The sequence below is a fragment of the Thunnus albacares genome, chromosome 14, assembly GCF_914725855.1.
Source record: "Thunnus albacares chromosome 14, fThuAlb1.1, whole genome shotgun sequence".
In the NCBI taxonomy this organism is placed as follows: domain Eukaryota; kingdom Metazoa; phylum Chordata; class Actinopteri; order Scombriformes; family Scombridae; genus Thunnus; species Thunnus albacares.
In genome coordinates this window covers 25,840,339-25,901,286 of record NC_058119.1, presented here as the reverse complement: position 1 = coordinate 25,901,286, position 60,948 = coordinate 25,840,339, and the positions used below count along the sequence as shown (strand labels likewise).

The 60,948-nt window shown below is 38.7% G+C and overlaps 3 protein-coding genes across 3 annotated transcripts; all 3 read right to left on the bottom strand.

Moving 5' to 3' along the window:
* Window positions 1–1,063: 1,063 nt before the first annotated feature.
* Window positions 1,064–30,160, bottom strand: LOC122997565 (1-phosphatidylinositol 4,5-bisphosphate phosphodiesterase beta-1). The gene is made up of 32 exons (XM_044373786.1): window positions 29,839–30,160; window positions 26,984–27,061; window positions 26,337–26,405; window positions 24,405–24,545; window positions 24,231–24,310; window positions 22,963–23,016; window positions 22,200–22,275; window positions 21,559–21,659; window positions 20,556–20,719; window positions 19,218–19,364; window positions 17,865–18,022; window positions 17,653–17,735; window positions 17,243–17,327; window positions 16,917–17,082; window positions 15,061–15,116; window positions 13,653–13,749; window positions 13,128–13,212; window positions 12,645–12,769; window positions 11,673–11,827; window positions 11,203–11,370; window positions 11,021–11,120; window positions 10,259–10,363; window positions 9,315–9,427; window positions 9,082–9,232; window positions 8,867–8,920; window positions 7,811–7,988; window positions 7,471–7,603; window positions 7,096–7,172; window positions 6,439–6,528; window positions 6,224–6,281; window positions 5,961–6,047; window positions 1,064–4,494 (listed from the first exon to the last, which is right to left on the bottom strand). The coding sequence occupies exons 1-32, from the start codon at window positions 29,935–29,937 to the stop codon at window positions 4,342–4,344; spliced, it is 3,486 nt and encodes a 1,161-aa protein (XP_044229721.1). The 5' UTR covers window positions 29,938–30,160; the 3' UTR covers window positions 1,064–4,341.
* A 10,189-nt stretch (window positions 30,161–40,349) lies between these two features.
* crls1 (cardiolipin synthase 1) lies at window positions 40,350–48,135 on the bottom strand. Its single transcript, XM_044372792.1, has 7 exons — window positions 47,548–48,135; window positions 45,374–45,511; window positions 44,670–44,799; window positions 43,669–43,754; window positions 43,402–43,470; window positions 42,286–42,377; window positions 40,350–40,953 (listed from the first exon to the last, which is right to left on the bottom strand). The coding sequence occupies exons 1-7, from the start codon at window positions 47,971–47,973 to the stop codon at window positions 40,860–40,862; spliced, it is 1,035 nt and encodes a 344-aa protein (XP_044228727.1). The 5' UTR covers window positions 47,974–48,135; the 3' UTR covers window positions 40,350–40,859.
* Window positions 48,136–48,924: 789 nt separating this feature from the next.
* Window positions 48,925–57,007, bottom strand: mcm8 (minichromosome maintenance 8 homologous recombination repair factor; the record flags this gene model as incomplete). The annotated part of the gene is made up of 20 exons (XM_044372790.1): window positions 48,925–49,831; window positions 50,681–50,870; window positions 51,365–51,441; window positions 51,602–51,811; window positions 51,903–52,116; window positions 52,422–52,617; window positions 53,134–53,214; window positions 53,352–53,412; window positions 53,563–53,700; window positions 53,852–53,882; window positions 54,240–54,378; window positions 54,475–54,549; window positions 54,810–54,964; window positions 55,367–55,452; window positions 55,567–55,765; window positions 55,850–55,947; window positions 56,092–56,241; window positions 56,345–56,427; window positions 56,538–56,603; window positions 56,869–57,007. Coding segments are annotated over 20 exons (2,481 nt in total), but the record flags the coding sequence as incomplete, so codon positions are not given.
* Window positions 57,008–60,948: the final 3,941 nt, after the last annotated feature.

Sequence of the window (60,948 nt, the reverse complement as noted above, 5' to 3'; positions counted from 1 at the left end):
TACCGCTCATCTGTGTCATTTTTTGTCGCAACTGGCAGCTGTTTTCATTCAAAACACTCTAAACTGCTACTGCTGCTGCAAATGAAGTCAATGAGACGTCAGTGAGAGTGGACCAAATGTACCATAAAACCAAAACAATGAGCTAAAAGATACTAAACCCCCCCCCCCCTGTTCTCCTTATGAATGTCCTGTGCCACATAATATACTTTCATTTGATCCATTGTTAATACAAGAATATTGATTTGAGCAGCTTTAAGGTGGGCTAGATTTTTAACATGTAGTTTGGTGAATCAGAACAATCTTGAACATAACTTGAACCACAGAGGGTTTGGTTAAAGTTGCAGATATATGAAAATACACTCATCAAAGTAAATATCAAGAATAATAAAACAATGCAAACATGTTACGCGAGTGAGCTGAAAACGGTGACAGGTAAATATATAAATAGATAAATAAAAAGGCCAGTTATACAAAGATAAAAAAACACAACAGTAGTCTGTGAACTGTATGCTGTATTTAGTTCATGAAATTTCTGTATTGTCAGTTAGATCAAAAAGGCTGAAACTTCTCTGTAGTTCCAGCAAATCAACTCTTCTTCGTGCCAACAACAAAAAAAAACACAACAGACCATCTCTCAGCTTGAAAAAAACCTCCTCCACGTTCCTCCACGATGACAGCAGAACAATGCTTCTCTGTAAAAGCCCACATTATCAGCCTCTCACACAAAATCACAGCAACATTTTGTGAACAGACACGAATGCAGCGGGTCCGTCTTGATGTGGTTGACAACAGTAATGATCCGTTACATGTCTGATCAGCGCGTCTTCCTACAACATGTTGAGCTCAGACAGCTGAGACGTTAAACTACAGCACAACAACTTATTATGGAGGAGAAAGCTGAATCACGACTGCTTCTGAAGTCCTATATACATTATATTGTACTCCACTTAATCTTTATTCTCTGAATTATCACTAATGTGCTTTATTTTTCTCATCAAATCCATCAGAAACATCCGACTATGTGTCATCTGACCAGGAACAATAAACACAATAAACAACTTAATTCTTAGATCAAATATTTTTAATAGTTTTTCACTCGGTCTTAAAATAGCATTCAGTAAAATCAGTGAACAATTCAACCGGTGGACGATAAAGCATGCTCAGTTTAATCACGTGCTCGGTGCATTCAACAAGGCATTTTGCTGGAGAACCTTGAGCCACTTTGCAGACACAAACATGATAATTTTGACCTGATGTAGTCGCAGGATAGTGAGGTACCTGACTGTGAATATTAACGCACCGAGTAAGCTGCTGAGTCTAAAATATTGCCATTAAAATTGCAGTGTAGGCTACCTTTATGAGGTCAGGTACAGACGTGATCATCCAATCAATCAGCGGTGGCTTGTGTTTGAATAAAAGGTTCCCCTTCCAAAAAGGTTGTTGAACGCAGCTTTTAAGCCATAGTTGTGTAAGTTCAGAGGAAAAAAAAAACAAAAAAACAAACAAAAAAAACATGGAAAATGTTCCAACATTTCTGGAAGATCACTGTACAAAGAGTGACGAGCTCCATTCATTTTACATTTATACAAAAAAAAAGACTATGCACTCTGAAACTACTTAGTAATAAATTACGTTCTTGGTCCTTAATTATCATGAAAATGACAATTCAGAAATAAACAGATCAATGAATACTATGTTAAAACAACCTTTTCACATGGAAATAAATAAATAAATCATGCAGGGGGCGGCAGACTCCGAGGCCCTTCCACCTCTCACATCAATCTGTCAGACCAGTGAACTGATGGGATGTTGTGCTGCTACTGGTGAGAAGAAACTCTGATCCGTTTTTTTTGAAACTAAAAACAGGTGAATGCATAAAAACTTATCACACAATCCCACAATCCGTCTGTGTGAATCCTCTCCCCTCCTTTAAACAGTATAGAAGAAGCACGTTGATCCAAACAGTCATTCTATTAAATATATTTGTAAAGACTTAGTCAGAAATTCCCCCGTTGTCTCCAAAAACAGAGAGTAAATAAATAAATCAGTGAATAAATAAATAAATAAATAAGTAGATAAATGAATAAGATAAAAGCATGATTAAGATCCATTATTTAATGATTTAAAGGAAAAGGAAGGTGTTATTCTATCTTGTTCTTATTGTCAAAAAAAATCTCATGAAAAGATCAAAATCAACAAAGTGTGTCAATACTTTCCCATTCGTTTCCTTCAACAGCTGGGCCTTGTAGTTTTTAGCAAATCTTACTTAAACGGGTCTAAATAGCTCATTTCTTGGGGACTATTTTCAGCAGCGAATTAATACACATTTGGTGCTCTAGTGAGTAAAATATTGGCCTAATTATAAGACGACCGCCTCTTTTCCAACAGCTGATTTTGCAAAAAAAATCAACTGTTGAACAAGTTTTCCTGAGATACTATTAATCCTTGAAGCCTTTTCTCTTGTAAAGGTGAAATAAAACCATTAAATCAGAACGTCACACTCTCATACTCTCTCCTGTCAGGCTGTTGGAAAGTTGTCAAAATCATCTATTTAGCATTTATGAAAGTGTCTTTGTGAGAACTTTATCATCTGTGACAGCTGTAGCCTCATTCTCAGCTGCTTGACAGATGATTCAGTCCTCGGTGTATTTCTGCAGTAAAGATGTCAGAAGACACTTTGGACTCGTTTTTTTTTATTCATCATGAAGTGAAAATCTTCACCTTCCCGCCGATCTGTCGATGCGGGAATTTAAATGTGCGAAAACAGGAATCAATTAGGAAACGTCGTCGAGGCGGCGAGCGAAATCACTGGTGTCTCTGTCAGACATTTATAACAGTCAAATTACACAGAGAGCTAAATCCATCCCATCAAATCCAGGCCATCCTCTCTTTAAGGAATTACCTTCCTGCCTTCTGGTCAGACATACAGATTTCGAACAACTCTTTACAACAGGTTCAAGTTTTCATAAATCCCGTGTGCAGTAAGTGCTCTTCATCCTAACACATTACAAAACAGCTTAGCGCTTCATTTATTTCCTTGCTGTTAACACACATCCTTATTGTCTGAATTGCGTGTAAAGTACCAGCACTTTTACATCATGTCTTTTGTTGTCTTGCTGTGTTTTTTGATTGTGTTTTTAATGAAAAAAACACAATCAAAAAAATTTCCTCTTGTGGGAGAGTAAAGATTTGAACTGAACTGAATTTATTCCCACCGTGCCAGAAAAACACGTTAAACTGAGCAAACAAAAACACTTTTAGGCGTGACTAACCTCGAAAAGATTGAATGAACTCGGAAACTCTCTCTTTAAAGCTTAGTAACATTAAGGTTACAAACAACCCAGCCAGTGTTCAAATGTAATTTCCCAGATGAAATATAGTCTTATAATGAGGTTTTCCTGCATGTGTTCATCGTACTAAAGGAAGATGTCACCCAGTGCAACAGTTTGGCTCATTGATTGTGTGTTTTTAATAGTTTTTTGGACAACAAAGGAGCTGTATGGTGCAGAGGAATGAGATATATCAAGGTTTTAAACTACCAAACACAGCTAAATCCTTTAAAAAACAAACAAACACTGTGTGTATTTTCCCACATCAGTTCATTGGGTGTGTGTGTGTTCGTTTCTGTGTGTCCTTCAGTAAGACAGTAAGCAGTGATCCTGTTATTAGTGTTAGTGTATTAGTGTCGATTCTGACCATTTCTGAGACTGACTGCAGAAAAGATCACATGTAGAAGTTGTTATATTCACCATCATCGCTGACAGACTACAAAGAGGTTAAAATAGCAGCTCAGAAATGAGTCGTCTCTGCCGAAAAACATGGTGTTTGGATGCAAAGAGGGGATTTTTTTGATTTTTTTTTAATAGTTGTTAACCATCACTCCATGCAAAATGGAGCCTTGAGTCTGATGTATAGATAGATAGATAGATAGATAGATAGATAGATAGATAGATAGATAGATAGATAGATAGATCATGCAGTACAGACAAGTTTGGGTTTCAGTTGTCTGTCAAAATAACTGATGACAGAAAATAAGACTAAATGAATCTGAATTAAACGCTGAAGTACAGCAAAGTGCATGCTCGGATGGAATTAAAAAATAAATCGTTAAAGCATTCTTCCATTAAAAAGAAAAGTAACAGTCTTTATAATCTGGATTCTGTGTCTCCGTCTCTGCTTCTATCGACTCCCTTCACTATCCTTTCATCAGTGTTTCCCTCTGGTTTTTCTTTTTCTTACTTCCTTTTATTTCGATCCTTTCGCTTCTTTGATTCACTTCACAGATGGATTCTTCTTCGTATTCTCTCGCTGCTTTCCGCGTTTTTCTCTTCGTCGCCTCCCTCAGTCTTCCTCCGACAGAGTTTCGTGAGGGGTCGACGGTCGGGACTTGCTGTGACCTCTAACCTCTGGCTTCCTGTCCTGCAGGAAGTCTTCGATCTCTCCGGGCAAACACTGGAACTTCTCCTGAAACTCAGCCTCCACGGCCCCCTGCAGCTGGAGAAAAAGATGAAAACTGTGACTCACAGTAGCCACGTTTCAATCCAAATGTAGAGTAAGTCTGAAAACAGCAGTCAAGTGTCCATGTGAAAACTGAAATAGGTTTTTCTCACTGTAGTCATTCTTCCTGCTATTATTGTCCATTAAAAGGTCCCTTCCTGATGTGCTTACAATGGAAGTGATGGGGGACCAAATCCAAAATCCAAAAGTATTCAAAGTATATCTGAAGCTAATATGAGGCTTCAGCAGTCTGAGTTGGTCACATCAAGCGGATTTTAGTCTAAAATTTTTTGTGTTTCCTCAGTGTGTCCTTGTTGAACTGTGGTGGAAGTATAGTAAGAAAAAGAAGGAATTTTGTACTAAAAAGACTTTAACTTTGGAAGATATCCACTCGATTTGACAATGTTGGATGGCTTAAGACTCATATTAGCTTCAGATAAACTGTTAAACAAGTACTGTGGATTTCGTCCCCCATCACTTACACTGGATGTGCATTTGGAAGAAATCTTTTAATGTTCTGTATGAACAGGAGGAATGATTACGGCAAGTTTCAATGTTCACTTGGACACCTGCTTGTTGTTTTAAGACTTTGACTTTTAAGAAATTGTAAACCTCTTATTTAACTTTAATTTCCAGAAAGAAATTATGAATTAATCAACTACTGCTATGCAAACAGGGTCATCGAGATAAACAGTTGAGGGCGCTAATTTTTCAGTTGGGTGCCGTCAAACCGTTGCAGAAGAAGAGAGCGCCACAGGATGATGTAATTAAAACAGCACCAGTCAAACTCAAATGTTTTCGTCTGCTGATATTTTTCGTGGAAGCTTGAGTGGAGGTTTAAATCGTCATGACACGTTCGTTAAGTCTGTTTCCATTGCACTTTCTCTAATCTTGCTTTTATCGTTACACGTTTCCAAATTGTAAATGTGAATAACAACAGGTGGATAAAAACCCATATATTGATTACAGATCGCTTCAGATTCATTGCCCTGTGAGGGTTTCTTCAGCTCGTACCATGACTGGATACTGCAGCTAAAAAGTTCTGATTACGTAAACACAGAATCAGTGAGATACATCCGAGATGAATCAGCTCCCAGTCAAAAACAGCACGGACATTCGCCTTGTTTAGGTGCTGCTGTTGAGACAGATGGGCTGTACATATGGAAATGCAACCAGCTGTTGTCAGCCATTACTGCCAACAGTTGAACAGCTCCAACATGGCTGCCAGAGGGCATGTTACATCACTCAAACACGCCGCACGTCGACGTCAGCGCTGATCCTAAAACTGTGTGGGTGCGAAAGCAAAAAAACAGCAGCAGCTTGGAGCCCCACGTATAAGAAATCTCTTTCTGTGTCAAGCGTGAAGAATGCAGAGTAGTAGGTGGTGCGTTTCACAGAGGTGAAACAAGTAATAAATTAATTTCATAATGAACAGAAACAGGCTGTTTAAATATGCTTTTTACCTTTGGTTTCTGGTCTTGAATCTCCTGCAGCAGCTCATTGTGTTGTTCCACCAGCTGATCGTGGCGCTTCGCCTGCGTCTCCTCGAGCTGGAGACAGACAGAAAAAGAGTCTGAAGAGGCGTTTTTATGACTGCAGAGAGTCAGAGAAGACGGTGTTGCATCCATAAAAGTTTCATCATCCTCTATGCATTATTCAATCTATAGAAAAGCCGATCAAAAACTCTCTGTGCTGCTATAACCCAGATTCTTCATCCTCCGCTCACCCGTTTTATGTTCTGGACGACTTCATTGACGTAGGATTTATTGATCTCCATCTTCTCCCTGGGAAGACACAGACAGATGGGTTGAGCTCCGTTGGTTTTGGGCTAAATATTTTTCTCTTTTGATAAGATTAGCAAACATCATCGGCGCATGAAGTAAATGAAAGAGCTACAGCAGGTATCTAGGGGGAGATGGTGGGGGTGTTTATGGATCGTACTCCTCGGCCAGATGTTTCTCTTTGGTCTTCGCCTGGTTGATCTTCTCTGTTCTCCTTCGATCCATCTGTCTCTTCAACTCTTTCTTCTCTCTGAAGCAGCAGGAAAAACATTGGAATGAATAATCAGAGAGATGTTTGAAAAGAAAAAAAGTGCAATTTGGTATAAAAAAGTTTGTCTAACTTGGATCTGCAGCAGGTAGAAATGTTCTACAAGGCCCAAAATATCAAATTTGATGTATTATATTGAACAAATTTAAAAGATTTGCACCTCTTATAATAAAACCATAACAGAATAATAGCCTCAAATCAGAAATGTATAATGAATATGAATAGTGTACGCACATTTTGACATTTTGACATTTTGACACCTTCTGCAAAATGTCCTTCTAGTCACTTCTAATCCAAAGCCATTAAAAATATATATATTTACAGCTTTGCTTAGTTTATTGGCATCTGTCTTTTTTCCTCAGACATACATGAGATACTCTGCAGAGATCCATCTGCCACAGCCTGAAACAGCTTAAGAGAAACGCTCTTCAGCGGCTCTACGGCCGTTATGAAAGAAGCCGTTCACAGTGTAATTCTTTGTGTGATTCCTCGCAGAGATTAAAGACCCAACAAATGTGATGTAATTTCAGTCCCAGATTTTCATCTTACTTGTCGCAGATGTCTTTGAGTTTCTTCATCTGTGCGTTGTGACTCTCCTCAGCCAGACTGCTCAGTCGCTCTGTCAGCTGGAGGAGAAAAAAGGAGCTCATGTTGGTTCATGTTCAAAAAACATACTGGGACGAGTTAACACAGAGCCTGAGGAGCATAAAACAAATTACTTAAGAACTTGAGCTTCAATTCTAAACGTAAAACATACTGTATAACCTCATTTTAGAGCAGCGAGTCTTAGCTTTTTGAATTCTTGTTTGTGATTATATTGTTTTTCCATATGTCCATCATTCAGTTGCACTTATTGGGGACATCAAAACAGACTGGTGTAAAGGTCAGGGGTCATCAGCAGCAGTTAGTTCTGTTAGATTTTACCGTTTTGATATGTTCTCTCTGTAGATATTTCTGACTGTAGTACTGTTCCTGCCTCAGAGCCAGAAGCTGCTGCTGCTGCTCGTCTTTCAGCTGCTGGAGGCGGTCGTCTTTCTCGCTGTCCGAACATGAACCTCTGATGAACATGAACACAAACACCCCACCACGCATGATACAAAAACACAGGAAAACAAATAGATTAGTGATGAATTGCAGACTTTTACATAACAATAATAATAAGATCTCACCACATACTGGTGCATCTTTATTCTACATAGTTGAAATATCTTGACAGTCTGTACAACGATATGATATTTTTCATGTTTAGTAAGAAAATGCGTACCTGCTCTTGCTGCACTGTCTGGCTGTCTTCTTGTATTTGTTGTTGAATTCTCGGAGGAGCTCTGAGGTTTTCTTCTGGTGTCTCCTCACTAACTCCTTCAGCTCCTTAAACTGACGTCTCTGCTCCTTCTGGTAAAGCTTGGACTGCTGCAGACTCTCTATGGTGCACACTGGGACATCTGCTCACACAGGTCAGGATACAGGATGTGTTATAATTGATCTAGATAATTAGTAAAACTGACTTTTCGTTAGAAAATGTGGGTTTTGCGGTTATTGCTGAAGAGTTTCATAGGACACAGAGGAGAAAACTGAATGTAATGGGAACCATATAGATGTGTGCACATGAATGTAGGCCACTGTAGGCTCATCTGTTATATACTAAACTCTGGATGATGTTATTTTTACTGTTGTCTGTTTTGTTCTGTCTCTCTTTGCCGTTTTGTGCGGGTGTGTGAATTATTTTTGAGCGCACTGTTGTGGTTTCATGATTCATGTTTTACCATGTCAACATAAAAAAATTGACTTAATTTATTGTACATGACTTTTATTCCCTTAAAATCTTAACAAGTTGGTTTTCCGACTCATTTAAACTCAACCAAAGTAAAAACATCTCAGACATGACTGAGTTGTAAGATATTTGAAGCAGCCGTTAGCCACATTTCCAATAAATGTCAAAGCACGTCTAAGTCAGATTATATAGTAAAAAACATATTTAAAAGCAAGATATCTATTTTTTAATATGAGGATTATTATGAGTCACTTTGATCTTGCATTTGGAAGCAAAACTACTCAACTGATATCACATTTATGGTTGGAACTAATTACCTAAATGACTTGAATATGCTTGATCATTCTGTACTAAACGAATAGCCAGTTTGGGTTTGACTCACTGTACTTCTTTCAATAAATAAACATTTGAAATAATAATGGTGCATTTGATATTGTTGAGAGTCTTTAGGAAGATATACTTCACCTGGATGTAATAGATGAAGTTCATGTGTGTGTTTCTACACTTTTAGTAAGAATCAGTTCTGCCTGATTTATGACAATCACTGACCTATCAAAACGCTTAAAACCAGATCTTCAGTCTTTGCTGCTGGTTTGGCTGCATCTAAGATACAAAGAGAAGATATCAACATTATTAACAACAATAACATTTATAATAGTATATCTTTGTATTTGAAAATTCTTTAAACTTTGAGCACCCTTTCTATTCTAGGGCATCTTTAAATTAATATATGGAGTCTTCCCATGTTAATAAATGATTGCTACCAGTTGTAGCTGCTTGCTGATTGGCTGCAGAGGCTTTGGGCGTCGTGGCGATGGGGGTGTGTCCTGCGGGGCCGGACGCAAGGCTGAGTCCATTCTCCAGCGGCGCCGACTTCTGATCGTTCTTACGCTCTGCACAGCTGTCGGCTTCATCCTGAATATAGACGCCGATGAGATTTACAGTCATAAATGAAGCTTTCAAGACAAAGACTAGAGACGCTAGAAAGAGGACTGACCTCGGTCTGTGTGTCCTCCTCTCCGTCCTCCAGCGTCAGAGCCGCCAGCTGTTTGGACCTCTGCTCCAGAAGGTTGACATATCGAATGGGGTTGGACAGAGCCTCTATTACATCTAGAGAGGAAATATATAGAAATAGACACTTACAGAGCTGCTAGCTGTGCATCAGAAGGTCTGTATGGACATAGTTAATCTAATGGACATGGAAATATTTAAACAGGGCAGAAACACATACATTTGAAGTTGGAACAGTTGTGTATATAACAGCTGTAGTTATACTTTTTGTAGCTGGTGGCTCAAAAATGTTTTTTTACTCAAACACAGGAAGATTTTTTTTGTCGTTGTTGCCAAATATAAAGGACTAATATCTGGTCAGAGGTGAGGAACACAAGAGTTTAAATGCACGAAAGGAGCTCCAATTGTTTGAGAAACTACTTCAGCATATTGACATAATGGACAAAATATAGACAGTCTCTATCTTGCACAAGACTGAGAGTATAAAGTATAAAGTCTTCATAGATGCAATAATGCTCATCACCCCAAAAATGTGTTTGCATTGTGCCAGATTTAAAAAACTAGGCAAGAGAGAGGGAATTATTTAAATCAAAATGGTTTATTCTATTGAAATCATGATTGTGCTCAAGAAAATTGTTCAACATCTATCTTTTATGTAGTGTTGAGTATTCATGAGTTGAAAGCTGGGGTGCATGAATGCGTTCTGTAAATTTCACGGCTGTCTGCATCTTTGAATTTTATATTTTTTTGTGTACAAGAGGAAATTTTAGCCTCAACATCAGAGCAAAAAGTCAGAAAATTTGTTTAAAAACGTATTGTCTGTAGACCACGAATATCCACAGCAAAGTTCATGGAGGTCTGACCATGAGACACCTCGTCAAAGGCCAAAGTGTTGTGAAGGAGAAAGTTTGACTTGACAGTAGTTTGTACCTGCAAAGGTGTCTGGAACGTAGTCTTTGACTTCAATGTAGACAAACACAGCCGGTAGAATCAGAGACTGATTTTTCTCATTTCTCAGGCCGATATAACGATATCCTTCAAAGAAAACATGTACACATGAAGTCTGATGTAATCATCGTTGGGGTTAGTTAAGATAAACAAGATGTTGAAAGACTCTGGTGAGTTCACACCCAACATGTAGTCAGTACAATCACGCAGAGCAAGATTACTAAGAAAATTACCAGTTATTTCATTTAAAGTGGTGTATAACATTTTATCAAAGCAGCAGCGCCTCTGCAAGCTGTTTTAATGGGTTTTTGTGGGAGGCAGGATGTGTCTCCCAGTAGGCAAAGCAAGCAGAAGAAGCCAGCAGAAAAGACAGCAGCAGCTGCTGAATAATGTGACAAATACATCAGCGGATTTAGAGTCTACACGGGTGTTAAATGAGACAGGAAAAGAAATATGCAGATATTATCCTTTCAAGTTAGGGATTAAAGTAATAATGTGTGACATTTGCATGTAAAGAAATGTCCGTTATTCTACTGTCTACCACATTTTAGCATAATACAACCATTTTCCTCATGATTCAGGAAGGTTTTTACACTTTTAAACAGTAGTCTAATGAGTATTCTGGCATAGTGCTGCATTTACACAAGCAAAAGCCACTTTTTTTTGGAATAATAGAAGAAAAACTGGTGTGTAGAGTTATAGAAAGTGAAACTGACAGAAAAAAAACTAAACTAAACTAGGTACCTGGTCTTATGGCAGACACTGGGATAATTCGATGACCAATAAACTTCCCTCCTTCCTCAAACGCAGCGATTCTCAGAGAGGCCAGAGTAGGAAGAATCACCTGTCGGAGTCAGACCGTTAACAGGCAGATTATGGTAGAACAGCATTATATTCTCCCTCATGTTTCTCTGCAGGTTTCTCACCTTTTTGAACACGATAGGCTCTTCGTCCCACACTGGGTTGATGGCGTTGTTGTTCTGAGAGGTTTTGGTCTTCAGCGCTTTCCTCCTGGTGTCCACAGGAAGTCCAAACATCTCCACCTCCACATACACACCCACCCTACGTTCAGTCAGGAACTGGCCTGAAATCACCTAAAACAGAGAGAAACATGTCTTAACGAATAAATACACACATGTAGTACAGTAGTGAGAGTCTTCATAACAAACTAATTGGTTTATCATAGAGGACAGCAGAAAAATACAAGTATATAGTCAAAATGTGTTGCCTTAAAGCCACTATGTGTAGTATTTGAACATTTCTGACTTTGGTGACTCCTACTGTCTCTTTCTTCCACAAACAAAATCTTATTCCAGCAGAATAAGTTAAAAGATTCTATAATGATATAAAATGTTCACATAAAGACTTCGACAAATGGAAACTATCGTAGCCGCACCTTCACAGAGAGAGTGTTAGCTACGATGCCGTCCACTGTGTTTTCTGTAAAAGGGTCAAAGTGTTTGTCTGGCCGCCTCATGAACTCGGGCTTCAGTCTGTAGCCGCTCCGACCGTTGTACTCAAACATGAAGAGATTCAGCTGCATGGACAAATCTGGAAGACAGGGATGATGGTAGCTTTAAGGCTGATCTATGGGAGGTTGCTGGACACTTTTGATAAGTAGTGACACATTTTCAACTTTCTTTCATGTCGTGCACCTGGAGCATATTGTTATGTTGCAGACACTGTCATATTTTGCTGCAAAAGGTGATTGGGTAGTGTTACTAACTGCCATGGAGATTGTACTTTTCACTGGACTTCATTATTGATATTTTGGTCTGTAACTTTAGATAACTTGTAACGTCCTTGTTTAATTAGCTTAATTAATTTAGCTAGCTCACCAAAGTATAAATTGAAAATGTTGCATGACTCTTTAATTTCTGTTGAGCCACATTTATCAAAAGTGTCGAGTGATGTACCATAAATCAGCCTTTAGAGTTGTTGAGAAGTAAAGTAGAAGGGGTTAGTTTGGGGTTTTCATCAGTACAAACAGAAAGAAATCAAAAGTACAAGTCTGTGACTGTGTAGAAAAAACTGTGAGTCCAAAAAGAAATACAGCACAAAACATGATGTCACTAATGGGGTATTTAAGTTTTGATGTTCAACTTTGAAATCAATAAATACATTTAGGAGCTTGAATCATGGCAGTTTTAGATTTTGGATCAATTTGGGGATCGGTTAAGGAAATATGGCACATTGTTTTCAGTGGGTAATATTTACATTTGACCTACTGTACCAAAAAGAAAGTGAAATATTTAGAACCACTGGCTTTAACATAACCTGTTGGTGTTATTGAATTATCCAGGTGAGTACTGTACCTTTGTTTAAAGGTGCAGATTTAAAACAGTGAAAAATATACAGTTTTTTTTACCTATAGTTTGGTAGTTGAGAGCCACCAGCTGACATCCAGCGTTCCAGAAAAGTTGAGGCATGAAGTTGGACGAGTCGACTCTGGTTCCTTTTGGATAGATACGACTCAACTGGGATTTATTATATCTGGTTGATGCAAAGTTAAGGACAGTTATAGAGTGAGTTAGTTCACTTTTATCCCCTTGTCATCTTCCAGTTGCATGTTACTGTCAAAAAATGGTCTTTATGTATAGATATCACTACAGCTGCTAAAACACTTTTATCTATCATCTTTATTAAACTATAATGTATATATATCTATTACACACTGGTATAGACACTGGTAATTATTGAAAATAATATTATTAAAAGTCACTCATTGACTGAGACAGATTATGAAGGTGTTTTCTTTTTCTTTTTTTAAGCATCAGAAGAGGAAGAAGAACACAAAGAAGAAGCGGTTGCCATGGTGCGGTGTAACTGTGGTAACCGTTGCCAAGGATACTCTACAAACTCCACTGGCGACTTTGTGAGGTGCTCCAAAGCTTTGGTCTCCACAAAAGACGACATGTTGTAACAGCGGGCTGCCTCTACACACACACACACACACACACACACACACACACATTTACCAGTTACCAATTATCTCGGTAACTACATGATTCTCTTTTGACATCAATTTTCAATGTCTTTCTTCCTTTCGGTGGTTTTTAGATCTTGTTGGTAAAATGCAAGGACGCATGTCTTGAGTTAAAACATTATATTGATCAAAAATACACTTTTATATCTTATTTTTTTACTCCTAAGCTTGTCATTTCAAGAAAGAAATAATAATGAGATCAATGACTGGAAACATACTACTATATCACTGAGAATTTTCAGCAGATTATCCTTAAAATGTGAAATGTACAGACACATCCTGAGGCATTAAATGATATTGAAGAAAGAAACATTTAGAACAAATCATTCAAACAACCAGTGTGTTTGTCTCATTATGTCAAACTACTGGGTTCTGATCTGCTTTTCTTACTCTTGGAGGCTTCAAAGGAGTTGAACTTGGTTGGTTGGACGTAGTTTACCAGAGTCGACATTTCCTCTGTTGCCACGGCTTCCCGCTCTGCTGAACCCTGAAATAAACAATGACAGGAAAAGGGAAGTTTGGATCTAAATATTCACCGATCCAAATCAGAGAGCTGGGTTAAACGGTGCAACACAAGGTGTCTGCGAGTTCAATTTAAGATCTTTTTAACACCACATATTATTCAGTTTAATACTTGTTTCAGGATCATACCAGACAAAGATATGAAAGGATGGAAAACTAGTATGGATGATATGGCCTTCAAGTACTTCCCAGCAGTATAATTCTTAATGATATAATTGATTGATATAATGTGTCCTGGACAGAAATAAGTGGTTGAAAATGGATAAATGGGTTAACTGATGAATAATGATTAATTCATTTAAGTTCTTTTAAGTTTTTGCCAAAATAAACACCATGTGTGAGCTTCCTACAGCACAATCTACTGTTGAAACAATCCCTCCTTTAGTTTATAGCTGTATAATGTCTCCAGTTTTATAACTTTATAACATTAGTGCCTACTGGAGGAAAGAGAAACTATGTAAGACTTTTGCAAATTAAACTTTATAATACTTTTTAAGGCCTTTTAAAAAATTAGAAAACTAATTTCAACGGTTTTTAAGGCTGTTCAAGACCCGCAGATACACAGTTTTCATTGTTTTGGTCCTGAACTCCAACAAATTTTAGTCAGGAGTTTTCAGCATGTAGTAACAAAAAAACAGCTTCATCATCATTGAAACTTAACAGTAACACCAACGTAACATAAAAACAATAGTAAACAGCAAAACCAACACACACACACACACACACACTAACCTCCTCTCACTATCACACTCCCACAACGGGCCTTTTCTTTTCAGTTTTTTTGCTTTTCATGTTTTCCCATTCTTCTTCTTCTCTATAATGAATTCCATCTAGTCTGTTTAATTCCTTTCTTTTCTTTCAATGTGAATGGTGACAATTTTTATCTCCAGTTTGTGATTCTGTTTCTTTTTGTATTTGCCACCAAATTTTCCAGCTTATCTGTTTGTGAAGATAAATCGAGACTGAATCGAGCCAGTAAACAATAAGTCGTGGCTTGTATGCTTAAAGCTGAGGCGTACTGTGAACACGGGAAGGACAAGGAAACAAAACAGCTCCGACACAACACATTAAGAATAAACAACAACAAACAGCGATGACACCATAAGAGGACTAAACAGCGACACACTGCAGTGACGACGGCGAAATTAAAACGACAACAAGAAGCAGCGAGAGTCAAATATAATAAAACAGCCGCGATGGTAAAACAATGAGAATAAACAACACTTGTTAACGAATGGAGACAAGCAGTGAAGGTGACTGACCCACAGCCACTAACCTTTTTACCATCATCATCTTCATCATCATCATCTTCCTCACTCTCAGCTTCCATCTCTGTTAAAATTGAAGTTAAACAAGTCTTCATCTTCGGTTGTTCTCTCTGTCATCGCCTCTTTTTTTTTTTTTTTCCCCAAATATCAAAGACCAGTTTAAAAGCAGCAGCATAGTTATGATCACGTTCAGCCATTTTCATGTCATTCTAACATTTATTGTGCATTTTTAATATCATTTCACCACATTAAATTGAGGTTACATTAAAATTATATATGTTTTAAGTGATATTTTTAATGTATCAAAAGAGGAGAAGAGGTAAAAATGTTAAAATCACTTTATTAAAAGTGTTTGATATGCAGTAACACCTCAGTTAATGACAACTCATGGTTGCCGGTTGTCATAGTAACATGCTTTGTGGCTTGCAGTGGCTAGTTTTTCAGGTGCTCAGCAGAAAGGAGGGGCTTCATGATAAAAAAAAATTAAAAAAATCTTAAGGACGGGTGCAGTGCAGTAAAAAAAAAAAAACTTTTGGGAACCACTGTAGTACATCATCAGTGACTCAGACATGAAAAACTGTCCTTTTAACAACACATGTATGTGCAGACGAGGTTTGTAGCTTCATAGAAACACTTAAGTTTAACGAGAGCAACCATAAAGCTGACCAGGATAGATTTAGCTGATCACATTAGCCAGCTCTGATTCAGAACATCATCTACACTCTATAACATGGTGCATTACTGTTTTTTTATTAATGAACAATAATGTTTCTTTCTTTTTAAAGAAATTGTCTGAAGCTGTCTATCAAACATTAAAATCAATCCACAAATAAACCAACAGTAGATATTCACACACAATATCTGAGTGATACAGCAAACTGAAATTTGTGATTTGTAGCACAAAAAACAAACAAGAGTATAAACCAGATAGATGCCTTTAGTTTTGTAAACAAGCAGCTGCTTTAAATTCTCACATTCAGCCCACTCAAGCGTCCACTGACTAAAGGGTCACGGCCGGTGTATGAGTGTCTACTTCAGCACAGATCGTCTGCTCTTTGTGTACAGCCGGGCTTTTAGCAGACAAGAGCGATGGCCTACGTGGCGGTCTCGAGCCTGTTTTTAGGATTTGCATATCAGACGTGTCAATAAGGTTCCCTAATTCACCCCCCCCCACCCTCCTCACCCTCCCCACCCTCCTCACCCTCCCCGTTCTGCTGTTTAATTGCTGCTCTGGGCTTCCGACCTCATCTGGGATGTCCTGCTCATTACTGAGACCTCCCAGATGAGGTTCAGAGGAGCGCAGAGGAAAATATCAGCATGAGCGGAACAAGTTGCTTCGTCATCATAGAAATTATAGCTGAGTAATTTGAGGTGTCATCTGACAGACGATCCGACGATGCGACAAAATCACAAAATCGTATATGTGAAAACCATATGACCCAACTTTTTTGGTGGTTTTCAGCCTTTGGTATTAGCCCAAATTTTTCCTGCCACTCTCTCTAAATCTGTTAAAAAAAAAAAAAGGCACAAAAACGATCTTGGTGATCTGAATTTCTATTAACCTATCACACTCACTGCGGCACTGAAGCTGCAGTGCTTTCATTGATTTGGTGGTGACTCATGGTTGTGAAGACCTACGTCTCAAATATGTGAAAACAGCTCAAAAGATACACAAAAACACCAATAACCCTTCGGTGTCAACATTTTTTCAGCCATATGCAGCCGTTGTAACTTCTGAAACCACAGAATGATTATTGTCCATTTTTTTAATTGATTTGAATATCAGGTGTCACAGCTGAACACATTTCACATATATTTCAAGGCTGTAAAAAGTCTTTTGTCTTTGTGTGTGTGTGTGTCTTACCTCCTGTGTTGTTGCTAGGAGATACTGGTTCGTTGCTCTGATTGGCAGGCTGGTCCGTCAGTCTCTTGGTGTCGGTGTTATTGGGCGGTTTGTGAGATTTCTTGTTCTTGATGAGAATTTTGCCCATCAGCTCCTGAGGACTGGGTAGGGGGACACCTGACTCCAGCTACACACACACACACACACACACACACACACACACACACACACACACACACACACGCTCATACAGCCAATGGATATGACAGTATAGCTGCTAGCTGCATTGTCCTGTGTGTGTGTGTGTGTGTGTGTGTGTGTGAGGGAGTGTGTGTGTGTGTTCTTACAGGATATTTGTCCAGAGGGTCGATCAACAGAGCTTCTCCAAAGATAGATTGACAATATTCAGCCATCTTAGCCTGCTGCTTCAAACTACAAGATAGAACACAGACATAATAGATATTTTAATAAATCACATTTCCAATTCATTTCTATATCATTTTATACACCAGCTGATAAGTACCAAGGAATTGTAATAATGAAATGCCAGAGATAAGCTCGAGCAATTTATCTATCAACCGGGGAGCGCTGACATCTTTATTTTTCAACTGTAAAGATGTTAGTGTCAAAAATTAGTCAGTGTTGATCGAGCTCTAATAGATCTTTATATTATAAACCTGGTTTAAGCATCTTACATTGTAACCTCTTTGTACAAATAGATAAACACATTAGAAATGAGAGAGAGAGAGATTCTCACGAGTCCACGTGATTTTCAAAAGACAGTATGACGGGGAAAGGTGAAGTCTTGAAGGCGCACTCTGAGATGGCTTCAATCACTTCCTGGAAAATAAAAAATAAAATCAGCACATCAATAGTAACAGCGACTGTAACTACAACGTGAGACATTCAAAATTTGCTCCTTTGAGGGAAACTTTGCTGTTTTGGCTGAAGCACCTGATGTGTACTCACCTTGAAGGGGATTTCTGATGTCATGGTGAACCCGTGTGTGATCACAGGTTCTTCCTCGTTAGTTCGTCCTTTCCACACATCTAATTCCACACAACGGCATCCGGCCAGGAGAACCTGTCTGTACATCTCCACCGAGGAGCTCCCTGCCAGCTGGCCCGCTGAAACACATTTAACCTCTTTAATGACCCGCTTAAGCCAGTTGTAAGCGGTAGCATCAGCAGTAATGAGTAAGGGCACAATTTGGGCAATTGGAGATGATTGGAGAGGTTCGGGGACACTAGTGACACCACAAACTAAAAACTCCCGACCTCCCATAAAGTTAGGCCTAGAGGTCTGGAGTTTTACACATGTTGACAAGATGTAGAAGGTTTATGGTGTTTTGCATAGTCCTGGTATAAAGCATGTCTTGATTATTGTTATTCAAATATGACTCATGATGTTTGTTTAGCATGTGTTTTAGCCACATGCTAAACAAACACATTTCCAGAAACTAGAAGGTGTCACTTGTTAAATGAAGCCTAATACATGCATCATGGCCTTACAGTTCTTCTGTTATAAGCTTTTCCATTTGGCCAAATAGGCAAAAATTCTATAAAAAGGGAGGATGTTAAGGGGTTAAATACAAAGTTATCTCTCCTAGACTACATGGACAATGATTACTGCTGGTTGGATAAAGAAAATAGAAGAACACAGTATTTTAATGAGTTTATTTGTTCTGAGCAGAGAGGAAAAGCTTTAATGCCTCGGACAAATAATGGACAACAAATTCAATGGTCAGTTTTTATCTTCTGTAAAACATCTTCCTCTCTGCTACTGGGCGACCAGGGAATTTACAGACATAATATGGAAGCAGAGGAGGTACAATAGGCTTATGATCCCCCCCCAAAAATCCAAGACATGACCCAAACCAGCTCTCAGGTTGTCCCTTTCTGGTCTGTAATTTGTATTGGAGCCAAAAATGGTGAGTTTTTACCACATTGTCTGTTTCTCCGAGTCCTTTTGTGTCCATTCAGGATCAGATCCAGCTGCTGTTGTGTCAGTTTAGGTCAGAAATATCTGTGTTTTTTTTAAAAGGATTAGCCAATCACTGGTTCTAGTAACATAGTCAAGGGTCCTTTCAGGTTAGATAGTGACAAATGCATACCAGGTTTTTAGTGGAGGTGATACAATGATCTACAGAGGACGATCACGTTGAGACATTTTAGATGAGGCTGGAGTCAAAATAAAGCCGAGCATGACGGTCTGTGTTCTTGATGGTTTGTATCACATGAATAAATAGCTGAACATTAGCATCAGTCCAGACTGTGCTTCAGAGGTAAGCATGTAGTAGTGTGTGTGTGTGTGTGTGTGTACCTGTCAGATATGTGTTATGTGATGAGTTGATGAAGTAGTGAGACAGCGGAAAGCTCATATCTTCAGACTGATCCAGTTTTTCCGGTGGGATGACGCCGTTCTCATCACTGGATAGATAACTAGCGAACGCCTGGAGGGAGATGACACCTGCGCAACACACACACACACACACACACACACACACACACAAAATTATGAGGAGGAGGACAGTTATCAATATGAATGAGTACATCTGCCAAATGTTAGAAAAACATTAAAGAAAATATGATTTGCGTTTAATCTTCCTGATTGATGATCTGCCATGTTTCCTTGCTGTAAACATTTTATACATCCTCAAGTGTCCCTTTAAGCCTTTTTCTTAACATCTTATTGGTTTTGTAATATTTTGGATCTGAAAAATACATATTATTAAACTTGACAACAGTTCAGTCATGCCCAACAAGTCCTATAATCTAAACAACTTTGCCTTCGACCCGTGTAAGTGCTTTTTTGGTCTGCTGCCTCTATGCTTGAGTTTCAGCAAATAAAACCACTCGGTTCAGGTTAAGTCACTTTTGCTCCTCAGCTGTTTGAACAAATGACCAAGGACATGTTTTTTAACAGGAAAAAGTCTCCTCATGTCTGATGGGAATCTTTTGAGCTAAAAGTTGAGCAAAATATTAATATTTACAGCTTGTTTCACAATGAAATCACATTGTAGAGATTTTTTTTTTAATATAGTGTATCTTGATATACAAAAAAATCAAATGAAAAAGTCTAAATGAGCACTAAATCAATTGATTCTGGCCAAATGATCAGTTGGGGAGATATACAACAGGATTTTCCACATCTAAAGATACTGATTCCTGAAAAAAAGTCTATTAGATATCACAATGTTTAAGTTTTTTTCCTACATATATTTGTATTGTCGACAAGCACCAGTACTGTACCAATACAAGGACCGACATGTAAATGATCTAAATATAAAAAGTGTCAGTTTTAGTCAGTTTTCAGAAGTAGTAGAGACAGAAGAACTCTTACTTGCATTAACGGATTACATGATGTTGCAGATGGAAAATAAAAAAAAAATATTATGCAACATCATGCTGGATTCAAAGTAGATGCCAAATCATCTTTTTGGCAGGATCCACCACAAATGTGAGCACCTTGAGTGCCTGTTTTAGCAGTTTCAACTCTGTGTGGGTGGATTATTTTGATATCAACTCTTGCACAAGTGCATGTTGGTAACAAACGCAGCTGACTAGCTAATGGCGTCTTCAGCTATTTAGGAATATTAAAATCTCAGCGTGACCCCGAGGCTAAAAGGGCAACATCTGTCCTTATGTGAGTTTTTTTTACCTTGTTTCAGCAGCTCCTGGTCATGTTGGTACCTCTCAATCAGACTGTGTGTCTGCGCGGGGCGAAGAGGCGGGTAGAGGATTTCGTTCAGCCTCGGGTCTCTCTGCTTGTTGTTGATGAAGTCTGTCATCTGGTCGACTGACAGCGACCCGTCATTCGCTCCTCTACGGTGCACAGCGGGGTCGGGGATGAGGTTAGAGGGCATCGTATATCTACGGCTACTCAAAACATTTTACATCTGCCACATTTAAAGCCTTCAAGAGTGTCAAAATATGTTGTATCACAGCGCATATTTTTATTTGAGGAGTGGCAGCCAACACTTCAAGGCAAAAAAAACACTTGTACAAACATACTTAAGTGCCTTGAGTGATTTAAACCTGCATCTATCTTAAAAGTTAAGTAGTTAGTAGTAAAAGTTAATTAACTTACTGGTTCCAAAGCTAAAAAACATTGTTTTGACAAATAATTGGATCTATTTCATTACCCAGTTATGAAAATCTATTTTAAGAGTCAGTTAGTTGACAAATGATAAATTGTATTAAGTGAAACATCTGATTGTGTGAGGAATTGAAGCTTTTTTCTATCTCACATCATCTTCAAGTCATGTTCAGACAACATGATTTGAAGACTCTGGGAACATGTGATGTATATTTGTCATTATTTTCTGACATTTTATCGACTAGTTATATGAATAAAATCATTGATAGATTAATAAAAATAACAAGAATCATTAATTGCAGCCTGACTTTGAACATACAGCACTAAACTTGATCAATTAAAGCGATTAACACTCGCAGGTTAACGATACGGTCGTTATCTCGCTCCTTCTTTGTTCATAAGTGGGACAGAAGATGAATCATTATTCATCGTTCTTCCCGTATCAAAGAACGCAGCCTGAAGCAAATAACAAAAGACATAAAAAGGCTCATTTTGTAAAGCGTCTTCCTCCCAATTAAAACATCTCGAGTGTAGTTCAGGTGAACGATTTTTTCTGAATACTTACTGCAGTTTAAAGATGTTGCCGAGCTCCGGACGAGGACACAGACAGTCCAAAAAACTCCTGTAAACTTCACGAGTAAAGTCCTCCAGTTTGACGCTGTCGCCCTGTCAAATATACAAGACGCAGAGTTTAACACAAAGACATTTTTTACATTTATAACAACTGAAATTGGCAGTGTGCATGACTTTGTGCGTCCAGCATCTTCCTAAACCTTAAAAAAATCATCAATTTTCTCCTCATCTTTCATTTATTTACCCATCAAAATGAATCTTTCTATGCTCAGAGACTCAGTGTGCACGGAGAATCTGACTCTCGCTTTTTTCCACTGGTTGCTTAAAAACTTGATGACCCAGATATTTGAGCTCATTTCACCTCACCATGCACTGTGAGTCATTCTGGACAAAAAAGCACCAGAAAGAACACCTCAACTGTAAATAGAAAAATGGAGGAAAAAGGGGAAGGATAAAGCTTAAAAGGATGTGTCTGTCTGTGCATGTGTGTCGTATATATGTAGTTATACGAAGTGAAGGCAAAAGCTTTACACAGTTTTCTCTACACTGTATCGAGCAAAAGGTCTGTATCCTCGCCATGAAACTCTATTTTCTGCCGCTAATAACAAAAGGAAACATATGTGAAGTGTGTACCCGTCCGTAAGGCAGTCTGCAGTTCTCCAAGGCATTCTCTACTTTCTTCCTGTCTGATGAAAACAGCCGAACGATGCTGCAATGAACAGTGACATCACATCGTTATCAGCTCATCCTTAACAACAGCACGCCACCAATCCAAAACCTACATTTTTTACTTCTTAAAATATCTCCTCCTGACTCCCCCCCCCCCCCCCCCCCCCCCCCTTTCCTCTATTTATGATACCCCTAAATTTACTCCTGTAACTACTCCAAATATCCTGCTCTAACTTTACAAAACACAATCCCCCCCCAAAAAAACTCTTGGTCTAGCAAAATTTCACCCAATAATTTGCAGTGTGTTTCTCAACATCCCCTCGAATGTTGAAACCATCTCTGCATCCTTAAAACGTCTAATCCACCGTCGACTTCCAGGATATATCATCTGACCTTAATTCAGCTCTTGGTTTGCTACTAAAATACCGCTTTCCTTCATAACTGTATTATCCATCTCATGCGCCAGCAGTAGTTGATTACCAGGTCAGTGCTGAATTAAGCACCTTCCTGAATCCTGTCCCTGTTTTTGCTTTCCCAAGTGCACATGGAATTAAGTTTATTTTTGGAAGCAAGGGACAGAAAAGAGCAAAGTTTAAGTTTGTTCATGTCTCTGCAGATTTCTTCAAGCTATTTCTTCACTTTCTCTAACACGTGCCTCAAACTTAACATTCAATTAGAGCCATTTACTGAAAGATTAGAAGGGTAATAATAATCATCAGGAACTCACTTCTTGACAGGAATTCTCCCCTCTGTGTTCAGCTGGAGGGTTAACCTGACGTACCTGAAACAAAAAGAGAACAACAGTTTTTTTTCCCGCCCTCCGGGTCAAAGGCTCCCGAGGTCCACAGACCTCATGGGTGTGACAATATGAGACTAATTATTGTAATCGTAGACTTCAATTATTCTCCTTCAGTCTTCCCACTTACAGTTGAGACAGACAGCAACATTTGTTGGAGGTCTTGAGTAAAAAAAATCTATATTCAAGCCCTCTGTTTGGTCTCCTTGTTGCATTTATCCTAAAGATCAGAGTTATTCTGAGAAGAACTACATGGAGCAGTATCACTGGTGCCATTAATGTTGAGAAAATTTGGTGCAGCCTCATTCAAAATTCAGTTTTCACCATAGCAACCTGCACTCTTTTAGCACCCTTTATATAAGAGTTTGGGAATTTTGTATGATTTTATGCTTTCAGCCTTGAAACCAGCTTTGAGGAGCTAAATATAACTTGCTTGTCATTTTACAGACATAAATTAGTAGACTTATAGTAGATGTCACCATAGCAGCATCAATCTTGAACCAAACTTACGTGAAAATTGAAATAACTTCATCTTCAACTTTATATCCCATTGAGACTAACAGTAGATTTCTATAATAACTTTAAAGGATAACTAACTATGCATTAGTCAGAGCATATTTCAGATGTAAATCTATCAAAATGGGTCACAAATGTATAGTTCCAGTAAAAAAAACAAACAAATGACTTCCATAAAACAGCTGGGCACTGCAGTTTTTAGCAAATGTTACTCAAACATGAGTGAATAGAACATTTTTTTGCGGATTATTCTCAACAGCAGATTAACTCACATTTGATGCTCTAGTGAGTGTTTACTGCAGCCGGACGGTGTATGTGGGTTTCACTCAAAATAAACTGCAGTATGTGCTCATAGCAATGAAGGAACATGTCACCCGGTGCAGCGGTGTGACTCACTGATGTGTTTTTAATAGGTTTTGGACAACAGCAGAGGTCTGTGGCACAGAGGGATAAGATATATCAGACTCTCTGGCTACACAGACGATCGTTAGTAGATCAAGTCACTGTAGGTTTTGGTCTTTTCTTGGAATGTGATGACAATAAGAAAAGTAAAGAATATCACCAGACTTATACTTTAAATAGACTGAAAGTGTGCTTAAAGTGTGTGTATTCATGTCTTGTGTGTGTGTGTGTGTGTGTGTGTGTGTGTGTGTGTGTGTGTGTGTGTGTGTGTCTTCACTCACGCTTTCAGCAGACTTTGGTCTCTGTTGAGATTGTAGCTCAGCAGGTTGGAAGACAGACAAAACAGTTCCTCACACCACACCTATCGAAATCACACACTCCATCATCATCATCATCATCATCATCATCATCATCCTCTTCCTCCTCCTCACCAGTCCCTGACATCATCACTGTACCTTTGCTTCTTCCTCCTGCGTAGCTATGAAGTTGAGCTGGTTGACGTTTACATGGTCTGAAGCCGTAACCACGGTAACCATGCGGTTCTCGAGCCGGCCAACCAGGTTTCCAACATCCAGCAGCTCCCGCAGCTTGGCCTCCTATTGGACGATAGAGAATGTCGGCTTAAACGGAGGCATGCCGGAGGCACACGGAGGTGACAGAGGGAGGTTGAGACTGTTTGGGACAGTTTGTTTGCTTCTCGTTTATCACAAATAAACATCTGCTCTTAAGGTGAGAGCATGATATATCTCACAGACAGTTAAAGTTTATATCCAATGTGAAATGTATTTGCTGCATGTTATGTGGTGGCAAGGATGGCTGCAGGTAGTGTGGTTGAAACTGTGGTAATGCTTCTCTTTGAGGATGATCAGGTAAATATTAGGTGGTACAACATAAAAAAAAAGTTTAAACTGCTGTTTGTTAGGTTGAATGTAACCTCACTCAGGCAGGCTAAACTTTAACTTCATCTTTGGACAGCTTGCGAGAGTTGGCAAAGACAGTACAACAGTTTTTTTTTCCCACTTGAACTCAGTCATGACAAGCCATGATAACCATGTTGTTTATCATGCTGAGAGTAAACATGGCATGTTGTTTCTTGGCTGAATCAGCCGTCCGTAAGTTGGCACAAGTGGCGTGTGCTATTTCATGTGGAAACTCTGCTGATCCGGTGCAAAAACTGGCGATGTCTTGGGATTTGGAGCACACAGACGATTTACCCTGGACTATCCATCATGCGCCACAATATATCATTATGCAATGCACTGCGTTTATTTACTCATGAATGTGTAAAATCTCAGACACTTTTCATGTGATTTTGTCAAAACCTTGACAAACGAATATCTGCAGCATTCTGGCTTTCGAAATACGGCTGTTTGGCCCATTTGGGAACTACAGCTCAAAATATGGTAACATGTAGTCCATCCATCCATCCATCCATCCATCCATTTTCTATACCACTTATCCTCTAGAGGGTCGCGGGGGAGCTGGAGCCAATCTCAGCTGACATTGGGCGAGAGGCAGTTTACACCCCAGACAGGTCAACAGTCAATCACAGGTCTCAAATACAGTAAAGAGACAAACAACCATTTACACTCACATTCACCTACGGGTAATTTAGATTCATCAGTTAACCTAATCTGCATGTTTTTGGTCTCGTAGTGAATTCCCCAAATACATTTTGATCATGAAATAGCAATTAAATGTACAACTGTTGATGTAATGTTAACTTAGTCTTAGTCTTTTATTAGTGGACTTAATTCTAACAAATTTGACTTTTCACTCTTGGCTTTTATTTTATAATGGAATTAAAACAGGCCTCTCTTAATGTACATATCATACTCCATTGCTGTTTCCTCCTTTACCTTATCCTTTAAGATTTGTTGATTTAATTTTAATAATCTGGTGTGTGGTCACAGCCATTTTAATTCCTTCCTCTGCCAAATCTGAAAAAGACTTCCTGGGGAGGAGTCATCGAGCTTCTAGGAGCTTTTCCTCCAACACAGCGGCCAATGTGACGACATGTACGCCTGTTTCTTGGCAACAAAATATATGCAGAGGTAGTGGAGGAGCAGAGGGTGGAGATTATTTAAGATTTGTGATGCATCTGCCTTAAAACAGCAGCAGTAAAATAAATAAAACGTTAACACAACAGCAGACAAACACTGTGAAAGGATAAGAAAAATGTGATTATAATTGAATAAGTAAAACATCAGTTGCTTCGCTGCGTAAGAGGAGCTGGTATTGAGTGAGAGGTCACTAAGAGGTTACAGAGAAGCAGTTAGTGAGTAGAAAGAGGTCTCTAAGGGGAGAGGTAACGCAGGCAGGAGATGGTGTAAACCTTTCACTAAGAGGTGAAGAGGAGGTGAACGGAGGCAGAGAGGTGATGGTACCTTTGGTGTTTTGGTGCTTCTTCCCGTTCTGACATCTTTTATGTGGGTCAAGTCCAACAACTCTGTCTCCTGAAGGAAACACACACACACACACACACACACACACAAAACAAGCACACACAGTCAGTCAGCTAGGAGGTATGTGCACCATCCTGTTTCCTGCTAAGGATTTAAACCCACCCGGAGAGAAAGTGTGCATGTGTGTGTGTGTGTGTGTTGACAATAAATGATCACATGCTGTGTATATGCTGGCTCTCTGCAATTCCTATTCAAAGTCTTATGACTGTACATATGCAGTTTTTATTTATGTGTGTTTTTACATTCACATTCACTGTACAGCACTCATATCCAGTTAATGATTTATGTACATACTATATACTTGTTTGCCAGTATGATAACAAGCTGTTTGATTTTTTTTTGCAAGTTTTCCCTTAATATGTATTCGAGCAGTGGTTAAACTGTTGACAGAGACAAACAGTCATGGTATATTTCAAATGTTAACTTTGACTCAGACTGACTCAAATCCCAAATTTTGATGACTCGATCTGAACACTGATGCTAGTTAATAATATAGGCCTATGAGTATGATGTGTATGTATGCATGCGTATGAGTATTTGTCTGTATACAGTATGTATGTGTGCTCAACCTTGTTTTGGTCTGTCCAGTAGAGGTAAAATCCATGTGGATCCACATGCAGAGTCACTGGAGTCACAGTAGACAGATCCTTGATAGGAAGAACAAACAAAAAAACATTATAAATCACAATAAAAGCAAACAGTTTTCAAACAGCAAATCATTTCTGCACTATAGAATACATTAAAAAATGTAACGTCCATAGAAAATACTACTTTATGTAACAAATCCCATCTCACAATGCAGTGGACAAGGGAGTGATCTTTGGACACATTGTATTCGAAATCACTCCCTATTTACTATGTAGTGCATTATATTTATTGTCCACTATTTTATTTGGGTGTCAAATTCTGAGTGTGTAAATGCATTCACCACTCCATTAACATACATGAGGGAAGCAAAATATTAGGAACACCTTTCAATATAATGTATCCCAGTATACCACCACCACCACCCACTACGACCTCAACAATAAACATCGAGTAGAATTATCACCTTTCTGATGATGTCAACAGGAACTGAAAAAGCTTCATAAAAGTAGAATTTATGGCAGAGTTGTTGTGTTGGATTGCATTAGATCCTAATAAAGTGGCTGGTGAGTTTATATAGTTCCCTCAAAAATGCCAAAATGGAATTATATAGATTTTTGTGCAAAGTCCGTGGACTTCATCATACGATTATATAAATTATGTTATACAATATTTTTTGGGCCAGAATCAAATGATCTCCACTGGTCTCAAATGATATGTCTAGAGTCGAAGATTGAAAGTTATTAGTTAACAAGGTTTCATGTGAGAGGTCAAATATAAGATTTAGCCACTGTACAGAGGCAGTAGTCCATTCAAAATAAACATAGTATTTAATGTATTTTAGGCTTGTGACAAAACATTTAAAATAAAACAGGATCCAGGAAGGAGCCCTGAGGTACCCCACAGCTGATCTGTGCTCAAAATATGAAATCTGTAATCTGTTCAGAGTAGAGCATATAAAGGAATCAGGTAAGCTGAATCTATTTACTGAAGTGATGAGGTTAGTTGTGACCTGACAAACCCATTCAACATTTTAGTGATATATTAATGATGGCGTCGCCAACCAGTTTTTTGTTTATGGATAGATACGATAATGATAAAAAAGCATCAAGAATTCATACTTAAATGAGAACATAGTTCATTTTTCAATGCACTTCAAATTACCCAAATTAGCATTTTCAGATCCTCCAAGGTAAGGTTTTGGGAAATTAAACTATAATTAAGGTTAGCGAAAAGATTGTTATGGTAGAGAGTTATGGTATAGTTATGCACCTAACACAATCGGTTAAAGGAATGGCGAGACTGTTTAATTAACAGAAAACAATGTTGACTGTTAAAGGGAGAAGGGATGTGAGCTGGGGTCTAATGAGCTGGGGTTAAATGCATGTTTTCACTGTGTGATAAGACTCTTCTTCACACTGAACAAAAACATGCAGTAAGTTTTTTGAAACTGTTGGAACAAACAGCCAGTGCCGCCATATTTCTGGAGGCAACCGTATCATTAAAGATATTACAGCTTTTATCTTTAGCGAGGAGCATCTCATTCCATGTAAAATGCTGTTACCGTGCTGTGTAGAGAGGAAAATGTAAATTTATTTTGGGATTATTTAAGATAACAAATAGTAGAAATGTCCACATTTTCCTTATATTGACACTCCCATGACCAGTTCCAGGACTACAGCTGCCATTTTATCCCAACAACATCTTGGTGGACCCAGTCTGCTAAATTATTTGTTTAGATGTCAGTGCGCATAAAGTTTGGTATATTTCGTTGCATATTTGGAAAGGTCATGTATTCTGCTGCCTGATCTGCTCCTCTCATAGTAAGGCAGACTACATTCAGAAGAATAAAAACTAGAAGAAAAAGCTTGGAAGATGGTTAACTAAAGCTCTGTCACTCGTTGGCATAGCAACGAATTCTATTTTTCATAAAGCTCTGCTCTACATGTTGAAGAAATTCGAATATCAAAAAAAACACACACACACACACAAGCTTCAGTCATGGTGTATAGATCCAACGTTACCATGGATTGGTTCATCCGTAAGTATGATTCATGATATCATATGGATCAATAGATTGATTCATACACACACACACACATATACACACATATACATACACACGACCAAACAAACATCCATTCTTTCTCACACACAGATCAGATCTGTTTAGGTGGTGGTAACCATGCCAGTTACCATAGCAACCGGACAGCACGTTTCTCATTGTCAGGGCTCCGTACTTCAGCATACCAACACACACACACACACACACACACACACACACATACACACACACCCTGCGCATGCACACACACACACACACACACACACACACACACTCAAACACACACACGCAGACACAACTCCACAAATACCTACAATTATGTGTTTGACTGTGTCTTTCTGACTGTCTTTTATACACATTTAAATGCACACACAGCGCAGTAAAGGCATATAAATAGATTTCATGCCAACAGGTGGCAATACATTATAATTGTATTTCTCTCTCTCTCTCTCTCTCTCTCTCTCTCACACACACACACACACACACACTTCTCTCTGTCTCGCTGGCGTCTAATCCACAGGTACTTACTGCCAAAGCTCAATCAACAAATGAATAGTAAACACATCTGACAACATGGCACACATCCTCCTCTACCTCCTCCTTTTCTCTCCCTCCAATTCTATTCAAACAGATTTGATCCAACTGATAATGATCATTTTCCTACATTGCCAAAACAGATGTATATAGTGCAAAAACAAAAAAAATAAACCAAAAAATTGAATGAAATGAAAAAAAGCATAAAAATAATACAGGATTGTATTGAGTGCTTCTTACCTCGTCCCATTTAGTGAAGTTGCTTCCGTTCCTCAGCGTGTGAGAGACGGAGGGAGGCTGGAGTTTCAATGCATGGACCCCCGGCTGAGCACTCGCCATGGCTTCACACACATTAACACACACACACACACACACGCTCTCACACACACGCTCTCTCACACACACACACCACAAACTACAGATGCTCAGGCTCAGACACTGAGAGTCTGCATCTCTGTCATGTCCGAGCCCAAACTCCTCAGAAGTCAGGCAGAGATGCTCGGCTGCAGCAGCATCCTCTCCACCTCAGATTTTTCTCTATTTTGTCTGCACTTGTTTTGTCTTCTCTTCCCTTTATGTTCCTTTTTTTTAAAATTTCAGTCCCTCTTCTTCTCTCTCCTCTTACTATCTGCTCTGTCTCCTTCCTCTCTCCTCTCTTTTTCTTATCCCTCCCTCTTCTCTTCTTCCTCCCTCCCTCTCCTTGTCTCCCCCTCTCTCCTCTGTTGGTGCTGCATCTCACAGAGAGACAGACTGAAACAGATGCCTTTGTGGGAGACAGGATACATGTGTGTGTGTGTGTGTGTATATATATGTGTGTGTCCATGTGTGTGTGTGCGTGCGTGCACTGCCTCCACAAATTGACTCATCGGTGACATGCGCACAATGGCAGCTTCCCACAGATGGGGGAGGGATAAGAGAGGGAGAACAGGAGCGACGGAGAGAGAGAGAGAGAGGTAGAGAGAAAGAAAGACGAGAGTGGGAGAGATGGAGAGAAATCAAAAGAGAAGAAGAGAAAGAGAAGGTGTAGTGAGAGGGAAAGGGAAAGGGAGTGGGTGATTTAGTGCATGGTGAATCAAACCAAACTAGGATTACGGTCAAATGAGGCCAATTTTGAACACTAAATGGCCAAAAGTATGCGGACACACATGTGTGATTGTTTAATATGTCATTCCATTTGCAAAACTGGCATCAATCTGCTGCTATAACAGCCTTCAATCTTCTAGACAGGCTTTCCACAAGATGTTGGAACCTGGCTGCTTCTGGTCAGCATTAGCGGGGTCGGAGATTGATGTTGGTCTGGCTCTCAGTTGGTATGAAGTTATCATAAAGGACGGATGGGGTTAAGGTCAGTTCAGTTCCTCTACACCAAACTGGGAAAACCATTTCTCCACCTGGCTCTGTAAACAGAGTTAAACAGGAAATGACTTTCCCCAAACTATTTACTCAAAGTTATAAAATATCATTTTACGCTGTGACATTACAATTAACGTTAACATTAACTACAAAAGTACAAAAAAAGCATGTTACAAGGGTGTCCACATATTTTTGGCCATATAGTGTATTTAAAAATACATATTTTGGCATTAGATTTTTATGTTTACTAACGCTACTAATTATAACAGAGGAAGGAAGAGAGTGGGCGAGACAGTGGAGATTTAATAACTGAATATTGGAATGATGTTGTAAAAAAAATGAAACGGTGAAAGACAAACAGGCAGAAAGAAATGACAACGTGTCCCTAAATGAAAAAAAAGAAACTGGCAGTTTTGTTGTAAATAAGAGAACATGGTGTGTAATAATTCAGAGGAACAAGAGGCAAATAAAGACATTTAAGGATTACATTACAGGTAATGTATGTAATATCTGCCCCTGCTGTGGATTCAAACCGAGTCCTACTGTGTAAAACACTCTCAGTAAAACATGTCGTTAAGTGTTTGCAGAGCAGCACACGACATAAATACAAATAAAATGCTCATTAAATTGTATCGTTATCGATTTCACAGAGATGTCTGTGGAAAAAGGTTTCAAGATGACACATTTCTCTCTGATTGTGGAGATGCAACAAATGATTATTTACTATTTCCAGTTGAAGTGTTTCTTTGGTAGAAAATCAGATCTGATGAAAGCTTTTCACAAGGAGGTTTATCAATGAACCGACTAACAAAGACACTGTTTCTGATTGAAGCCAGACAAAGTGAAACTAGGTTGTAAAGAAATGATAAGACTTAAAATATTCAGTCAAAATGATGGAAAAATAAAATGTATACTTTGAAAATCACAATAAGCAGTCAAAATGATGAGATAGTAACCTACAAACTTGCTCGCTCATAATCTTGATTTAGCATTAGTATTGTTTTTGCTTTTTATAACATTTAATCTTGTTTTCCTGTTGAAAATGGGCTTCCATATTCTCCAAGATAAGAAGGAAATCTCAGAGACAGATCCAAAACCACAAATAAAACCAAACTCTGCATCGTTATGACTGGAGGTAAAGGAGAAATAATGTAATGTGAGTGAACTGCTGCTCTAATCTGACATCATTTTTCATTTAATGATTGATCATTATGTCAATAAAATTCCTAAAATTCACATCACATCTCCACAATTTTCTCAAACCCAGAGATATCAATTTACAATCAATTTACAGCAACATAAAACAGATTAAACATGCACATCCACATATTTGAATAGCTGGAACCAGAAAATCATTATCCTGTCTATCTAAATGGTTATCAGATTACCAAAACTGTTGTTGATTAACTTTAAATTAAAAAAGAGACTATTATAGAGAAAAAAAGGCTATTATAGAGAAAAACAATGATGCATACTGGAACAACAACAATGAAATGTAGTTCTCTTCTTTTTCATCCTTTCAAGTGTCATTAGTGTTTGAGCATAAAGACACGAAAAGACAACACTAACACACGTGGAAAACACTGATTCGTACACATCCAGACACAAGAAGATACAGGCATTCTCCTAGTGCCACAGCGTGACCTTTTAACCTTACGAACAGATATAGTACATTAGATTTTTGATATACACTCTTTCAAGGCCCACTTTACCATCCTGCAGCCTCCTACACACTCACACTTCACTGCATGAACAGACACGTGCAGAGACTAATGTTGCCATGATACTGTTGGTCAGATAGAGCCAAATTTATCAGCAAATATCCAAAATTAACATATTGTTTTTACACAAACTTGGCACAAAACCAGAAGACGGATACATCAAAAAGACAATGTTCATGATCAATGTTATCTGTCATCACCGGATCATAATTATGGACAATTATTAAAAGGAGATTTTGAATTTTCAGGGGAAAAAAAAAGGTGTAAATGCGGTTTAGTCCGGACAACACTCCAGGATAAGCTCTTTGCTTCGGTAAACACTGGGGAAGCGCTGAGCAATTTTACGGCTGTCAGCACAAAAGAGCAGTTAAGGTGCCGTGTGTTGCACCTCGGTGAGATGAGATGGAGGCATCGAGGAGCTCCCGCAGCAGGGGTGGGAGGTTTTGTCTCGGATGGAGTCAGTTCAGGATCTTCCTGCTGAATTTGCATACAGAAAGTCTGATGAACAGTGTAAACATACAATACCGTTGGTAGTTAAGTACTGCCTGCCAGACATTATCTGGTTTTATTCTCTATATCAGTAAATTAAGACTGAATATTTTGCGGGCAAAGTGTGAATTTTGTCTATAAGGACAAGCACCATGAGGGTTCAGACCGTCAGACGTTTGTACAGTAAATTAATCCTCAGTTTAATTATGTAATTAAGCCTTATCATTTGTAAATTTAACATAAAACATTTGTTATAAAGGAGCAGATTGCTTAGAACTTCTTTTCGGATGTGTACACAAAATTTGGTGTGTTTCTTGCTGCAAGATGACAGCTTTTCACAATCGCTAACGGTAAACAAGGATGTCCTGCAGCAAATATGGCTCAGAATATGTTTCTGGAAGGTGAGTCTCTCTATGGAAGTAATAGAAACAATACACAGTTAAACTACAGATTGCTGGATTTTTCTATAGTTTTTTCTTTTTTTTGTATATGAAACACAAAAGCTGAAAATAACAAGCCCAATATCATTTATTAAAAAAAGTGACATTGCAATTAGATGTTACAGAGTTTGGACAGCGGCACTTGCTGTAGTTGTGTTTCAATGTAACTGACAATTATAATCCATATGTGAGTGTATTTCCTTTAATTTTTATTTCCAAACATTTGCATTTGCTAACCGTCTAAAAAACAAGGTGTGTTTACAACCTGTATCATCATCTGACTGAATGTGTTGTTCACCCTGATAGACTCCATTCTAGTGATGTCACCAAATATCAGAGGTATCACAGCAGATTTTGCCAATCATCGTAACATATGATTGGCAAAACTACAAAATTAAGACCCAGACTGTTCAGCAGGTTTTTTTTTCGTCCTAAAAAACAGTTTTCTAACTGGTCGCACACTGTATTACTAACAGAAACCTTCTGACGGAAACACACACGCAAATGTTTCCACACATGCACACACACACGACTCAAGACACTCCTACTGCCCACACACTGGCACTCACACAGACAGAGGCACACACGTGCACACACACACAAACAAGCACATGCACTAACACACACACACACACACACACACACTTGCACACACCCCAATCTTCACCAGCAGATCTCCGTGTTGGGAGCTTATATAAGGGAGAGTGGGAGGCTGAGAGCTATTTCAGGACCAGAAAAAGACGTAAGTGTGCGTGTGTGTGTGTGTGTGTGTGGCTATAGTACCCATATGGGTTTGTATGTGTGTGTTGATGTGTGTAGGACTGCTGTAAGGACTATAAGGACTCTGATTCAGTGGGTTTCATAACCAGTCAAGTTTGAAGTGAAGTTTGGCTCAGAACCTCTGGCAGCTCAGAGAGTCTCTGTGCCTACGACGCGTTCAGTCACACCCCGGAGCTGCCGGTATTTAAAAGCAGCGATCCCACAGAGCTGCGTAGCAACTGGAAAGTGCCTACATGTTTACTTGTTGTAGCCTCAGACGTGTCAAGTGCACCCGGATGTTGTGGCAGCAGCATCCTTTCTCTCACAGCTCTGATAAGAGGCTTTCCAAAGCCTTCTTGTAATTGCAGCTTTCTCCTCAAAAAAAAAAAAAAAAAAAGCCCTCTGAATTTCCGGAAATCTCTGGGAAAGGTTTTAAAGGGTCTGTTCGCTACTTGATGTTGAAGAACTAATACTTACAAACCTGTCCACGGGGTTTACTGTGGGTCTTTCAGAGTAAAGGGGACACAGTCTCTTGAAAAATACATGATGCATTCTGAGTTTTTGTTCAGTGGTGTGAGCACCACAAACTGAATTTTATTCAGCTCCATCATATCGAGGTGCAGGTGTATGACTCCAAGCTGCATTAACCCAGAACAATCTGCATAAATATTCACATCCAGAAGGGTAAGAAAGAAGTCAAGAGATGGCGTTTGTTCCATCACATTTAGTCCAGACTGAAATCAATACTGGATAGATCGCCATATAATGTTGTACAGACATTCATGGTCCCCAGACGATGAATCCTAATGACTTTGGTGATCTGCTGTAAGACAGGATCAGGAAGAAGAGGCCAGAGACAGACTTTCAGGATCAGGATTGTCAATGACCACAACATCAAAGAGACATACCAACAAGTCCTCCAAATGAAATGACAAAATACATCGTCCACACACTCATAAGTGACACATTTTCTGATCTGACGTCACTATCAACAGGGCGACATTGTTCGTCTGTACCTTCCAAAACCCACTACAAATCCCTGTTTCAAACACACAATTGTTTTCTGAGTTGTTGATGGTGTGGTTAAGGTTTAGGGTTCGGTACATCTTGGTTAGGGTTGAAGAACAACAGCGGTCATGGTTCAAAGACACAAATGTTGACTGTCAGTAAGAAACAGGAAATGAAAAGCAGTCGCCCATCTGAAAGTCAGAGATGTTATTGACCCATCCATCCATCACGACCTCCTCCCTCCGCTGACTTTGTTGCTCTATAATTACATCACAATACTTCCTCTTTTTAATCCCGACAGACAAGAGGCATAACTCCGATGACGACTTTCCAACTTGAGCATAAGCATATGTTGTTTTGGGGTAAAAAAACAAAAAAACAAACGTGGAAGGAACCGGAAATCCTGCACATTGTTGGCCACTTGTTCTATTATTTGCAACGTTTTTGTCAGAAGACCTTCATTAGGTAAGATCAAGACCAGGAGCCTTGATGAAAGTCTTCTAGAGCTGCAACTATTAGTTGATCGACTGAAAATCAATCAACAACTGTTTTGATAATCGATGAATACTTTTTGAGTCATTTTCTTAAGAAAAAATACCCAAATTTTCTTGTGCCAGTTTCTCAAATGTGAATATTTTCTGGTTAATTTAGTCCTTCATTATAGTAAACTAATATCTTTGGGTTGTTGACTGTTGGACGGGACAAAAACAACATTTTGGGAAACGGTCATCAACATTTTTCACCCTTTTCTGACATTTTATAGACCAAAGGACTAATTATCAATGAATTGGGAAAATCACCAGATTAATCTATCACAGTCTTCCAAATAAACGTACAAAAATAGGTGAGTACAAGTGAAAGACAGTGTGGGAGATTTCTGGCTCCTTTTAAAAAGCCAGACAGAGAGTTGGAAGTGGGAAACATCTAAGACAGAGGTAGCGCTGTGAAAGTGCAGACTTCCTGATCGGCTGGTTCGAGCATCCGTGCCCACCGTTTCACACTCGTCTTCTTGTTTTATGCTCGGCGAGATAAACCGGATGACGAAGACGCTGTCGAGCAGAGCTATGCTTTCTTTAGCTCTGGACGAGAGACAGGATTCTCACACTTGATACAGGACTGACTGAAACAGTGAACTGTAGCCAGAGGGCCGTGCTGACACGAGTATACAGATCCAAAGTTTGTCCTTGTTAGTGTGATTCAGCCTGTCTGTGGTTTTGTGGAGAGCTGGTCTGTGAAGTGTGAAGACACACTCAGCTGCTCTCGCCTCCATCACTAAATCATCTGTATCACTGTTACACTCTTGTTCTTGCAGCTTTGAAAAGCTAGCCTCATTTTCTCAAAAGAAGGGATGGTCTCTTGAGATCTAAATCTTTTTTTTTTTTTTTTCAAGTGTGTCTTGTCAAACATGGCAGCACAATTTTGTTACAGAATACCAACACAGAAATGTTTTGAACATGCAGAGTTTTGGCCAAAATAACAGTTTCCACTCTGTTGTGACAAAGAACACATGCAATTTGCCTGCAGCATTGCACTAGTCAATAAACCATGTTGGACCATATTGACTGACACCAAAATCCTTAGATGGAAGAGGCCCATGGTTGATATTTTGCACAGATACTCAATGCCTTTAATTATGAACATTATCAGGACAAGCAAGCAAACAGTGACTCTTTGTCTCACTCGTAAAAGAATTGTCTTCCTGTCAAGGTGAAACAGTCTCCAAACTAAGGTTCAAACCATAATTCTGAACACATAAATTTAAGGTTTATTTACACGTAATTGGAGATATTGTGTATCTCTCACTTGAACATTACTGCCTATCCTCAGATTCAACAAAAACTCTGAATCAAAAGCGTTAAAAACTAAGATTTAGTTGTTGTCTACTGTAAATCGCTGTATTTGGTATTTAATATGTTAAATGTGCTGAGAAAATATCTTGCTGCAACTTTTCACACATCTTAATACTGCTGATGGAATATACTGTATGACTAAATCCAATATTCAGTATTTATCTAATATACATAAGTTTAACATTTCAGTAGATTTAATAGTATGACATGATGTGCTGTAGTGTGTCTGTAATCCTGGTCTGAGCTGTGACTTACACATAATGGACCAGCAGATAAAAATCTATGAATTTTACATTTAATCTATTTAAACTCCAAGAGGCGAGTGGAAGTTATTTGCTGAGATGAGAACATTGCTTCTATTTCAACAGGAGCAAAGAAGATGATTATGCGAACAGGATTTCAAATGACTATGATGCCTACTATGATTTCATAACACGGAAGAATTTCTTAAGGATGACTGATGGCTTCACAAAGTGGCCAGAAGAGCTAAAACCCAAGTTTGAAACATTTTATTCGATTCAATTTTCAATTGAATTTTATTTAAAGTGCAGAATCCAACACACTTTACAGTTAAAAAGAACAACATACAGCAATCAATTAACAATAATAACAATTAAAAGTGGAACAACCACATTAAAAACATCAATGTTAAACAGATGTTAAAGGGAGATGGGCCTGACAAGTTGTAGTGAATGCACCTAACAGTTATGAAGGACAACATACAGTAATCAATGTACAATAATAAAAAAATGAATCAACCACATTAAAAACATCAATGTTAAATAGATGTTAAAAGGTGATTGGCCCGGATGTAATGTAGTGAATAAAGGTTTTCAGTCTCGATTTAAGGATTTCTACTGAACGGGCTTCTTTAACATGTAATGGAAGGCCGTTCCAGAGATACGTTAAATGAAGGAACGACCGGGAGACCAGCATCGAGAGAGCGCAGAGGGCGTGCTGGTGTATATGGAGTAATTAGCTCTGATAGGTAAGGTGGTGCAAGTCCATGCAAACACCTCCTAAAGTTCTACAGTAACGAGGGCTGGACTATACTGACCATACTGTGCTCTCATACGCAAGATTGAGTACATGAGAGATGTTTTTCAGCTTCAATTTATACATCAGTTCTTTATAGTTTACTGACAGTGAATCAAAAGTATACAAATAAAAACTGATGTTTGTCACCGATGATCACGTGTAGCTTGATAAAGTACAGGATCACGACTGGGAGCTTGGAAAGAACAGAGAGGTTTGATTTGTTTTAAGCTTTTATGTCTGAGGCACTACTAATTAAAAAGTTTTTTTTTTCCACAAACACTTCATGAAAAGCCTGTGGGGCATCGCCTAGTACCTCCAAATTATACACTTCCAATTTCAGTTATCAAATATGGACTTAAGTTTCTATCCTCTGAAGAAAAAAAAAAGCACCAGAACTTCTGTAAACAGTCATTTAATGAGCGTAGGTATCAATTTGTTCCCAGTGATGGATATCTCATTTTAGAATGAGACTCTTTAAATTATTCAGTGAAGAGATAATGATCAGACATCCCACACGAGGCCACAAAAACAACTCGCGCAAGCCTGGCAGTCATCGGCACACTGTGGGTAATGAAACAGCATCACCCGAGCGGTGCTGGAAATTGCAGGGAAAAAAAGTGGAAGAGTTGAAAAGGTTACGCGGCAACGTTTTCCCTCATCATTCTAGTTTCCTCAAGGGTAAAATAAAAAGCGGAGTCTGATACAACCACCAAAGGATTTCAGCAAAAAAAAAAAAGGTCCAGAAGTAGCTAGTCTACTCTCCGAGCCTCTAAATAACCTGAAGATTATTGTGTTTATTGATCCTGAGACTAGAAAGACTTGAAAGGAGCGTCGCCGCATCTGTGCTTCTTTTAATAATCCTAACAGTACAAAGGGAAATGAGCAGGATTCAGATAAGATCGCTCCACCTGAGTAACCGTATAGAGTTGTGCTCAATCGACAATAGTTACTCAGTTTAAGTTATGTATTAAAACACAAACTTCTCCTGGTTTCAGCTTCTCAAGTGTGTCAATTTGAAGACATGACCTTGCACTCTATATCAGGGACAGGTTGATGTCACTGAGCACATGTTCTATATTTTCTGAGGATTCATTGAAACAAATTAATGACAGATTAGTCAATAATAGAGGTGACACTAATGATATTTTCATCTGCCAGTTTATTTTAAATTAATTTTGTCTTCAAAATGTCAGAAAATGAAAAAAATTACCATCAGTTTCAAGGTGACTTCTTAAAGGTGCAGTGTTTAGAATTTAGTGGCATCTAGCGGGACAAAATATGTTTTAATTAGTGTATAATCACCTGAAAATAAGAATCATTGTGTTTTTATTACCTTAGAATGAGCCCTTTGTATCTACATAGGGAGCAGGTCATCTTCCATGGAGCCTGCCATGTTGCACCGCCATGTTTCTACAGGAGCCCAGAAGGGACAAACTTAACACCGACTCTAGAGAGGGCTATTTGCATGTTTTGCAGCCACCGTAGTTGGTTGCAATCTGCAACCTCACCGCTAGATGCCACTAAATATTTCACACTGGTCCTTTAAAAAATGTCTCCTTTTGTGACTAACAGTCCAAAAGCCAAAATTTTATAATATAAAACAAAGAAAAGCAGCAAATTTCAGAAATTGGACCAAGCAATTTTTCCCCAATTTTGCTTGAAAAAGTGACTAATGAGTAACTACAATTTGATGAGTCAGGACCACCATCTGGACCACCTGGACCAGGATCAAGATGATCCTGTGCAGAACTGGTGGAATATGAGATCATTTTTATCCTCATTGTTTTCTATCTTCTGACCTGTTCGTTCTGATGATTATCACATGGATAAATATTCGTTGTATCTCATAAGATTAAACGTTACTTTTTTCCCTAAGAAAAAAAAACAGCCCTTCATCCAAAACACACACACACAAACACACAAACACACACAGTCTTAGGTCACTTTTGGGGACATTACATAGATTTACATTAATTTCCAGTGACCCCAAAATAAGCTTTTTCCCAATTGTTAACTGGTCTTTAGTCTGAAATTTATCCCTGAAAGAAGCCTATATCAGACCCACACACACACACACACGCACACACATGACATCAAAGCAAATTTTCTTTTTTAATCAATAAATCATTGGTTTACAAAACTGACAATCATGTGACGATGATTAGGATGACATTGCAACATCTTGATTGAAAAACTAAGAAAAAATAGAAGCTCTTGCCAGATCAGTTGATATATACTTGACGTGAGTATGTGTGTGTGTGTGTGTGTGTGTGTGTGTGTGAGTGTGTGTGTGTGTGTGTGTGTGTGTGTGGATAGTTTGTGTTTGCCGTTTCCATCTCCGTACATGTGTCTCTATTTCAGTCCAGTGGCAGAGCTGCTGTTAGGCGTTTCTGTAGTGTTGCAGTAAACCATCTGCGACCTCGGTTGGTTTCCGTGCATCATTGCCATGGCGACTCATAAATGGTTGTCACAGCTGCTTGGTTTCAGTCCTCCCGGCGATCGTCCACCTGTCCCGTCCGGCTTTTGCCACGGCTGATCAGTGTCTCTGCGGCGACATTTCGCTGCTTTTGTTCTTGCTTTCTGGGTGTTTCCTGGTGTGGTTGTCATGGTGATCTGGTGTTCAGCACCTGCACAGTCTTGCGGCCGTAGTGCCAGTAGCTATAACCCGACACTGCTGTTGTCACTGCTGTAACATACCTGCAATACAATATAATACATATTATAAATCACAAAACAGTTTTATTCAAACTATTTTATTAAAAATTTTTTTGCAGTGCACCGTGTTATTATTGTGTTGTGTTAGGAGCAATCAATCATTCTCCAGTAGTTAGTTATAATTATTTTTTCATTTTCTGATAGATTTAAAAAAATATTTATTAAATTTACATTTAAATTGTGCTGTTAAATTGCGTTTAAAATGTGTAGAATTTGAAAATGTGTGACTTTTGCACCCTGCAGTGGTAGAAAAATGTATAAAATGTAAAAATTAGGTTTAATTTATTTAAGAATTAATTTATGATTTAGTATACAAATTAGTATACAAATAATATTAATGGGTACATTTAATGATAATTGTATTACTTTGTCACTACTTGTTTATTTTCAATTGCATACTTTAAATGCAAGTTTTTATAAATATATAAATTTGACGCAATCATTTATAATTAAGGACTGGAAAAAAGGCTTATGATGTCAAATCAATCATTCTCCAGTAGTTATAGTTCATTTTCTGATTTAAAAAACTATTTATTAAATTTGCATTTACATTGTGCTTTAGATTTTACATGTAGAATTTGAGAATATGTGACTTTTGCACCCTTCAGTGGTAAAAAAAAACCCCAAACCCCCCAAATTTTACGTCTTTTTAAAAATTGGGTTTAACTTATCTGTAATTTAAGAAATAGAATACAAATAATATTAATTGGTACATTTAATGACAATTGTATTACTTTGTCACTATTTGTTTATTTTCATCTGCATAATTTAAATGGAAGTTTTTATAAATATATAAATTTGACACAATCATTTATTATTAAGGACTGGAAAAAGGCTGTAATTATTACAATGTCAAACATAGATTTCATATGTATAAATGTGTGACAATCCTGATTGTGAGGATTATGAAAATTAAGCGTAAATGTACGACAACCAGACAAAGAACAATTCCAGCCGTGTCAGTCGGTTCAACAGTCTGCTCAAGTACATTTGCATGAAAATGTAGGTTACTATGACAATAAAATGTTTGTCCTGAGTCTGATGTTTTACTCCAGCACCAGTCAGAGTTGTAGAATGAAATGAGTCAGAACACTTAACCTGAACGAGCCGCTGGAACAAACCGTATTTATGTGCTTGACATTGATGAAACCATTTGCGTTTAGAAACCCTTTGTAGGATAAACATTTTTTTTTCTTGTTATAACCACTGCGCTGCTGGGAACCAAAGTAACATTATGGATATTAGGATCAAGAGGATGAGGCCGGTGAGTGTGTATAATGTAATGTACATGTAATATACTGAATGTGTGTTTACCATAAACACTGCAGCAGGACACTGTCTGAAAACTGGAAAACCGGAGCTGCCAGAGAAGCTGCGACCAGAAGGAGCTGGATGGCTGTGTTCACCTAAACAAATAAATACAAATTACACACAGAATCACACTCATTTGTCTGCATATGTAACAAATAAAAATTAGCTCGTTATTTTTGGGTGACCATATGACAAGAGTTGTGGCTGGTTCACAGATTAAAACAGCTGTTTTTGGCAGCTATAAAACTGCTCCTGTCAGCCAACATTTTCCCCAAAACTGTATCAAAATAAGTTAGGAAGATTTTTTAGCGAACCCAACACTGAACACTTTGGGCACTCTGATCCGTAGTCTGTTAGTTTTTGCCCAACAGACGTCTGCTGCAGACTTTCCTCTCTTGTGGATTGAAAGCAATGAATTTTTTGGATGATCATTTCCACCAGCACTTTCAAATCTGTGGGTTTGGGCTATTTCCTGGCTAAAGCGCTTGTAATAATTACATGCTCAGCAATAATCAGTTTACTGGGAGTGATCAAACTGTGAATTTGATTATGATATTTGCATAGTTTGAAATGCTTTCAGTTCTGCAGGAACCTGTGTTGTACAGATGTTTTTTTTTTCCAATTATCAGTCTTCCACCTGCAAAATGATGCTGGAAAAGATGTCGGTCTGATACTGACTCAAATAGCTGGATCTGGTATCTGATGCCGTTATTTTAATAAATAACAATTCAGTAAATTTATATCTATGTATTTGTTTTGCTTTACAAAGTTAGGAAAGCAAAGTTTAAGTCAAGCCTGATGTTGCCTTACATGTAAAAGAATGATTACAGTCTCTTCCACAGCTTACATACATACAGCTTCTTAATTAAACACCGGCACTGGATCGGTACTCGGTATCAGCTGATACCCAAAGCCCAGGTATCAGTATCGGGACTGAAAAAGTCGGATCGGTGCATCCCTAGTTGTAAAGGTGTAAAAACTAAAACTAAAACAAAAAAAAAACCTCAGTATATCCTGTGTATGTGAGGCTGCATTCTTTCTAAATCTTTACTTTAATACAACAGTGAACAAAATGTTCAAAGTCCAGAGTAGAGTGAGAGTGGGCGGTTTGTGTCTCACCTTGCTGAAGAGTGTGGGTTTGAGCTGTGCTGTGGTGTAGCAGGGGTTAAAAAACTTACTAAGGGTCACCTGCAGAAAAAAAAAAAGAGGAAAAGATTGTAAAGTACCTTTATTTGCCTTCCTGAATTATAACGGTCATGGTAATCCAGATAAAACTTTTTTTTTATCTCTGGCAGGTTTGTACCTAATACCCTTAAGTGTTAAAATTCTATTAAATAAACAAAAATACTTGTGCTTGTAGAGTGAAATGAATGAAATGTGTCTCACCGGTGGAGGTACAGTCTTATATCTGACCCAGAAGACAGCAGCTATCAAACCAATGTCTCTGAAAATCACTAAAGCTGTCAGTGGAGCTACAACAGAAGAAGAAAAAAAAAATGTAATTATGTTGTAATATTGTGTAATCATCACTAGAGCAGAGTTGCAAAGTGTGAGGAGCTATTTTAGGCGCCTCTGGTTCCAGAAGTAAAAGTTTATTTGTCCCACAGACGACATTACGTGAGTCCCAGTTTGAGCTCTTCTACAGTTCAACATGAAACTCTCCCAGTTCAATCATCCGTACAAAAGATGAACAACTGTGAAACTGTGAAATATCTGATATAAAGTTGAAGGTACACATAAAAAAATTGGGGTAAAAGTTAACTACGACTCACAAGGTGCTTTTTGGCAAGAAACAGCCAATCACAGAGCTTAATGCTGCTTTACAATCAAATTCACTTTTAATCTCTGGGTCATTTTAAAGTGAATTTAGCAACTATGGTGCCGCGTTTTTGTTCACAACTTCAACAACAAGGTGTTTTGAATTCATCACTGCTCTGATTCACACCTCTGACTGGCTTCTTCTCCATAGCGATGGCAGCAGAGGCTCATGGGTACTGTAGTACTTTTAGCCTTCTGCAAAGCCAAAATCACAGACAAAACGTGCTCTCTCAGGAACGAAGATGAAATACTTTAAACTGGTGGTCAAAATATAAACCTAGAAGAATGTTACATTATCTGGGAGAGTCCTCCTCGAGACTTTGTAGATTAAATAATATTGAGGATATAATTTAAAGAAAAATGTATGAAATGCAATGAAATGTGATTACAGAATGAGGAAAGACACCTCTGGAACCAGCAGCCTCTTCCACTTCACAACTCTACTGTAACATAAAATACAAAAACAAGGAAAAACAAAAAGAATTGCAGCAATGATCGTTTTGTTTTTTTAAACACTGAAATTAGAGTTTATGAGAAAAGAGAAAACACACACACACACAATCTTCTACCTGGTATAATTTCAGCATAGGTGAGGCTGACATATAAAATACTGATGAGAATTTTATCAGCCAGTGGGTCGAGAGCGCTGCCCAGTGCAGATTTCTGAGTGGGCCACGTTCTGGCGATGTAACCATCCAACTGAGTTTGACAGAAAGACAGACAGACAGAGAGGAAGAGAAACTGTTTTTTAAAAAGTCTGAAAAGTAAATGTGGCAAACTTCAAGTTTTAATATAGGTGACTGCACTGAAATACAGGCCAATAATAACCCATCATAATAACAATAATAACCTATCAGACATTAATCTTCTTGGGGTCAAGGTCACTTTATGCTTAATCATCACGTAATGTGAGAAGAGCAGAACTGGTCATCTAAGGTGAGTTTTCAGGGTCATTATGGAGCCTTTTGTTAATCATTTTGTAGGCCGACTTGTAATATGTCTGGTTGAATGAGCCGATTTGTCGCTTTAACTAATGTCAAAACAAAAATTAACGTTGAGCAGAGACAGACTAGTACTAAATCATATTTCTAAAAAAAATATCTTAATGTGGGTATTGTGTTTCTATAGAATATCAACGTGAAATCAAACATTGTAAACATAAACTGTTAATGGGAGTATAATGGGACCAATCAATATGTCTAATCTGTGTACGAGGTCTGCAGACTGGCTACGCAATGAGTATTTTAGTGAAAGTGTGTATCTGCATTATTACCAAGTCAGTAGCTCCTGCCAGGGTAAACAGAGCCAGACTGAGGTGAAAGTGCTGCTGGATGATCAGGTGACCCAGCAGCGGAGCCAGCGAAATCCGACACACGCACAACAGGTTGGGGATTGTCCACGGGTTCTCGTACTGCGGACAAAAACAGATTAGATACATGTGTTATACTTCACAGAATGACAGAGACGCACAATAGCATCAACCTGAACCCATTTCAGCAACATGTCTCCATTAATCAACAGAGACTGATGTGACTAATATCAGTTGTATCGACCTACTTTTCAAGGCGGTGCTTCTGATTAGAGTAATTAATAGAAGGAACGTAGAGGCTGAAATTTTCAGTTTCGCAAATAAAATTAAAAATGAAATGAACACAGCTTCAGGGATGTGCCGACTATGATTATCATAGGTAAAAATACATGATAAACAGTATTATCATGATAATACTATTTCCTGAAGTCTTGTTAATACTGAAGTTTACTTAAATGGCTTCACAATGATTGCCTTGGATTTTATTCACTTGATATTTGTCTGTGTGCTTTGTTGGACTCTGCATAAGAAATAACATAAAAAACTCTGTGAAGAAAAGTAGGTTGTTCAAAGTTTAAGGAAAGTTGTCTGGAAATGACTTTAAATGCAGCTCAGTGTCTCATATTTTGGAAATTCATTAATTTTTCCTGATGAAATTGATTGATTGATTCCTGGGGTGCAAGAACTTTGTAGTAAGTGTTTTATGTTGGGTGTGAACTGTTCAATAATTTATTAAAAGGCAAAGAAACACACAGATTATAATAATGGTTATACTAGGGTCTTACTTTTGGTTATACTAAGCAGTCTGTCATTTTTTAAAATGCTGTACAGAATGAATTTGAGGCACTTGAGTCTTCACTAATCACTTAATTTAATACATTTAAGAGGAAACTTGTTTCACTCTACTACATTTAATTCAAAGCTGCACTATACTATATACTAGATTTGACCTATTTTACACACAACCAATAATCAGTTTGACATATCATTGATTAAACTACCAAACATATATGTAAGGCTGCAACTAATCAATATTTACATCATCGATTAAACTGCTTTCTTTTTTGGTTCATGTTTAGTCTATAAAACAAACAGACTCATTGATGATTGCCTGCTGGAACTGTTTGGTTGGTCTGAAAATCTGAACCATCCAAAAAATGTTTTCACACCAGTAACGAACCAAACCATGGTTCAGTTTGATCCGGACTGAGACCGCCTCTTTTTGTTGGACCAAGGTTCAGCTGTTTGGTCCGGGAGAAGTTTCACACCTGTAAGTTTGGTTTGAATCAAACTGAAAAGTTTGAAAGTCTGAACAAACAACCCGGTCTACCTCTGGCTGTGGCTCAGGAGGTAGAGCGGGTCGTCCACTAATTGGAAGATCAGTGGTTCGATGCCCGGCTCCTCCAGTCCGCATGTCAAACTGTCCTTTGGCAAGATACTGAACCCCAAACTGCTCCCAAAGGCTGTGGTAGTGAATTATTAGATTCTCCGCCTGATGACACTTGACACCTCGCACGGCAGCGTCTGCCATTAGTGAATGTGGCCTGTAGTGCAAAGTGCTTCCTAAAGCTCAACATGACGTCCTTAAACATGCATTTTAGTTCCATCTATAGACTAAAGCCCCAAAACTACTCAGTTTACTGTCATATAAGATGAAGAGAAGCAGCAAATGTTCACATTTAAGAAGCTCTAATCAGTTGAAAATTGAAAATTATTTAAAACTAAAATTAAATTAGTATTCTGATTAAGGTCAAGCCTGACACATTACTATATTATAATTATATTTACATGGTGATGCTTCGATATAAACAATCCACCGATATATTGTAATAAACTACTGCACACTGCATATAAGGCCTACTGTTTACTCCATTTCACTTCACCCTCCTCTCTTCAATTGAAACCTGGAGCAGCTCTTCAAACCCAGAATATATAGGCAATAAACCTGGTTCTGGTTCTGATGTCATATATAAATAATAATCAGTCAGAGGGACCAAACCAGTACTTTTATACTAACTATATATATATATTAACTACATTTTGCTGCTAATACTTATGTACCTCTACTTAAATAGGATTACTCATACAGGACTTTTAGACTAATAGAGTATTTTGGTATCTTGTAGCTCGGCACTCACCAGCTCTTTGAACTTGAACAGTCCTTGTCCCGGTACCGGGGCGGCTTCAGCCCGGTCCGCCGCAGGTGGGCTGACCGGCGTCTCCTCATGCTTTCCGCTGCAAAGCCCTCGAGCTCCTGATGACAACAGGGACCGGAAACTAGCCGCTGACGACCTCTCGTGACCTCCCCGGTACAGTAGTGTGGTTCCGTGCGCGTGCCACGGTGTCGGTTTGACCTGCTGGAGAATCCCGGGCCAGCACGCGACCCGGCTGTCCGTCCCTCTAAGCCCTGATATCCACGAGCCGGTCACCGGCGGCTGTATGGACCTCGGCCCCCCGGTGACAGGTGTGTGTCTGTGCCGCCATGACGCACCCTCGAGCCAACACGCACCCGCACACCGCGCGGACACAAACCAGCGAACATCCCTCCGAAAACACATCATCATAACGCTCACGAGCCTCCCGTTACCGACCTGCTGGCCTCGTGCCTCATGTCCCCGTTGTCATATTGGTGAAATTTCAGGTTTCTGACGGTCAGAGCCGACGGAGTCACAGCGCGAGCTTGCAGGCTGCCATGATGCCGTAAACAAATACGGCAGGTCGTAAAGTGCCGGTGACACATTCACTAACATTTTGTAAATAGATGATTTGGAGATTAAGATAAATCGCATATTTAATAGCAAAAGCAAGAGAAAGAGATCAAAAGGAATCCTTTAAAATAGTTTTCACATTAATATTATAAAATTACAATTAATATCACTTAATTATAAATAACTTTTTAGATATTTGCTGGTAATAAAAAAGTATTTTATGTATTTCACAACCTAGTTCATTGCCAAGTAGGTTTGCACAAACAAGGAATTTGCCTTGGTGTTGCCAGTTAAAATATACACAAAATTAAGTAATACTAAATAATATAAAAAAGACAGAAATTTACAACAAAAAATATGTAAAATATATTCAAAGTGAGAGGAGCTGCTACAGGTTTAAATTTAAAATTGAAGAGAATTAGATGAATTGTACAAAATATTGACCAGAAATGTGCAAATGGTCATAGTAAAACAGTGTGCCATTAACAATAATAATAATAATAATAATAATAATAATACAAGTTGTGTTAATGTAAGGCACCATGTTACATCTAAAATTACAGATGTGCAAATATAGGATTATGACATTGTACGTTAATATAAATTGTAATGTTCATGGGTAGGATTGAGGTCCTTGTTGATGAGGCAGCTGCAGTTGGGCAGAAACTGTTCTTGTGGTGGGACATTTTGGTTCTGATAGACCTCAGCCTCTTGCTGGAGGGGAGCGTTTCAAAAAGTTTATGTTCGGGGTTGAAGGGTCGACCATGACAGTGTCCTTTGGTATTTTTATTCAAAACTAGAAGTATGTTTAAATCAGTGCCACACCCATTGTAATAATAGTGTAAAAACAATAAAACAAAGGACTTTACAGGAAAATAAAATTATTTATTAACTCAGTTAACACAATTTTGTGTTAAATTATAAAGTGAATTCCATACAAAAAGTAAACAAACAATAGATGAAACAGAACATTTGTGAAAGTGCACAGACAAAAACATACTGTAGCCTGACCAACAGTGAATTCCTGAGAGAGATACTAATAAGTCAATATTTCAGTTAGAAAAACAAACAAAAACCCCCCAATATATTCCCTTTTTCTTTTTTACATAAATGCACATTTTTGGATAGGATCCCTTATATTTGTTCTTCAAAGACTTATGACAAAGATATTTGGCATTTCCGTACTGCAATTTCTTGTTTCTTATTTGCAGACACCGATACAATATATCAGGAGTAAGCTAATATAAGTCGATATATTAGAACAATTCTTACTTTCTTACTCAAAAACATCTAATATCACAGTCAACTGTTCACTTAACTACTCACTGATGTAATTAAATTACATCAATTTCAACAGTACTGTAACATTATGGCTGTAGTTGTTACACAATCTGTGCAGTCTGTGTGTTGTTGTGGTTGTACAGTCTATTACCTCTCCAGCAAGACACAGTGTAGCCTGCTGGTTGCTGGTTTTGTCACTCAGTGGTGTGGACAGTGAGCTCCCCATCAGGTTTTATTTCTTTTCTATAGAGAGATATCCTGTGTGTTGATCCTCAACTATGACCTTGCTGCGAGGTCTGCAGACAGGTGTATATTCTGACTCTGTTGTAGTCGTCAGTGGTCAGATAGTCTGCAGCTGGTACAGCTTGGGTCCTTTCTTCAACAGGAAACCCTGTTCATTCAGAGAACTCACCAGACCTTGAAAGTCCATCACCTGGTAGGAATAAATCAATGACTGAATAAACGATCACACACACATATGATGATACTGTTTTTAGTGAAACATCAGGTTTTACAGCATGAATAACACCGACTGAAGGCCTGAATTATTAAGCAACTACAGTATGTGGTTGGAAGAGACACTGTAACATGTATTCTACAGACAATGAGAGCAGACAAAAAGTGAATATTTGTGGGGAAGCTTCTCTACATAACTTTAAAAGCTTCTTGTAAGTAATAAACAATAAGAAATGAACAAAAAGCTCATCATCTGTGATGAGGTGTTGAGACAACTGCACTGTTTTAAGGAGACATTTACAGATTTTAGTGGGATTGTTGTTGCTAGACCAACATTCCAGTCTGAATGTTCACTGAAATAGTTTCTCTTGTCTGCTGCACTGGTTTGTAAATGTATTATATATTTTTTAAACATTCTCTTTTATGACAATCTTTGTGTGACTCCATCTCTCTGTCATTTCTTTAGAAGTCGTTCTTTGACTCCTAATGCCTTATATTTATAAGTAGTAGAGGCCCAAATATTTTTTCTCAGGTGGAGCTGACCTGCAACCGTGTATAATGTGGTGTCTCTGTACTTCATCAGTGTTTCTAATTCAACATTGTGACATTTTTCTTTTATTTTCTTTCACAGCTGGTTGATGGCTCCATCCTCTGTCAGTCCTGCTACTTAAGTGTGTCCCTTTTAGGTGGTTCTTCATTTGAAACTATTGCATAAGGAGATTTTAGTTTCACAGACTTGTGCCATTCATGTCCTGTATGTAAATCTGAGCCGCTGTGTCGTTACCTTGTCTGTGAAATATACATGTGTGTATCTGAGCTCTTTCACCTTTATGTTCAGTTTGTCGGCCACAGCTCGAAGCGTCTGCAGGTCAAACTGCGTTTCGTTGGTCTTCTGAGCGTGTGCGTGCAGTGCGTTGACCAGTCGTTTTCCAGCGCCGCGCTGACTCATGCCTGATCCATGCTGAGAACGCTCAAAGTCCAGATTGCCCAAACCATCTGAATATGTATCAGCTAGACTGCAAAACACAAACAACACAAGGAGGGAGAGAGAGAAATTTACCCTGACAGAAGACTATAAAGCTGCACAATTAAGAAATCATCATGATTTTGTTACTATATGTGAACAATTATTAGTTTTATGAAGGTATGGGTACTTTTGCATACCTTTATAGAAAGTGTAATTTGCAGTGTAAATGCATATGTGCTATGTTTTTTATTGTAAAGATTATGCAGCATAGAAATATCAGGGCATTTTGTAGTCATATGGAAAAAAAAAGAGGCAGACTAAGAAAAAATGAAAACATATGCATGTGTGTCTGATAAGAGACCCTGGAAACTTGACTGAAGTCATTTTTACCAACTTTACACTAAGATATACACAAATAAACACACACTCAATAGATTTTAACCAGACTGTGTATAAAATTGTTACCTCTGTAAATTCAAGTCTCCTCTACACATTTTTCTTGAAGTAAGTGGCACATACACACGATTAATCCTCTAATGTTACCTGTGTTTCATGATCTCTACCACATCCTCAGCATCACTCTTAGTAGCTGTTTCTCTGAGCTCCAGCCTTGCTCTTGCCTGCACAAAAACACAATATAAACTTTGGGACACTGGTGGGAAATCGGTTATGCTCATCAAATGTTTTGCTAAAGAGCTAAAGAGTTTGCTGTAGCCTCAAACTATACTATCTAGTGTCACATGTTGAAAGGTGTGAGACACTAAAGACACAGAAATGTACCTCAGTTAGTCTAATTAAAGACTCCAGTTGTCGGGTGGTGATGGGCGTGGCGTCAGCAGAGTGCGCCTGAGATCTCAGCGACAGGTAGAAGTCCTGGAGGATTTGCGCCGCTTCGGGAGAGAGCGACGGATGAACGTACTGACGAGCGTAGCTGATGTACTTCCTTAACAAGCATGCTGGAATGGGGTCGGCAACTTCACCTGCAGGGATCTTAATACATACACATACGTTTTTTGTTTTCTTTTGACGAGCAGGTACTAATCTGCTCCCTGTGTGTAGAGTTTGTATTGTCCCTTTTTACCTGCAAACGTTCAGACAGCGGCATGTCTGAGTGTTCTAGTAGGATGGAGGTCTCCAGTTCACTGTTGTTTCTGGTTACTGTGGCGCTGCTGGTTCTACCTTTTCCTGCCCTGTTTGCCATGACGTGCTCTGATAGGCGGCGGTCATGTGACTCGTCTGGGATGTCCAGGAGGAGGAAGACGACATCGAAGCGAGAGAGTAAAGCTGAGCCCATTCTAAATACGAGAACGATACTGTGAAACACTTTTATATTTACACATATACACAGTGTGTCTGTACATATTTACACAACATAGTGCATCTGTCTGGATGTATTAACACTTCTGCTGATGTTGATTCCACTGACTGACTAACAAATCGTACAATGTGGGATATTTTATGACTTTTAAATGAGTAATAAACTGATGCAGTAACTATATTGCCTTTAAATGTGAGTTTGGAGAAGATCTGCCTGTGGGGTCTGCAGTACTGCAGCTATGAAACGCTATTAGGTAACTGAATGACTGATGACCAAACTTACTTCAGATTCTCAGAGACAGTCTTGCCTCTGTTGTAATGTCCTCCGACGGGGTTTGCAGCAGCTAAGACTGAGGTTCTGGCAGGAAGAGAGGAAACTATTCCAGCTTTAGCCAGACTTACAGACTGCTGCTCCATGGCTTCTAACAGAGCCTGCTGCTGGTTGCCCAACTTATCAAACTCGTCAATGCAGCACAGACCTAAAAAGCAGAAAGTGAGAGTCTGAGTGCTCGCAGCCCTGACAGGCAGTGGGAGCTAACGCTGTGTGGAGAGCATGGATCTCCAATTCTGTTGATTTCTCAGGTTTCAGCTCGAGTGTCTTTTTATTCCTCTGTGAGTCGAGACGTTTTCTCTGACACTTTGGGCCTTTCGACAACAATGAGACACCGAGAGGCTGTTCTGCACCGGGGAAAAGAAGTGAAGGACTATTTTTTAAATTTTTTTTTAGGAGAGGCAGGTTAACCTTGAAACCAAAAAGTGATTCAACATGAAATCTTCTGTAAAAAAATCCAATTCAATCAGTGATATTAAAGCAAGTATTTTTTAATCAGCTGTTGAAAGTACATTTTAATGTTTTTTTAGTGTGTAAAACACAGTATTTGGGCTGAGATCACTTCGCACAAGTATCTACAACTGGTGTCATAAATAGGCCACCTCAATAAATCAATATACATTATATATTCATACACAAGAGAGGCACAAACACACTTTCCTACCTTGGTCAGCCAGCACCAAGGCTCCAGCCTCCAGAGCATAATCCCCTGTTCCTGAATCTCGGGATAAACTCACTGTTAATCCTAAAGAAATAAACATTAAATATTAAATTCCCCACTTGAATATGTTGCTGCAGATCTGAATAACTGTCCAGAGTGTAATCACCACCCGCATATATAACATAATATATGAGAGAGAGTAGTACTGTAAGACTATTTACCTGCGGTGCTGGTACTGTTGCCACATACATAGATTCCTCTAGGAGCCACATTGCACACTGCCTACACACACAAACACAGAGCACACATGCATACAGTATGTTAGTATTAGAAAGAAAGTAGAAGTGTAAGTCGAAGAACAACATCTCACAGCTTCAAAAAGTATAAATGAATGAGCATGTCAAGTAAAAGAAATGAGTGCCTCAGTGTTACCTGTAACATCTGACTCTTTCCCATGCCGGGGTCTCCCACCATCAGGATGTGTGGGTCTCCTCTGACTGGGACGCTGTTCTTATCTACGTGTTTCTGTCTGCCTCCAAACAATATCAAGGCCAGAGCAGCTTTCACCACCTAGAGACACACAAGGATGTTATAGACTTAACCTAGATGTCCATATTACTATATAAACCATTTTTAACAAATCAAGATTTGCTGTATTTAACCAAATCATTGAGAAAATATTCTCAGTCTTGTCAAAAGTGCAGTGCGTCTCTGAACTCACCAGATGGCCGTAGATAACAGGACACAAAGAGCTGAAAAAGGCGAGGAGAGCGAAGGTGTTAGTGATGTTGTTATGCGTTAGTGGGACTGTGTTAAAACATGAGTAAAAGTCTACAGCCACAGCAGCAGCCTGTGAGGATGTAATGTTCCTCACACACCAGAAAATATAACTACTAGATGAATGAAACATGACACATTTCCTGTTACATGATCTTCATCACTAGTGGGACAAACAGCTCAGCTGTACATCGACAGACCAGAGTCAGCTGTGTTTAGTCAGCATCAGGTCTACTGAACTCAACAGTACAACTCACAGAGAAATAATTTATCTTTTATCTGAACAATTAACAGGAAAATCACAGTATAATTGTATGTAGTAACTATCTTACTGCACTATCAGTCTCAGCAGGTCAGGCTGGGACTGGATCTCCTGGATGGCATACAGCTCTTTCAGACTGAACTCTTCCCCCCCAGAACGATCTTCAAGTGACCCTCTTGACCCCGGACCTCCTGATTTGGACTGCTGACCTAAACATTCATTCATTCATTCAGGAAATAGCATCTTATCGACTTGTTACATTTAAGTCATTCAAATCCAACTTGATAAAAAAAGACAATAAAAACCTTTAGTATTGCTGACTGAAGTGGCATCAAGGTAGAGGAGGAACATACACTGATCTTTATTCCCCCTGTAACTGCCTGCACACAAAACATAGACAGTCAGATATTGTGCCTGGTGCATGTTTATGTTGTAGCCACGATTTATCTACAAAAATTCAGACCATTCTCCATAAATGAATGCCTAGAAGCACATCGTACAACAACAAAATACATACAACTGTCATACAACTGACAGCCACAGCTGGTCATACATACAGTATATAGTTTATATATTTTTACATCTCATTTAGTACCATGGAAGAGAAATTTACTTGTGTGTGTTTGGTTTAACTTCCTACCTTGGTTAGAATCGTTGGTAACTCTTACTATCCCTGTCACGGTAACCGTGTCTCCAGGGACGCAGCTGTCACAGAGGTCAGAGGTCAGGTGACATTCCACGGTTCGTGGGATTCGTCCAGCCTCCCTCTGCTCTCCGCCCATCATCTCCTGCACCCTGCAGGGACACGAAAAAAATTGATTTTAAGAGTGATGTAGATAATTAATTCTCACACAGTATAATTCAACGTGTCTGCAACCGTCCAGTACCTCATTAAAACAGCTAACTGAGCAGTTTACTTCAGTTGCACATCGTTGTTAACCAAAAATTTTTTTAGAAACCGTCGTAAAATACACCAGACAAAGTTCCTTCCAGCTGCAAAACCACCTCTACCTGTTACGCATACAAAAGACTTGCAGTTTGATAAAAGCCGAATGTGAAAAATGTATCCTCTGTTTTAGCCATCCATAACTCTCTGATACCAAAACAGAAGGATTGCTAATCAGTCAAACCTCGCCACTGCTGAATTTTTACACAAATACACGCATGATTTATTTGTAAGTATGTGTGTGTACTTACTTGATGATCTGCCAGTCCACAGTCTGTGTGAGGGGAGAACTCCGGCAGGGGGCGAAGGAACGACCGCGACAGTCCGGCTGGCCACACTATGAGAGAACACACACGTTAGATTCAACAATGTTCATATATAATGTAAAAGACGTTGATACAGTATGTATACAAGTGTGAGCTGGAGGTGTATGTGTATGTGCCATGCATACCTTGGTGGGTGCAGCATACTTCCCATGCTGCAACGCCAGAGACAGTGTGTTTGAGCAGGTCATGCACCTGAAGGCCAGCCTAGTACACTGAGGTCTGATATTGCTCACTCTGACCACCGTTCCCCTCACGCACACCAGCAGCCCGTACACACTGGCACGCAACATCCGCAATGGAGTCAACGGTTCGTAGTTATACAGCCTGTGGAAGATTTACGCAAATAAAGTCATCTTCATTCAGCAGGTGTCGAGCAAACGACCGGTCGCGCTTCTCTGTGTGCGTTACCTCGCGCTGATGTGAGGGATGTTGATGATCGGTGTAGCTACAGGAAGCTCTTCCCCTTGTAGCTCAGCAGCTTGTTTCTCCAAATCTACAGTCAACACCTGAAAACACACACACACAAACATACTATCAGTCTGGTATTTGATCTCTCAGTGGAGCAGTCACATGCTTTGTGTCCTCACAGATTAACATTTCAGTTCTCCAGTTTCCAAAGTAGCTTCTCTGACAGCATACTGCACGTGTACCTGGTGAATGGCCACTCCCAAACAGCTGAGGATGATCTCCGGTTGTTCTTTCAGATCTGTGGTTAGTTCAGGAAGAGCTTCACGCACCTTCTTGTCTCCAATCAAGTCTGCATAATCTACTAGCACACTGCCCTGACGCTCAATCTCATCCTGTATGCAGACACACACACAGGAATTTGAACACTGTATCATAATGAGAGATGTTAACACTAATATTAAACAAGTACACAAGCAAACAAACAGGCAGACTGACCTTGTCATAAAGGTGAATCTTAGATGTGAAATATTTCTCAAACACTTTAATCTTCTTAACACTGGGTGAGCTCTCTATGAAGCCTGCACATAAAAAGACATCAAAACGTCACATCACCATGGTGACTATATGTAAATCATGTCAACACTATGCATTATCATCATGTGAAAGAGATGTATGAACACACTGATACCGTCAGTGAAGTAAAGCGTCCATCCTTTGTAGGGACATAAATCATCTAGAGTGGACTGACAAAGGACTGAAGAGGCAGACAGGCAGTTAGGGTTGTGAATTGTGACACATATTGTTGCAGTTTTTCATGTACATCTTCATTTTTATGAGTTGAAAAGTTAGAGAATATTAGATGCTAATATTTATAATGTCTTCAGATCATATAAAATGAAAGGTTATACCCTGTTTAAGAGGCTGTGAGTGGATTTTTTTATATTTTTGCAAATATTTATGTCTTTCCTAGATTTTCCTCAAAGTTAATATGTTAGATATTATGTGCATGTGGAGCTAACCTCTCTGAGTGCTATAGATTCCCGATCCTCCTCCACCTCTTCCTCCTCCTCCACCTGACGATCCTCCTCTCCAAGGTCTACTCCTCCATCCTCCTCTCCATCCTCCACCACCTCCTCTCCATCCACCACCACCTCCTCTCCATCCTCCACCACCACCTCCTCCTCCTCTCCATCCTCCTCTGCTTCCTCTCGATCCACCGCTGCCTCCTCTCCATCCTCCTCCACCTCCTCTCCATCCACTACTACCACCACCACTTCCTCCTCCTCCTCCTCTCCCACCCCTCCATGACCCTCTCCTGGCTTCCTCTCCACTCATTCCTAAAACAGAGCAAAAAGGAGAGACAGAGAAAGGATGGGTAAGCACATACAAAAAGAGAGAAAGTGCAAATTTAGTGGTAATTTATTATCTTAAAGCAATTTTAGTCATATACATTTATTTTACCAGTCAGGCATATAATACCAACCACAGTGAGGTGATGTATCCATGAAAAGTTATCTGCTAGCTAATAGCTTACAGTACTTGGCTGATGATTTCTCTCTCATCCAGGTACCAAAGCAGAGACACTGACATTAACTTTACTGTTCTAATAAACTGTCTTCTCCGGTCTTTCACCAAAAGTTCTGAACTCCATGTAAAAAACTGTGAATTTAACGTCTCTGTCATTTTAATATAATTGTGCTGAATGAATTAAAGCCTTCAAACAAAACCTTAACACAATACGAAACACTCGACATATCGGCAATAAGGAGGATTTAATTCGGAAAAAATCCAACATTTTTCTGACAAACCGTTACAGTTATTAACGTTACAGTCATTAACGTTACAATCAATATCAGTCTTGGCAGAAAGACTGCGGAGATATAAGTTATATAAGTTAAACACTGAAGTTTGTAGGAACAAAATGCCTCACAGTGTACTACAGTAGTTAGATATATGCCGAAGTCAGACACAAGTCTTCCTTAAATATGCTAAATTCAAGTCTGCTTTAACGTTAATGAGTTTGTTTTGATTTTGGTCTGTTTGTTATCAGTTACGTTTTACAAAATGTTCCACTGAAACCCAAAGAAAGTAACGTTAGTGTAATACAAACCTTTCGCTTTGCCTTCACGTTAAATGAAATAGCCTGACAATAAATTAAAGTCGATAACTAACTCAAAACGTTAACCGAGTTGTTTTTATTATACATGCTGAAAGTTCCCTCCACTGACGTCAAAGCTTCTTCTTCTTCGTCTATTATTTGCGGCAGCTCAGGCTCTGGAGCGTGTCGCTGCCCTCCAGAGGACACCGACGCTACTGCAGATTAAAATACAATACAACCTTGAAACCAACAAAAACAAACAAAAAAACATATAAATATTATTTTGCGTAATGTAAGTTGTTTATGGATAAAAGTATCTGTACTTTATGAAACAGCACTAAAAGTTCCAGCAAATGATGAAGCTATATAGTAAAATTTGTCCTCATCATGAGATGCTGCTACAACTCTTTGTTCCTGTCTTACAGTGGTAAGTTCATTCAGAACCGGTTAATTTAGCTCAATAAAAATATGCTTCCATGGGAAGAATGTAAATTGTAGTCTTCACCATCGAGAATAGTGTCTTGAAACACATTTTTTTCTTGCTTATTAGTATTTGGATTCTGACGCTTAAAAAGGCTTTTTTGCAACTGATGACTGATATGAATACATATGTTTCTGAAAACTCACTTTTATTGTAAGGCTTTCTTATAATCTTTATTTGTTGACTTATTTATATTTTCTTATAGTTATACATATGTGGGAATGTGTGTGTATTTGGTATTTTATTCTGTTCTTTGCTCCTTTTATGTCTGCCTTGTAAAGCACTTTGTCATTGCTGGTTCTGATAAGTGCTATATAAGTAAACTATTATTATTATTATTATTATTATTATTATTATTATTATTATTATTATTATTATTATTATTATTATTATTATTATTATTATAAGCTGTGTTCATGTGAATAAATACAACACTGTTTTTTGATGGGTTTAATATATCAGTGATTTACACAGTAATTAAGACAAATTATTGACTTCTAGTCTACCATTTGTATTCAAATTTAACACTTAAAACATGACAGTGTGCCTAGTTATAAATAGTTAATTATCAGCTGTATCTCAGAATCAAAATCATTAAAATAACCATTCTGGAAAGTTATTTAACTCATCATGTAATGCAGCAGACAATCAATCTGTCAGGTAGAATGACTTTGACGAAGAGGACATGAGTCTTTGAAGGCATTTATGACAAATAACCTTAAATTAAAGAACAATTATAAATATTTGCTCTTATTTTGCTTTTTTTCTACATAATGATAATGACCCTCACAGAAAAAGACATGTTTACACAGTCCTCTGCTGCTGTCTTCTGGACAATTAATGTCATTACATTTTTTTTTTTAGCTTATACATCTTCACAGGCTGACACAGATGCTACCCTTTAGGTTTCAAGCTCCCCACAATAACATGACATCAAATACATGCATGTCTGTCTTTGTCTATTTCTTGTTTTTTTGAACTCTCCCTTTTTTAACTCTCTCTCTCTTTCTCATAACACACCACACATCACATACCTCAACTTGCTACTCTAATGTCATAAACCTGAAACTGACTCTATACACACATATAGGCACTTATTATAAAAACAATTGAGTTCTGAGTTCACAAAACTACACACTCAACAAACTGACAGTGAATCACAGACTCTTCTTTTCCCCTTAAGTAGGATAAACTACTGACACTCTGTTCATTCTCTGACATCCATCATATTTCTTACTTATCTCTGTTCATCTGTTCATCAAACGATATTAACGATCCGTTTACACTTTCAAACCAACCTTAAGTGTTAAATTTTGTTTGTTAAATTTTCCAATATATTATGATTGAGCATCTAAAGCGGAAAGCGCAAAACGCTCCGACACTGAAACAAAGACAGATGTACAAGAGCGCACACTCATACACTCTCTCAAGGGAGTGGTTTGAAGGGGACAGGAAAGACAGAGCGAACAAGGAGAAAAATCAATACCTGAACTACTGTGGCCTGGAGTAGTTAGTGGTAATAGCAGAGGGCTGAGAGGGATGGTTACACACACACACACACACACACACACACACACACACACGAAAAGGGAGACAGATAGTGAAACAGGTTGTTGGTAAGGTCAAAAACAGTTCCTGTGGGGGAAACAGACAAAGAAATAAAGACAGAGTGAGAAAGAGATATGTCCCCTAATTCTGCCCTATTATTATCTTCACAACACTGAGAAACAAAACAATTCTTCTTCCTCTTCTTGTCTCACCTCTTCATACTTACTGATTTGATCTTTGGGATGACAACTGATGCTTCGTGGAGAGAGAGATGTAGGAAACAAAGGCCTAGAAGGGAAGCTGAAGTGCTGACAATCACCACAGAAGGACAGATGTAGAGATGATGAGAAGTAACGCCATTCGGAGAGGCATTTACTTGATCAGTCAACAGCAAACTTCCCATAAAAATCGATGCAAATTCAAAAACGATTTAGAGATCATTTTTCAAGACAGTTTGTTTTTATCAGCCGGCGTTCGGGACCCCGAGCAGATGGTGAGTCACTGCCGGTGGGTTGTGACACGACAGGAGTATCGGCATGTTTTAAATTAGTCTGGGTGTCAGGGTGAGACACTTCATTACTTATGTGTGTGCGGACAAGGGGATGAGTTGGCATAAGGTCAAACAGTTATTTTCACAGCGGCGAGTCCTCTGTTTTGGATGCTCTGCCTCTTTCCTGAGCTGTTTGGAGACGTTCCACACAATGATTCAATCAGATTCTCACCTGGAGTTTAAGTTTTTGACAGTGCTGCCCCACAGAGTGACCATGATTTTTTTCTTTTTTCCTGTTTAATGCTCCCACTGACTTAGAGGGTAATGATTTATATCAGATATATAATTTCCTTATATGCTGAATGTCTCGCTGACTTTGTCTGCAGGTATCAGGTCAAAATTTAAGTTTCGAGTATAAAGTATCAAATTTTACATGGACTATAATCTCTAGTGGCCACACAGCAGCAGAAAAAGAAAGAAAA

Bases quoted from the DNA above. Each gene is read 5' to 3' on its own strand.
- LOC122997565 (XM_044373786.1), bottom strand. From the start codon at position 29,937: ATGGCGAGTGCTCAGCCGGGGGTCCATGCATTGAAACTCCAGCCTCCC. The intron at 15,117-16,916 runs GTAAGACACACA...CAATTTTAACAG, and splicing joins TCCTAGCAACAACACAGGAG to AGATGGAAGCTGAGAGTGAG. The intron at 6,529-7,095 runs GTAAGATGAAAA...CTGCTGCTTCAG, and splicing joins CTCAAAGACATCTGCGACAA to AGAGAAGAAAGAGTTGAAGA.
- crls1 (XM_044372792.1), bottom strand. From the start codon at position 47,973: ATGATGATGTGTTTTCGGAGGGATGTTCGCTGGTTTGTGTCCGCGCGG. The intron at 45,512-47,547 runs GTGAGTGCCGAG...TTTTGTCCGCAG, and splicing joins TGTTCAAGTTCAAAGAGCTG to TACGAGAACCCGTGGACAAT. The intron at 43,755-44,669 runs GTAGAAGATTGT...CTTCTGTTGTAG, and splicing joins CTATGCTGAAATTATACCAG to CTCCACTGACAGCTTTAGTG.